The sequence below is a fragment of the Schistocerca nitens genome, chromosome 2 (genome assembly GCF_023898315.1).
Source record: "Schistocerca nitens isolate TAMUIC-IGC-003100 chromosome 2, iqSchNite1.1, whole genome shotgun sequence".
NCBI lineage: Eukaryota > Metazoa > Arthropoda > Insecta > Orthoptera > Acrididae > Schistocerca > Schistocerca nitens.
Window position 1 is genome coordinate 688442221 of NC_064615.1, and position 60948 is coordinate 688503168.

Genomic DNA, 60948 nt, shown 5'->3' on the forward strand with positions numbered 1-60948 from the left:
GCTTTTAATAATTTCCACAACGAAACTTTGTCATGGAATCTGGCAGAAAACCCAAAGAGATTCTGGTCATACATAAAGCACACCAGTGGCAAGACACAATCGATACCTTTACTGCACAATAACAACAGTGAAGTCACTGATGACAGTGCCACTGAAGCAGAGTTATTAAATGCGGTTTTCCAAAACACCTTCACCAAAGAAGATGAAGTAAACATTCCTGAATTCCAATCAAGAACAACTGCCAAGATGAGAAATATAGAAGTAGATATCCTCGGTGTAGCAATGCAGCTTAATAAAGGCCAGGCCTCAGGTCCAGATTGTATACCGGTCAGGTTCCTTTCAGAGTATACTGATACAATAGCTCCTTATTTAGCAATTACATAAAACTGCTCGCTCACAGAAAGTTCCGTACATAAAGACTGAAAATTGCTCAAGTCACACCAACACCAAAAAAAGGGAAATAGGAGTAATCTGCTGAATTACAGGCCCATATCGCTAACGTCGATTTGCAGTAGGGTTTCGGAACATGTACTGTGTTTGAACATTATGAATTACCTAGAAGAAAATGATTTATTGACACAGTCACCATGGATTCAGAAAACAACGTTCTTGTGAAACACAACTAGCTCTTTATACTCATGAAATAATGAGTGCTATTGACAGGGGATGTCAAATTGATTCCATATTTTTAGATTTCCAGATGGCTTTCGACACCGTTCCTCACAAGCATCTTCAAAGCAAATTGCATGCCTATGGAACATTGTCTCCATTGTGCAACTGGATTCGTGATTTCCTGTCAGAAAGGTCAGAGTTCATAGTAACAGACAGGAAGTCATAGAGTAAAACAGGTAATATCCAGCGTTCCCCAAGGAAGCGTTATATGCCCTCTATTGTTCCTGATCTATATTAATGACATAGGAGACAGTCAGAGTAGCCCTATTAGACTGTCTGCAGATGATGATGTCATTTACCATCTTGTAAAGTCATCAGATGACCAAAATGAATTGCAAAATAATTTAGATATCTGTATGGCACAAAAGTGGCAATTGACCCTAAATAAAGAAAGGTGTAAAGTTATTCACATGAGTACTAAAAGAAATCCGATAAATTTCAATTAAGTGGCAAGACACACAAATCTTAAGGCTGTAAATTCAACTAAATACTTAGGGATTACGATTACAAATAACCTAAATTAGAACAATCACATAGATAACGTCGTGGGTAGAGCAAACCAAAGACTGTGATTCATTGGCAGAACACTTAGGGGGTGCAATGGGTCTAATAAAGAGACTGCTTACACCACACTTGTCCACCCTCTTCTGGAGTATTAGTGCGCAGTGTGGGATCCTCATCAGGTGGGACTGACGGATGACACTGGAAAAGTTCAAAGGTGGGCGGCTCGTTTTCTACTATCGCGAAATAGGGAAGATAGTGCCACAGACATGATATGTGAATTGGAGTGACAATATTAAAACAAAGGTGTTTTTCATTGTGACGGGATCTTCTCATAAAATTTCAGTCACCAGTTTTCTCATCAGATTGCGAAAATATTCTGTTGGTACCCACCTAGGCTCACACAGAAAAAATTTAAGTGCTAGTTTTTCCCACACGCCGTTCGACAGTGGAATGGTAGATACAGCTTGAAGGTGGTTCATTGAACCCTCTGCCAGTCACTTTATTGTGAATAGCAGAGTAATCGCATAGATGTAGACAAGGATATCTATGATAGATTCTATGGATACTTCATTGGCATCCTGTCAGCATTTTCCGAGCACCTGCAACGTGCACATGTATTTGATGGATATGTATGCCATGTTTATTCGACATCAGTATCTGTGGCACACCAAATCTAATTTATTTGTGCATTCCAACATGCCTTGTCAACAGCAGTGTAAGAATACACTCTACATTTTAACCAGACATGACTTTAAACAGTGCACAGCATATCAAGGAAAGCTTATTGTATGGTGACACAAGCAACTTTGCACCTTGTCCGTATGTCGCTTGTAAGGTGCACCATTTTGTGCATTGAGGAAAATGGACACCCGTTTAAACACTTTACTTACATGAACATTCCAAAACATCCATCTTGACACAGCAAATTATATGCCTCATGCTGCATGTGCCTCTAAAACTATGAACGTTGATAGCTTCTTAACCAAAAATCATAGAAATGTGACTTAAAATCATATGTACATAATTGGTTTAAATACAAGGTATATTCAATAATGAAAGAGACTGATGTAAGGAAAAAATGTATTTTTACAAAATGAGACTTTTGCTACTACTCAACATAATCGCCACAAACTTTAATACAGTTGTACTAACAAACTAGTTTTTTCTTACACCTGGTGAAAATAAGTTTGTCTTGTTGTTTGAACCACTTTTCCAGGAATTCTTTGCCCTCCTTATTGCTGAACTTTTTTTCCATGTAACACCTCCTTGAGTGGACCAAACAAATGAAAATCTGACTGGGCTTAATCTGGTCTACACAAAGAATGAGGCAGTATCCCCTAACCCATTTTTTCAATGGTTTCTCGAGTCAACTGGGCTATGTGAAGGCAAGCACTGCTGAGTAGCAGTATCGTGCTTTTTCTGTAAGATCCTTAAGGTTTTTCTCTACGAGTTTTACTTTGTTCATCAGAGTGTCTGAGTAGAAGGCACTGTTTTTCATATGCTGATTTCCAAATAATCACAAAAGAAAATATCTTGGGCATCCGAAATGACTGTCCAAATGCCTTGCATTCTTAATTTATTTCATACATGTGAGCTGGTGTCCTTCCATTCCATGCTTTTTCTTTTGGACTCTGGCTCAAAGTGGTGAACCCAAGTTCCACCACGTGATAAAATCTGTTTCATGAAAGGATCACCTTCCGAGTCATAGTGTTCTTTCAAGTACACATTTTGAGTCTTGTTTCCATGTGTAGTTGCTTTAAATCTTTTCAGAGCCACCTTCTACTTTTTTTGCTATACTTTAGCTCATTAATGATAATGTTATGAACTGCAACAACACTTACAGAAACAATTTTCCTACATGTTTGTTAACTGTAAAAGGTTGGTCTTCAAAAATAATGTCGTCAGTGTGGATTTCAAGCAAAGCAGTTAATGCTCCAATCGAATGGACAGGAAGCTGCTCATCATTCACTGAGTTTCAACCATTTTTCAACTGTTTTACCCACTAATAAAAATTTCTGCAGTTCCTACAATTTTTACCATAACTACCCACGAAAAGATTTTAGCTCGCTTTTCACCCTTTCACTTTCAAGCAGACACAACATCATTAAATGCAATATTGAGGTTATAAACGAAACAACTTTTAACTATCAACTCCTCAACCCAGTAATGTCAACTGAAAGTCACAGTACAAAACTTATCCTCCAAACTATTTTACTTCTACATCAATTTCTCTCTTTAATTATCAACTGTCCTTTTGCATCAACTACATGAAACAAAAATAAAGTTCCATTTAAAAAGTTTTATCTTATTGCTGTAACACTCTGGAAAATAAACACTGGAGTTCATAATTCTGCAGAAAGAATAACATTTCTTACATTTACCTATTTAAATAAATATCTGTTTCACTTTTTATTTTGTAAGTTACAGAGAAAACATTCTTACCTGAAACACACTGTACGTTTTACTGCCATTTTATTACTAGGTATACAAAAATCATGTCTGCTTCTAATACATCATTCCTCAATTGGCTCTGTCACTGATTTCCACTACACAAATATACACACATATCAGATTTGTTGTTGTTGTTGTTGTTGTTGTCGTCTTCAGTCCAGATACTGGTTTGATGCAGCTCTCCATGCTACTCTATCCTGTGCAAGGTCCTTCATCTCTCAGTATCTACTGCAACCTACATCCTTCTGAATCTGTTTAGTGTATTCCTCTCTTGGTCTCCCTCTATGATTTTTACCATCCACGCTGCCCTCCAATACTAAATTGGTGATCCCTTGATGCCTCATAATATGCCCTACCAACCGATCCCTTCTTCTAGTCAAGTTGTGCCACAACTTTCTCTTCTCTCCAATTCTATTCAATACCTCCTCATTAGTTATGTGATCTACCCATCTAATCTTTAGCATTTTTCTGTAGCACCACATTTCGAAAGCTTATATTCTCTTCTGTCTAAACTATTTATCGTCCATGTTTCACTTCCATACATGGCTACACTCCATACAAATGCTTTCAGAAACGACTTCCTGACACTTAAATCTATACTCGATGTTAACAAATTTCTCTTATTCAGAAACGCTTTCCTTGCCATTGCCAGTCTACATTTTATATCCTCTCTACTTCGGCCATCATTAGTTATTTTGCTCCCCAAATAGCGAAACTCGTTTACTACTTTAAGGGACTCATTTCCTAATCTAATTCCCGCAGCAAAACCCAATTTAATTCAACTACATTCCATTACCCTTGTTTTGCTTTTGTTGATGTTCATCTTATATCTTCCTTTCAAGACAACTGCCCATTCCGTTCAGCTGCTCTTCCAAGTCCTTTGCTGTCTCTCACAGAATTACAATGTCATCGGCGAACCTAAAAGTTTTTAATTCTTCTCCGTGGATTTTTAATTCCTACTCTGAATTTTTCTTTTTTTCCCTTAACTGCTTGCTCAATATACAGATTGAATAACATCAGGGAGAGGCTACAAACCTGTATCACTCCCTTCCCAACCACTGCTTCCCGTTCATGCCCCTCGACTCTTAATTGCCACCTGGTTTCTGTACAATTTGTAAATAGCCTTTTGCTCCCTGTATTTTTCTCCTGCCACCTTTGAAATTTGAAATTGAGTATTCCAGTCAACATTGTCAAAAGCTTTCTCAAAGTCTACAAATGCTAGAAACATAGGTTTGCCTTTTCTTAATCTATCTTCTAGCATAAGTCGTAGGGTCAGTATTGCCTCACGTGTTCCAACATTTCTATGGAATCTATACTGATCTTCCCCGAGGTCAGCTACTAACAGTTTTTCCATTCGTCTGTAAAGAATTCATGTTAGTATTTTGCAGCCGTGGCTTACTAAACTGATAGTTTGATAATTTTCACATCTGTCAACACCTGCTTTCTTTGGGATTGGAATTATTATATTCTTCTTGAAGTCTGAGGGTATTTCGCTTGTCTCTTACATTTTTCTCACCAAATGGTAAAGTTTTGTCATGACTGGCTCTCCCAAGTCTGTCAGTAGTTCTAATGGAATGTTGTCTACTGCCCAGGCCTTGTTTCGACTCAGATCTTTCAGTGCTCTGTCAAACTCTTCATGCAGTATCATATCTCCCATTTCATCTTCATCTACTCCTCTTCCATTTCCATAATATTGTCCTCAAGAACATCGTCCTTGTATAGACCCTCTATATACTCCTTCCACATTTCTGCTTTCCCTTCTTTGCTTAGAACTGGGTTTCCATCTGAGCTCTTGATATTCACGCAAGTTGTTCTCTTTTCTCCGAAGGTCTCTTTACTTATCCTGTAGGCAGTATCTATCTTACCCCTAGTGTGATAAGTATGTAACTCCTTACATTTGTCCTCTAGCCATCCCTGCTTAGCCATTTTGCACTTCCTGTCAATCTCATTTTTGAGACGTTTGTAATCCTTTTTGCCTGCTTCATTTACTGCGTTTTTATATTTTCTCCTTTCATCAAAAAAATTCAATATCCTTTCTGTTACCCAAGGATTTCTATTAGCCCTCGTCATTTTACCTACTTGATTCTCTGCCACCTTCACTATTTCATCTCTCAAAGCTACCCATTCTTCTTCTACTGTATTTTTTCCCCCCATTCTTGTCAATCATTCCCTAATGCTCTCCCTGAAGCTCTCTATAACCTCTGGTTCTTTCAGTTTATCCAGGTCCCATCTCCTCAAATTCCCACCTTTTTGCGGTTTCTTCAGTTTTAATCTACAGTTCATAACCAATAGATTGTGGTTATGCTGTTTGTAGTAGCTTACCCACATTCTTATTTTCTATTCATTATGAAACCTACTCCTGCATTGCCCCCTTTTGATTTTGTGTTTATAACCCTGTATTCACCTGACCAGAAGTCTTGTTCCTCCTGCCACCGAACTCCCACTATATCTAACTTTAACCTATCCATTTCCCTTTTTATATTTTCTAACCTACCTGCCCGATTAAGGGATCTGACATTCCACGCTCAATATCCGTAGAACGTCAGTTTCTTTTCTCCTGATAACAACGTCGTCCTGAGTAGTCCCCGACCGGAGATCCGAATGAGGGACTATTTTACCTCTGGAATATTTTACCCATGAGGATGCTATCATCATTTAACCATACAGTAAAGCTGCATGCCCTCGGGAAAAATTACGGCTGTAGCTTCCCCTTGCTTTCAGCCGTTCGCAGTATCAGCACAGCAAGGCCAGATAAGTCAATCATTCAGACTGTTGCCCCTGCAACTACTGGAAAGGCTGCTGCCCCTCTTCAGAAACCACACGATTTTCAGTTATGAAACCCTATACTCTAAAACTGTAGTAAAATAAATTTTTAGTTGACGGGATAGAAAACTCAATTAACAGTAAGTTACACAGACCCCTAAACAAGCATGCTCCCGGGTAGATCTAAAACACTATCACGGAGTTGAGTTTTTCGTGTCCTTGATAGCATTTTATAGATTGAGAGCCTTATACGATTTCAATACATAGCTACAAAACAACACTGATAATTACTTTTGAGTTTCTACTCTTCTTCAGTTGCTTCAAGGAGATGCATCATTTTTCCTTGTGATTAAGCACTCACTAAACATGCTTATATCTCAGACAAAGCTTTGCATACCATAAAACATTCCAAGCTGCAACGGAGGAATTATCAAAATAAAACATGTCAGACTATTCACAGATCACAGGAAGAAAATGGCGTTTCACTAATGAAAATATTGTAAACAGTAGCACACTGTGCCATTAAAACACTGAGATTTATGGACATTTTCTAGCCTTTTAGTAATATTACAAACTGCCCACTTTCATATTGTCGAAAATTATTTTGTAGTACTAATACTTTGTGTGTGTGTGTGTGTGTGTGTGTGTGTGTGTGTGTGTGTAAAAAACTAGAACTCTGTTTTAGTTCTTTACATAATCAGCAATCAATTTAATCATTTATCATACCTTCTTAAGAGCTGGCTAATTTCCTCTGCATAAAATTTTACCCCGAGATTGCAGCCAGCCCATGACAGCATCTTTATGCTCTTTTTCAGAGTCAAGGTGCTGGGAGCTGACCAAGTTTTTGAGGTGTATGAAGAAACAGAAATTGACTGGAGTCACGACTGGGCTACATGCTGAATGTTCATAGACATCCCACTTCAAGAGACGATTCTCATATTTAAAGCGGCATGTGGTTGAGTACAGTCATGCAAAAACATGGGACTGGTAATCAACAGGCTGTCATTTGTTTTGAATAGCTCTTCTACTCTCTTAACTTCTCACAGTAGGCTTTCGAATCTGACTGTCCGGTTATTTTTCATAAAATTCACTTAATGAGATTCCTTTAGCATCTTAAAAAACGGTGGCCACTTGTGGCTTACAGGAATTTGACTTTTTTGTACGAGGCACTCTTTCACCACCCCAATGACTGCTTTTTGTCTCCATGATAGCATAGGAAACACATCTTATCACTAGTCATGTTTCTATTCAGTAGGATGAGGAGGAGATTAGTGTTTAATGCCTGTTGACATCAAGGTCATTAGGGATAGAGCACAAGCTCAGATTAGTGAAGGATGGAGAAGGAAAACTTGGATTAGGAAAGGATGGAGAAGGCAAGCAGCCACGCCCTTATGAAGGAACCGACCCAGCATTTGCCTTAAGCGATTCAGGGGAGTCACAGAAAACCTAAATTGGGTTGGCCAGACACAGGTTTGAACAGTCGTCCTCTTGAATGTGAGTCATATGTGCTAACCACTGTGCTTCCCCTCTCAGTGATTATGTTCAATAATCTTCCCCTTCTGTATCACAATGAAAATAGAAGTCCAGACAAGTTATCATCCACTGAGTTTTGTGGTTCCCAGAAAGGAGCTTTGGAAGTGGCACAGAAGTTGCAATACCATAATTTTTTTGTCACAGTCTCACGTAAACCACTTTAAAACATCAGTGGAAAGCTGTCCAACACTTGAGATAATGTGAAATGTTCGATTCCTGGAATTTTTCATGTTTCCTATACTGGTTGTTGTCCCTAGATGTGTAGCAGGAAAATTGCCAAACACTGATAATCTTTCCATATGTTAGGTCTTCTGGCTCTAACAGGACTCACCTTAACAAGTGCATACAACAGTCCCATCAGTCGTACCTATCAGCTGACGGTCAGTATGTGACCTGTTATATCCAGCAGACGTATCTTATGGGCAGCCTATCAGTTGCTTCTACAAGTGTTTGGAAATTTTCGTGCTACACATCTAGGAAAATAAAATCTGTTTATGGACTTAAAAAAAATTCTGCTGTAGGTTTTGCAGATTAGCTAAACTAGCAAATCCTTGCATGAGTTTGCAAACCTGCAACATTTTCTGCAGTGTGACTGTTTTGTGGAACACCAGAAGCAACCTGAACTTTAAGTTTTCTTCCCCTCTCTCTCCCCACCAAAGTATTCCAACTGTAGCTCATGTGTTGAACTAATGATAATTAAAAGAAGCCTATCAGTCTATCATTGCACTCTCAGTTTACACAAATGGGTGAAATAAATTATTTGTTTAGTAAACTGTAGTCATACAAGCTCCTAACGTAGAGGACAATTATTTTCTGCTTCTCATATCCTCCCCACAATTTAATTAATTTTCTTGAAATATGAGAACAGTAATCGGTTAATGCGATGGGTGTGTGACAACTGCAACCACCCTTCCCCACAAGACAAAAAATGCCAGTGAGCGTTGAAGATGCACAGGCCACGTCTGCCACTATCACAAACATTCATCTTTTCACTCTCTTACAAATGACACTTAAAACACACCCACACAGCATCACATTACATACAGTTCATACACAGCATAAATTTTGCAATGAATGACGACAGATTTGAGACTTTGTGCCATAATTAACTGTATCGCATAAAGAACTTCACATTTAGTGGTTTTAATAATTGCAATGCTCACTTTGAAGTTACACTATTGGAGAATGAAAAATAATAGTTTTCTCGCTATCCCATCTCTGAGCACAGTGACTTACCACATGAGTCAGGGTAGTAACTGTTCTGTCCCCCTGCTATTTCCCATTCCACATGAAAGTGGAGGTTAATTTCAAGATGTTCCTCATATCTAAATAGATTAGACTCTATAAGTAAAAGAATTAATTTATATACAAACTTAAAAAATATTTAATTTACTCAGTATAAAGATATTACAAGTACTGTTCAGCCAGCACAGAAGAGAAAGTTAGGGTTAGAGAGGTATGGTGGGTTTTGTAGATGATGGTTGCAAAATTATAAATTAAGTATGACATTCTTTATCTTGGGAAAACAACACAGATTGCTATATTTATTAAAAATTTTATTTACAGGCACAATCATATGTAGTTTTATATTACTACTTCCAAATTTAGCAATCGGTCATATTCAGATATCACAGTTTTAACGAACTCTCAAATCTTGACTGGCCTAGGTAGGTGATAGGAATATAGAAGAGGTGAATGAAACACAGTATGGGGAACATATTTTCAAGGACTTCACACACTAACACTATCCTCCCTTCATTATCCAGAAAAATATTTTCTCTGCCTCATCCCCATAGCTATCAAACACTTCTCCCACGCATACTAACTAGCCACAGAGTAGCGGCCTATTCATCACAACCCCACACCTCCTCCTTGTTCCTACTTACCACTGCAACCAAGACTGCTGTTCAACCCAGTTGGACTAGTGTGTGTGTGTGTGTGTGTGTGTGTGTGTGTGTGTGTGTGTGTGTGTGTGTGTGTGGTGGGAGGGGGGGGGTAGGTGAGGGGGTGACACGCACACATGCACCCAAGTGTGCACATGCGCGTGCATGCCTGCTGCACGTGGTTGGTCAATCAGATATGGTTAATGCTGTGTGCAGATGACGCTGGAGGTTGTCGTCCAATGATGTCCCATTTTGTGCTTAGCTGGAGATAGATCTGGTGATCGAGCATGCCAAGCAACATGTCGACACATAGTAGAGCATGTTGGGTTGCAACAACAGTGGTACAGGGGAGAACATTATCTTGTTGGGAAACACCCCCTGGAATTCTGTTCATGAATGGCAAATCACTTGGCTGATGCACAAATTTACAGTCCAGATGTGTGCGATAACCACAAGACGACCCATTTTCAAGAAGGGTCATAAATCAGATGCGAATAATTATAGGCCTATTTCGCTTACGTCAATCTGTTGTAGAATAATGGAACATGTTTTGTGTTCTCGTATTATGACGTTCTTAGATAATACAAATCTCCTTCATCATAACCAACATGGATTCCGCAAACAGAGATCATGTGAAACTCAGCTCGCCCTATTTGCCCAAGAAATTCACAGTGCCGTAGACACTGGCGAGCAGATTGATGCCGTATTCCTGGACTTCAGGAAGGCATTTGATACGGTTCCGCACTTACGTTTAGTGAAAAAAATACGAGCTTACGGAATATTGGACCAGGTTTGTGATTGGATTCAGGATTTCCTAGAAGAAAGAACACAACATGTCATTCTTAACGGTTCAAAATCTGCAGATGTAGAGGTAATTTCGGGAGTACCGCAAGGAAGCGCGATAGGACCTTTATTGTTTACAATATACATAAATGACTTAGTTGACAACATCGGTAGCTCTGTGAGGCTATTTGCAGATGACACGGTTGTCTACAAGAAAGTAGCAACATCAGAAGAATCGTACGTACTCCAGGAAGACCTGCAGAGGATTAATGAATGGTGCGACAGCTGGCAGCTTTCCCTAAACGTAGATAAATGTAATATAATGCGCATACATAGGGGCAGAAATCCATTCCAGTACGATTATGCCATAGGTGGTAAATCATTGGAAGCGGTAACGACCGTAAAATACTTAGGAGTTACTATCCGGAGCGATCTGAAGTGGAATGATCACATAAAACAAATAGTGGGAAAAGCAGGCGCCAGGTTGAGATTCATAGGAAGAATTCTAAGAAAATGTGACTCATCGACGAAAGAAGTAGCTTACAAAACGCTTGTTCGTCCGATTCTTGAGTATTGCTCATCAGTATGGGACCCTTACCAGGTTGGATTAATAGAAGAGATAGACATGATCCAGCGAAAAGCAGCGCGATTCGTCATGGGGACATTTAGTCAGCGCAAGAGCGTTACGGAGATGCTGAACAAGCTCCAGTGGCGGACACTTCAAGAAGGGCGTTACGCAATACGGAGAGGTTTATTATCGAAATTACGAGAGAGCACATTCCGGGAAGAGATGGGCAACACATTACTACCGCCCACATATATCTCGCGTAATGATCACAACGAAAAGATCCGAGAAATTAGAGCAAATACGGAGACTTACAAGCAGTCGTTCTTCCCACGCACAATTCGTGAATGGAACAGGGAAGGGGGGATCAGATAGTGGTACAATAAGTACCCTCCGCCACACACCGTAAGGTGGCTCGCGGAGTATAGATGTAGATGTAGATGTAGAGTGCAAAAGAAATCCTACTCCAGACCATAACTCCAGGTATAGGTCCAGTGTGTCTAGCACAAGCACAGGTTGCTTGCAGGTCCTCAACTGCCCTCTTAATCAACACATGGACATCACTGGCTCCAAGGCAGAACCAGCTTTCATCAGGGAACACAACATACCTCCACCCACTCCTACAATAAGGACATCACTTAAGTTGCAAATGTTGGTGGTTTGGAGTCAGTGAAGTGTACACTACAGGCCACCTGGCTCCGAGCTGTCCCTGTGGCTCCGAGTTGCCCTTGAAGTAACCAATTTGTAACACTTCGACGCGACACTGTGGTGCCAACTGCTGCTCAAATTTGGAGTTACAAATGCAGTACAATGCGACACAGCCATACTCTGAACACTATCATGCTATGTGACCACCCAGAGACCGGTCTTCTTGCAACCGCACATTCTTGTGAGCACTACTGCCAGCCAACATGCACAGTGGCTACATTCCTGCCACATTTTTCTGCAATAACACAGAAGGAACATCAGGCTTCTCAAGGCCCCATTACATGACTTTGTTCAAACTCAGTGAGGTATTGATGATGGTGTCTTTGTCACCTTAAGAGCATTCTTGACCAACATCTACACCCCACATCCAATCTCAAAGGTAACTTACTGCCTGTAATATGAATCTCAGTTAAATTCAAACTAGCTGAGTTTTCTTGTCCATAAAGTATCTTGTGCTTGTCTTAACTACAGACCACTATTTCCAACTTACCTTACAGTTTATTTATTGTACTCTTTGGTGCTTACTAAAAGACTGTCATTATTCTGTTCATGGGAACAGATATTGTATTAACACAACTAAGCAGCCTGAGGACCACTTCAATAACATTCAGACCTTTTCTTATACTGTAACCACAAAAAATACTTATACTATCTCGAAGGTCATTGTTGACAACTGTCACTACTTAACTTGGCAGCTGTCAAAACAATTGCTTGGTGACACCTTAGCTGGCAGCACATCACCATAGAGTATGTTTACAAACAAGCTTATAAGCTGTTAATGTGTCTGTAACAAAAATGTGGAACCATGTATGATTTATTAAGTCTTTATGCACCATCCATATGGTACTAAATAATAAAATGATAATCTGAATAAAAACTTCAATTATATATTTATTTCTTCTGCTGCACATCATTCTTATTGTCTTTGACTTTACAGATATGGCAAAACAGATAAACCATTCTTTCAACAGTATGAGAAACTACATACTGTATGGACAGTCTACATTTTTCAAGAGCCATTTATATTTAAATTAAGCTGTCAGAACCAAAACTGAAATCCATGGTAACTCATATGGCATCATGGTCATGCATGAAAACCAATCTACATTTCCAGTATCATCCACAGTTCTCAGACAACACTCTATCTACTACTGCGGCATTTTGCTATTTTATATTCCTCTGGTTCTGCTTTCTACACTAATGGATCATCACAATTGCTTGACTGGATAATCAATATGGAAAAAAATACATGACCTCTTACTTGAATCGATGACTCGCTAGTCACAGCTTGCTAGCAGTGCACTTTATGTGTAACAGTAAATGAATTAGAATAGTCTGCTACTCCAATTTGTACAAACTAACTGCAGTTACACACAAGATTATTTCAGTCACAATCACAGCCTAAAAACAAAAGACACAAGTAAAACGTCTTGTAATACTAACACCTTGAATTGGATTTACAATGAAAACGAAAAGTGTAATCTTACAAGAAATGTGGCAATATTTTTTGTGCAGTCATTGCCATGGACTAAACAGCTAACTGTGTACTCTATTGCTATGAAAAACCATTTCAGATCTCATATTAAATACTTTTTTTTTTTTTCAGAAAGCAGCAATGGCTTCTTTCCATCAGCAATAAAGCAGCTTGCTGTCTTTATGTCGTATTACTTTATGATATCGAAATGGAGTATAAATAAACCTGCATCATGTGGAAGTTATTTTCCGACAGTTTGTCTTTCTTACTTGATGAAACACACAGGAACTATTTCCTTGCAGTTACAACCCTTAGGTTACAGGTTTGATCATTTCAGACAATGATCATGAGGCAGACAGGCATCTCTCAAAAGTCAATGTAATACATTTTCCTGGGAGCTATAGCATTGAGCAACACTAAAAAAATTAATAACCTTTCACAGAGTACTCATTTGAAGTCATTATTTCACATCTTAGAAGCCAGGTAAGTTACACCTGTAAATTGAGACTTCTTATTGGAACAATTTGATACCTGGGCCTATCAATAAACATCCTGGTACGTAGATTACCTAAACTCCTTTCACTGACAGAACGGCAATCGTTGACAAGGAGTGATTCCAAGTTACGGCAGTATTCACCAACCACTCTGAAAAGTACCAAAGAGGTGATTAAACAACATAACAAATTAACAGAAGAAATCTAATTTATGAAGTATTATAACCATGTGTCCATTAATATTGCTATGTAATACTACTCTTCCTTACTACTATCAAATAATTGTTACTCGTATTATATACTAACTGTCCAAACACAGATACAGTACCTGTTAATTTGCTTAATTACAAATCACAAAAATACTTTTTTAGTACAAGTGAACTTTCATTTTCAAGATGCTTCAGGATAACTGCTAAAGATTAATGATAATTTTTTTAAATTCATGTTAAATTTATTTATGGCAGCTTGTGATATTATCATACATGAAAAGAGGGCCTGTTGCCACTCATCTGATATATGAAACTTAAGAACACAGAGACTTTTCTGTCTGATTATTCTCAAGTAGTATTTCAGAGGATTCACTATACCAGAATGTTCATTCTCTGCATTAGTATGCTATTCCTAGTATATCATTTAATTTCATATATCAAGAGTGTTAGGACCTGTTTTCTGTTAAAATGAAAGGTGAATTCAGAGTTTATGAAATGTTTATGTATTTCTCCCCTTATGGAACAAAAATGCCAAACTTTCTGGACCTGGCACACACAACTGCATGGGTGTGGTTCATTTGCATTGTAGCATCATATTGTTGCAATATGTCGTAGAGCCCTTAGGTAAACAATTGTGCAGGAATTGCTGCTTTGCATATAACCCAAAACATACTGATATCTTGCTACAGACCCAAGAAACTGTGTCTTAAACTTCAAAAATTTTCAAGATGGCTGACTGGGAGCATCTGCATCAAGAAAAGTTAATTTGTGTATTACTTACCACATTTGAAAAAATGAGTTTCAGAATCGAAAGGTCTACACAAGCAATTAAAACTGAATCTGTGAAATCATTTTAAATATTTTCATAGCTATAATTACTGTAACTTCCATATGTACAATTATGCACATTGGGACTGTTTCTCGTATGTGCTCATTCCAGTCAATGTCTATGGTTAAGATTTGGAGCAGATTACAGAATAGGTATATCATATTACCATTATCTTTACACATTATTGTCATAATAGGGTAGTTTTTTATTTTTTATTTTTAGGACTTACTAATGAGGAAATTCATGGAGAAGAAGTAAAAACTTTGAGGTTCGCCGATGACATTGTAATTCTGTCAGAGACAGCAAAGGACTTGGAAGAGCAGTTGAACGGAATGGACAGTATCTTGAAAGGAGGATATAAGATGAACATCAACAAAAGCAAAACGAGGATAATGGAATGTAGTCAAATTAAATCGGGTGATGCTGAGGGGATTAGATTAGGAAATGAGACACTTAAAGTAGTAAAGGAGTTTTGCTATTTAGGGAGTAAAATAACTGATGATGGTCGAAGTAGAGAGGATATAAAATGTAGACTGGCAATGGCAAGGAAATCGTTTCTGAAGAAGAGAAATTTGTTTACATCGAGTATAGATTTAAGTGTCAGGAAGTCGTTTCTGAAAGTATTTGTATGGAGTGTAGCCATGTATGGAAGTGAAACATGGACGATAACCAGTTTGGACAAGAAGAGAATAGAAGCTTTCGAAATGTGGTGCTACAGAAGAATGCTGAAGATAAGGTGGGTAGATCACGTAACTAATGAGGAGGTATTGAATAGGATTGGGGAGAAGAGAAGTTTGTGGCACAACTTGACTAGAAGAAGGGATCGGTTGGTAGGACATGTTTTGAGGCATCAAGGGATCACAAATTTAGCATTGGAGGGCAGCGTGGAGGGTAAAAATCGTAGAGGGAGACCAAGAGATCAATACACTAAGCAGATTCAGGAGGATGTAGGTTGCAGTAGGTACTGGGAGATGAAGAAGCTTGCACAGGATAGAGTAGCATGGAGAGCGGCATCAAACCAGTCTCAGGACTGAAGACCACAACAACAACAACAATGAGGAAATTGTAGCTTTGTTAGATGAACCCAAAGTAGAAGAGTTGGTGGGTTTCCGACAGGTGACTGGATAAGCGCTAACTATTTCAGCTTCTAGTGAAAACTATGTAAGTGGATCTGATGAACAGACACAAAACAAAACATGTAAATCAAGATATACACCACGTGATGATAAGAAGTTCCAGGGTATCAGCACTGGCCTATTATTGTTGATGTGCATTCCTCTCAATGCTACAAGGAAAATAATTGCTAGAAGAAAACTAGAACATGTGAAGCATAATATTACCCTGTTTGTCAAAAACCATAATGTATTAAATTTACAATCCTCAGATTTTTAAGATGAACATACGAGAAAGTCTCCAAGGCAATATATTTTTTTTTTTAAGTGACAATTACATAGAAACAAAGTAAAGTTTTGAAAGTTTTCTGCTAGGAATACATATATTAGGAGGTCAAAGTTCACAAAGCTGCTTATGATATATCAGCATACTAATCACTTGCTCATTGTTGCTTCCTGTTAATTAAATAGTTGGTTATATGTTTTGCAGATTGCACGTACATCACACAGTGTCATGAGCGGCATGGCATTGAGGTAAAGTAATCATCATATTCACCGAGTATTAGATGCCCTTGAATAAAAGACAAACCCCTTTTTTTAAAGACGCTCTTTGAGAAAATTTAATTTTTACGTTATTTACTGAAATAAAGTATCTGCCTAAAAAAGTTACCATTACACCTATTCTAAACTTATGCCATTTATTAATAGTCTACAATTTTACAATACAAAAAGAAATAAAATAAACAAAAAGAAATTATTTGCATTCACTTTTATTTTCATTTTCTTCTTTGCTGCTATCTAAGCCAGTTGTCTGTGGTACTACTATTTTTAATCATCATCATATTATCACTGGTATCATTATCTGAGATCACAGTTTCACCTAACCAATGAAACACGCGAAAAGAGCCTTCATATTCCTACATACACACAGCAATGAAATTTATGATCTTGGTTGTCAGAAATATTTGGCCGTTTCTTCCGAAGCAATGTCCAAGGTTGTGGTTACGTGGGACCTGAGAACACAGTTGTTTTTCTGAATACATAGCAGATTTCACATCTATACTGATGAGAATGTAACAACATTTTCCTCCGTCTTTTGCTTCCAAACACATTGTTTGCTTGCTGCTCTCGCACTGACGGCGTAGAACCAGTACGCCCTTCCACTCCCCTCCTACCTTACAGTGAACATCAACTAGTCATCAACATGTCAGTACACCACTGGCCCCTATTTACTCTTTAACCGTCTTCTGCAGAAATGTATACTATTACTGAGTATTTGTCCAATTTTAAAGTCAATTCAAGTCTGACTACAAATGAAAAGGCAGTTAACTCGGACAAAAAATTAAGTTGTGATCTATCTTTCTTCACTACTATCAAACTATTTAAGATTTTTTCCTTTTACTAATGTGTACTATATTTTGTTAAAATCGATGTAACATTTTGCTGAGTGGATGTAATTAATAAGTATTATTATTTTTCCAACAACCTTCTCGAATCAATGCAGAAAAGCAATGAACAATTACAATCCAAAAAAGCAATTAACAAATAGAAAAAGAACAACATCCATGCAGCTCAAGGAGGTTACAGTAGATCCTAACCTTCTTGATGCACCATTATGGTGCTCATTCTCTCGATATCTTTGGCCTCCATGCCCATGTTAAGGCCTGCACTGCTCACCTTATCCATTTACCCCCATTCTTCACCCTAAAAGCAGCTGTGGAAAGCAATGTCAAAATGACTTATGACTCAATATGACAGATGCCGTACTGGTGCAGTCTTCTTTCACTGTTTTTGTTTTAATATTACTGTCACTATGCCATTTCACAACAACAGTGCATTGAAGTGATCTCACTAGGATATATGGTACAATTTCTTTTAGTTAAATGTCGATAAATGATGCAATGGAGGTAAAAGCTTTCAAGAGATACGAAAATAAACAGCACTGATGTTATAAGATTCATGTCTTTGGTGCAACGTAGTGGTAAAGAATGAAGGTTATGAAAGTGAAAGAAGTAGGTTCGCGATCTGGCTATATGTTCTTTTTTTTCAGTTTTAACGTTTTTAACACATTCTGGGACTTTCTGATGAATGTAATACAAGTATGTTCTGCAATATTTAACATTATTTACATATAACACCACCCCCTCTGAGGAATGAGTTTCTTTGATTTTGTTGCTTATGGTTGATTAGAAAAGTAAGGATGAAACTGCTGTGAGTGAAATGACCAGCAATGACATTTGTATTCTTGCTTGTCCCAAATACTTGGCCATTTTTTCAAAAATGTTATGATTTCCAAGGCGGCAGTTAGGGAAGGACCTAAGAGTATAGCTTCAATTGCTTCGAATGAAACAAACAGCAATTATATTTATATATTCCTTGTTTGTCACAAATATTTTGCTGTTTCTTTCCGAACATTTCGCAATTTTCAAGGGTGTGGTTGGGCAGGAACATAAGGCTACGGCCTGCGCGTATCATCGCAGGAGTGGACAGACTGCTCAATGATGTCAGAACGCGAGCCAACACTGCAGTGCCCTGAGTAGCAGTTCTTTGTTCAGGGATGAGAAGCAGTGTTCTGCAGAGATCAAACTATGGAGTCGGATGCATTGCTAACTGATTTGATACTGGAAGAAAATACATTTCTGAACACTGATTAATTCAGTCTAAGGAATACAAGTATTCTAGCAAAACAGAGAGAGGTGTTTGGAGAGTTTAACACATTGTATGTGAGTTTACAATCAGATGCTGATAAATTCCATGGTACACAAGAATGTCTGAAATGCTACAGGAAGACAGGTCAGTACACAAGGAGAGTTTGACAAGGTCGCCAATGCATTACAGTCCCAAATGAAGACCGGTATCTTGTCATCTCTCCATTGTGTTATTGTACGGATACTGCAAGATGATCTCAGAAGGGCCACTGGAGCTGCTGTGTCCAGTTTATACCACCACTATAAATAATGCCTCACACCACAAGTCCTCTGTCACATGTTTTTATAGCAGATGAGGCTTACCCTCTGACGCCAAATTTAAAGCATCTGTTCACAGAAAGAGCTCTGAATGACAAAAAGAAGGTTATTTCAATCAATGCCATTCTCATGCTTGAAAGTGTGTTGAATGTGCATTTGGAATTTTGTGAGCAAAATGGTGTATATTAATAAAACCTTTAGAGACAAATGTACAACATGTGTGTCTTATAATCGAAACAGAAAGTCCTTTACACAACATCATTGCAGAATGTGATGGGAATAGTATCCCACATTACAATATGATCGAAAACAGCATGGAAATTGTAAAAGACTGATCTGAGTAGATGAAATAATAGTTCATCACTAGTGCTAAGAAATGTGCAACATGTTTGTTAGTTACTTTTCTCAAAACAGAATTACACAAGAAAAACATTTACTTACCATCAATATGAAGCTTCACTACTGTTTCATTAGATGTCTTTCTTCCAATCGACTTGCTTTTATACTGAGACTGACCAGTCTGCCAAATTTCTAGCCTTTCTCATAAGATTGTGATAATTTCTGCAAAGGATATGGGTCACCACTTGCCACATGCTCAAGGGACACGAATTGGTTTGTGGTGCATGTGCATGCTCCATTGGACACTGCTATAGTCGCATGCATCTCCCGAAACATGTCTCTCCAGACACTTCCATATCATCAAAGAGGCTTGTCTTGCTTGCTGCAGGGGAAATCCTATTCAAGGCTGCCCGCCCCATTGCACTCAGGCCACGGCCTACGAGGACACCTTAAAATTGCAGTGAGTGAAATATTTAGCTATTGTTTCTGCGATTTCCATGGGTCCACTCAGCCATGGGAGAAGCTGGTGTCAGTGTCACGCTTGGCTTACTCGAAATGTGCTGCTGGACAAGTACATCACTTCTGAGAAAGCCTTGCATGTGAATACTTTCTCCCATCCAGCTTATCCCAAATCTTAGTCAAATTAGACATTGCCTGCGACTGCACCAGTGGCAAGCATATGAATATCAACGTCAGTAATCTTTTGACACTACACACACTTTCCAAATTTTTCCAAACAAATTTACACAGCCTCAATTACCAAAATGTAAATGTAAGACAACGCCTATAAAAGCTATCACACAACGTAAAAACATCGACCTCGGCAGTAGTAGTTCAATCTACAACTGTAAGATGACTATGTATTTTTTTGAATGAAAAATTTGGGAAAAAAGTCTAGTCTTATTATTGGGTAAATACAGAACAAGGCCTGTTCAAAAAATTCTGGAACATTCGTAATTCCGCGCCAATGGTGAGATGGAGTGAAATATGGTTGGCACCCCTGAACACGCCTGTGTTTAATGTGTGACTGCGAGAAGTTTCATTATCGTATGCCTGTTAATTACATTAGTTATTGTTTGCTGTATTGAGTAGAATGTTGTGTCACACAGTTTGCGAATTTTGAGAGGGCAGAGTTAGTGGAGCAACACTTCTGCATTAAATTTTGTGTGAAATTCAAGAAAACCTTTACAGACAGACACCAAATGATACAGGAAGCCTACGGTGACGAGTGCTTAAGCTATTCAGTGATACAAATGGCTCACATAGTTTAAAAATAGCCACACAGTTAAAGATGATTCTCGTTCAGGACACCATTCGACACTTATCGTTGCTGCTCAAGACAGGAACATCAATGAAATTGTGCTTGCCAATCAAAGACTGTTTGTCCAAGTGATTGCAGAAGAATGTAACATTTCAGATGGATCATGTCATAAAATCCTGACACAGCTTTTTGGAATGCATTGTGTTGCCACTAAGTTCATCCCACGGCTCATGAGTCAAGACCAGAAACACCTTTGCCTCACAATCTGTGAAGAGCTTTTGGATCGCACAAATGAGAATGAGATGTTCCGTGAGAGAATCTTAACTGGTGATGACACGTGGGTCTACGGTTATGATGTTGAGACCAAGGCTCAATCTTAACTGGTGATGATGCATTCTACGGTTATGATGTTGAGACCAGGTTCAATCTTCACAACGGGTAGGGAAAGGTTCTCAGAGATCAAAAAAAGCTCTTCATGTCAGGTCAAATGTCAAAGTCACACTGATAGTTTTCTTTGACTTTGAAGGATTAGTTCATCATGATTTGTGCCACAGGAACAAATTGTTAACCCAAGGTACTGTCATGTCACATTGTAATGCCTGCAAGAAAATGTGAGAAGGAAATGGTCTGAAATGTAGTGAGACAATTCATGGCTTTTGCATAATAATAACGCATCCACAAATTCATCTATGCTGGTGCATGACTACTGCACAAAAAATGAAATCATTGAGCTGCCTCATACTCCGTACTCTCCAAACCTTGCCCCTGCGTAGTTTTTTTCCTTCTTCCAAAGTTGAAAACCCCGCAAAAAGGACAGCACTTTGCACAATCCAGCAAGAGGTGGACAGAGACTGCTTCCTGAAGTGGAAACGGCATTGGGAACAGTGAAACAATTGTGGATGAGAGTATTTAGAAGGAGACCATGCACAATAAGTGAAAGGTAAACATAAAAATTTTTGTGGGAAAAGCTGCAGAATTTTTGAACAGACCTCATACACATTTACAGCTATACAGCGATGATACACATCTATTTAACTGAGTATTTATACCCCAGAGCTAACATGTATTACAGTAACTGGCAAGAAGAAACACTTTAACCCAGATTAAAATATTTTTAAGATTTATTGTAAATTTTACTTCCATGGTTAGATTATCAAAGATTTCTTTTGTCAGACTCAAGTTAGATCCATACAAGAATGTCTTCCCCTTGAAAACTTGTGTCACTGTTATGCTTAAATAAATGCCCGAAAGATGCATATGGATAAACATGCACATAAATTTAATCACTTTTGTACAGTGAATAATTTTTGTATGTGTTAATTGCCATGCCTAAGGACCACAATAAATGAAGCTTTGACAATCTACGGATGTATACACATGTTAAAATGAGAATGATGCTTACGGTGTAAATAGCTAATTTATTATTGTTTTAGCACATTCACAATGATTGTTTTTTTATTTTTTATTAATTTTATACCAACAAGTAATCCAAAACACCTTTAATTTTCCAAAATGTTTACAACTGGTTTGCTACATTTATCAAGCATCTCTTCTTATGATGAAACTGAATGTCCTACACCTTTTCAAATTTTCAGTTTGGTCCTTATGTGAAAAACTAACTAGTATATTACATAAAAATGTCCTTTGTTATTTCCCCTCTGTTGGCACTAATCTTTATTTCACAAAAATGGATGTATGTTTTACAAAGAAGAACTAACTATGCCTTTTGTTTCAAATTAAAAATGCATTTTCTCCAATTTTTACCCAGTGAAATCCCATCCCCAAAAGTGCAAATCTGGTGCTTCTAAAAAATGCTCTTCTTTTGTTATCACATGCTCCACACACAACTCAACATATTTTCTTGCCACAAATTTATTTAGATGTTGTATTATGTAGAAATAAGAGAAAGCCATATCAGGAAACACAAAGGAAAATTCCAAAATTTTAGCAGGTGAAAATAATATTCGGCACCACATCTTGTCAAGAAGAGCATCAAGATGAAATTTATATTCTGCCTCATTAAACTGCTGGTATTCTGAAAGGGTAACAGTAGGTACATTCCGCTACTATTGTTAGTGACTGAGCAACACCAACTGCAGCATAAACGACTGTCTGAGTGTGATGCAAGATGTTTTTTAATTTCTTCATCAGGGTATACTAACGAAACAATGGTAAACCTAAACTGAACAAAAGTGCAAAAAAGTTATCAAACACAACACACCAGAAAAGGAAGTTTCAACAAGAAATCTTGACATGTCATTAACCCATAATTTACTGGCAAATGTCTCCCTGTTAATTCAGGATGTAAATTACACTCATTAGGAAAAACAGTGATATCTAAATAGGTGACAAAACATGCCTAAGAGAAATAAAAGTATGTTGTATTTCAAAGAAACAGCTTTATGCACAAAAAAACCAGCTTCATCACTCAGAAAGAATAAACTTTCTTGCACTATTAAAAAATCAGATACTTTTTGCAGACAGGAGATCTGCACAACTGTACATAAAAAGCTACATGCATGATATGTCTTGCAATCTGAGGAAAACCTGGCTTGCTCCGACTGTTTTCAGAGTTTCAGTCAGTGCATGAACATGTTCCAGTCACTTCCAAACTGTCCGAGATATCCAGAATCACTGTGTGAATGCCGCTTTCTCTTTGTGTTTGCTTGTGACAGTTGGAAATGGCAATGTTTAATGTTACTGTCACCGAAATATGTTCGTATTTCATAATGGAAACTACTCAGAAGACCCAAAGAAAGTGATACACCTGCCTAATACTGTGTAGGACCCCCGTGAGCATAAAGAAGTCCCACAACATGACATGGCATGGACTCGACTAATGTCCAAAGTAGTGATGGAGGGAATTGACACCATGAATCCTGCAGGTCTGTCTATAAATCAATAAGAGTACGAGGGGGTGGAGATTTCTTCTGAACAGCTCTTCACAAAGCATCCCAGATATGCATGCAATAAAGTTCATATTTGGTGAGTTTGGGATCCAGTGCAAGTGTTTAATCTCAGAAGAATGTTTCTTGAACCACTTGTAGCAATTCTGGACATGTGGGGGTGTCGCACTGTCCTGTTGGAATTGCCCACTCCTTGGGAATGCACAATTGACATGAATGGATTCAGGTGATCAGACAGGATGCTTACATATGTGTCACTTGTCAGAGTTGTATCTAGACGTATCAGGTGTCCCGTATCACTTTAACTGCACACGCCCCACACCATTACAGAGCCTCCACCAGCTTGAACAGTGAGAACTTTTAAAATTGCAGTGCGTCAGCAATCGTAAATAATTTAGTGATTATAAACTAGTGATTAAAACTAGTTTTAGTGTGTTCCGAAGAAGGCATGGTTATCCGCGCCGAAACCTACGTCAACATCCGGTTTCTATTTGCAATCGAGGCAGATTCTTTATAATCATTATCTTGAACAGTCTCCTGCTTACATGCAGGGTGCATGGATTCATGAGGCTGTCTCCATACCCAAACATGTCCATCTGCTCGATACAATTTGAAACGAGACCCATCCGACCAAGCAACATGTTTCCAGTAATCAACAGTGCAATGTCTGTTTTGACGGACCCATGCGAGGCATAAAGCTTTGCGTTGCGCAGTCATCGAGGGTACACAAGCGGGCCATCGGCTCCAAAAGCCTTTATCGATGGTTTCGTTGAATGGTTCACACGCTGACACTTGTTACGACCCAGCATTGACATCTGCAACAATTTGTGGAAGGACGGCAATTCTGTCACGTTGAACAATTCTTGCAGGATCTTTTTCCAGCAGCAGTGATGTTGGAGGTTTGACATTTTACTGGATTCCTGACATCCACAGTACACTCATGAAATGGTTGTATGGAGAAATCTCCACTTCATCACTACCTTGGAGATGCTGTGGCCAATCGCTCGTGCACCCACTATAACACCACATTGAAACTCGCATAAATCTTGATAACTTGTCATTGTTGCAGCAGTAACCAGTCTAACAAATGCGCCAAACACTTATTGTCTTATACAGGCATTGCTGACTGCAGCACCATATTCTGCCTGTTTACATATCTTGGTATTTGAATATGCATGCCTATACCACTTTCCTTGGTGCTTCAGTGTATAAACAAATATACTGCACATAATGTGAATTAAGTTTTATCAATTATGTCAGTTCATCATTAAACACTTCTTTCATTCTGCATTACTTTCCACGAAATCTCCCACTCTTACTTATTATAAATAGCATCCCATGGCGTAAATCAACTGATTGTAACATACTTCAATTAAAAGAAAGCTTCGAATGCAACATTATGATTATTTTACCTGATACCATCATCAGTTATTCTCCAGCAACCTTGGACATTCAAGTGTTGTAGCCAGCGACAATTTGCAGCAATAGCAAACATTGTTCTATTCGTGACAGAGTAAATATTGGAGATGCACAAAATTCTCAATCTGTAAAAAGGAATTGGCAATGCTTTAGAATTTCAGAGAAGTCAGCTACTCAGTCATTATATTCAGCTAATGAGTTCTACATACCATTTTGAAATATCAAGAACTTTGATGTTAATACCGACAGCAAAGGCAGTCACACAATCTACCTAATAGTAGTCTTTCTTTAGACAGTATTACAAGATACAATCCGACATAAATGAGCAAGCAAATCAAAGATGGGCTTGGGAAGGAGGTGGGGGGGGGGGGGGGGGGGGGGGGCAGTGGAACAGGACAGGAAAGGCAATGGTAAAAGACACCTTTCACTTCACAATTTATATAATAATATAATGAATGCAAATCTCATACGCAACTTTTATTTGCAGGCACAGAACTCCACAAGAGCTAGCATGGAGAGGGTCTTTCTCTCACCAACAATCAGAAAATTGAAGTATCCTGGCAGATTGAGATTGTGTGCTGGACCAGGACACAAAGCAAGAGCCTTGCAAGATTCCAGGTTCAAGGGACAACTCAATACCCAGTTCTAATCTGCCACAAGATTTCAAAACAATGTGCACTCAGCCACTGAGGGGAAACATTCATAGTGGAAACAATACCCTTGGCTGTGACTAAGTCATTCCTCTGCAAAAACAGAAGGGCTAGTCCAGCAAGGTGTGGAGGAAGTCTGTGAAAGGGGAGAGAGGTTTTGGTGAATGTGAGAGCAGATAGTATGTCACGGCTAGAGGGTTCAGTCAATGACTGTAATGCCCCCAACAGGCAAGGTTCCAGAGTTCAGTCTCAGTCCAACACATAGTTTTATTCCTTCCGGAAGCTTCAAACAGCACATATTCTGCAACAGCTTCAACCAATCTTTCTGGATCTGGAATTTGTTCTTTCTGCTAGATTCCAATAAAAATAATTCTACTGGCAGAGTGTTGTGACATTTTCCTTCGTTTCTCCAAAACCACATGCAATGTCATAGCTGACATTCAATGCGAGAACTTATACTTCTTTCTTTAAAATTTTAATTTTTGCCTCACAGATCAGAAGACAGCCGAACAAGTTTGATTTGGTAGATTAATTCACACTTATTATACTTCAATCAGTGATAGAGAAGTAGGCCCCAATCTTCTTTGAAATAATATATCTGGTGAGAATAAGAAGAATAAGTAAACAGCAGCATGTGATGAGTTGATGACATTAGAAAAGACTGTTATAGATTCTAATATTCTCAAAACCAGTGGTTGGTAAAGAAACAGTTGAAATAAACATTATGCAATGTCAAATTTTTGGAGAAGAGTGAGTAGATTTCCTCTCCATAGAATTACGAGGGATTTAGCACAGAAAAGAATCTGAAGGTGAACAGCTTGAATACTGGTGTGTTACAGGCTGTGAATAATTATTCTGACTGATGCTGAGGGGGAAAAATGAGCAAATGGCTGTGTCACAGACACACACCTGCCTCACAAATGACACTGTCTATTCTTTCTGCAAGTATATTAGCATATCTCGTTTACAGCAACTTCTACTCTAAAGCAAACACACGAAGATATAGCTTAGAAAAGATATCTTAAAACCATCAAGTGTTTTATAAACCTTGATTAAGCCACACTGAAACATCCGTAAGTGTGGCATTAAAGAATGTTGTACTAGCAGTGTGCGTAATTAGATAAGGTGTTTTAGACTGACAGCTGACATGGATATACAGAGCTGCAACAGACCTATAATGCAGCAGCAGCACAAAAGTTCAGAAGCTTGTTCACTGGCAATGAATCTGAGAGATAGCTATAGGATGCTGATTATTACACAATTTAAAAAAGTGATATTAGAATAAAAACAGCTATCATTAAACATGAAACAATATGTGTACTTTCTACCTTACTTGCCGATATAGTATTTTTATTGTTGAGGCATAGATGTTCACTGCTACATTGTTTCAGGCTTATTGTTTATTGCTGTGACAGAAATTGAGTCTTAAGAACACAGTTCCTTTAATTCCCTTATAGCCACTATTGTGTGTATTTCAACTGTGTTATTCACTGCGGTGATGGCAATCTTGTCAGCTGATCAGCAGAGGTGACAAATGTGATTTGTTCCTGCCAAATGTTTAGACAAAATATATCTTAAAGCTTGATGAGAGCTGCATGACCCCACTCTCTCACTCTGTCTCCACAAAAGTTGCAAATATTTACCAAAGAAACATGTAAAACAGCAAGAACTTAAAAAAACATGGGGAAAACTGTCATATTTTTATTTTTTGTTTATATTATTTGTAACGTTGTTGACTATTCCTACATTTTCTAGGGAGCTCCTTAAAATAAATTAAAGACTACCTATTCGCAAAACCAAGATTGCTAACACATACTTATGTGGTGGTGCTCCACATGGAGGTAATCAGTTCATAGTTGTGAAAGAAATTTTCGTCTTATCACCAATAATCACAGCAATGTCCCACATCGAGTTCAGAACCAAACGACAGTGCCTCAAAGTGAGGGGGTACCATGTCATTAAAAATGATCTGTCCATCAGGATATACAGTTGGCATTTCAAAACAAGTGGGAAGAAGGCAATGCCAAACATAAGTCACAGTGAAAGACTTAGGAATTGGATGATTTAATTGACATATTTCATTTTCTATTTACAATTTCAATTTCCTATATAGATCAGTCAGAGCAAGAATTTTGCTATTTCATATCATTTGCTGCAGCAATTTTGTTTCGAAATTAATGTACTCTTTGGAAAATTATAACACACTTTTGTCAAACACGATATAACACCTTCCTTCCCCTTTCCACCTCACTCATGGTGACTGGGCCGCATCACAATCTCACCGAAACTGTTCGGTAGTCATCCTGATCCATGAGCATCCAAAATGGAGCTAACAACTTCTGAATATGCTAAGAAGTTCCTAACAGCAGTCAGAAACAAGTTGAAGATCACACGTTTTGTTTGGTACATGTGTCATACATGCTGATTAGGATATACATCAATTGACTTTGGGATCACGCACCCATGCACGCGTACTGTTCCTTAAAACTAACCCAGTTGAGGAGCCACAATGTGCAGCTTAACTCTGGAGGTACATGATGCAACAATAGGCTACTGTACTGGTTGCTGGTGTGAGACAAACCAGCTACTTCAATTAATCTTACGTTAACACCCTGTATACAAGAATACCTCTACCCCCAGTCTGAATGATGCCCTACTGTTCAGCAGACTTCATCACCTCACAACTCATCAGAGCAGGTAACCTTTCTGCATGTTTCCAGTAGAAGTGCTCATGCTAATTTCTGTACCTAGTGACATGTGAAGAGCAGAGTTACATGTTCCATATATTGGAAGGGTACTCAAACTTGGGGGAAAAAAAAAAAGAAAAATCCCTGAGAATTTCACATGCGAGGAGAAAGGTGGCATCAAGAAGCTCCTGATAAATTAATTGTGAGCTGGTAATCAGGGAGAGGGCAGAAATGGGGGGGGGGGGGGGGGTGGCGGACAGCATACCACAGTAACAACTCTTCTTTACTCTCGGCTCAGCTACATACCAGCCAAACGCGTAGTTTAACTGCAGTTTCTAAACATCGATAATTTATTTGGAATTATATTCATATGATTATCACACTTTGAGACATTAAGCATTTTAAAATTTGTGATTTCTAAAACTCAACAAAATTAAATTCAGTGCCAGGTGAAAAATACAGAATTCTCTGAAATTCCCTGATTTTTCAAGTACAGTGTAATTCCCTGAGAATTCCAGGTTTTCCAGAAGAATCACCTCGCTTCATATAAATATTGTTCTAGACAGTATAGTTGCTGACCGTACAATGTCTCATTTAAAACATGCTGGGACACCAACCATGGTACGCTGCAATATTTCCCACCACTGAAATAAGCTCCACACACTAATTTGCCACCCAAAACTTAATATTGTTATGTCAAACACAGCTCAAACCACAAATATTTCAAAACAAGTAGACTGATGATACTGAAGATTATGTGCAATATCCAAAAAATGATATGTGACACTCAGTAACAAACACCTTCAATTGGAACAATTACATAGACAATTACATGGGGATGAGAAACCAAAGAATGAGGTTTTTGGCAGTTCACTTATATGGAACAGGTCTACTACAGAGACCGCTTATACTACACTTGTCCATCCTCTTCTAGATTATTGTTGTGCAGTATGGGATCGTTACCAGATGTGATGATTGAGGACACTGTAAAAGATCAGAGAAGAGCAGCTCCTGTAATTGGAGAGTGTTGAACTTGTTAACAATCTGTGAAATAGACAGTATTTTCTTCATATTCTTCTTCTTCTTCCATTCCTTTTCCCTACAGAGTCAGCATTGTTTTATGGTCCGAGTCCATGTTAGTGACAGTGGGTAGTTGGGTGCCCTTCCTGAGATTACTCTCTCTCAGACAGAATCTGCATATCCCATCTGCCGCTATCTAGGTAAACTTGAGATTTTATTATTGATGATCTTCAAAATTTGGTAACTCATTGTTCTAGCTTTAAAAGTTATCTTATGTAATGCCATTTGTTATTATATGTTACTCATTAATTTAAAAAATAATATTTTTGGAACATAATTTGAAAAAAGTATCAATATGTTAAGGGGTTAATCATGCATGTACAGTGTGACTAAGAAGCATATAATGCACTTCAGAACTCTGATTCTTTATGAATTAGTACTGCAATAGTCCTCTTTAATATTGTAACCCTAAAAGCTTCCCGAATAGACTGCTCACTCCTAAAATTATGATCCATCCTGACTTTAATGGCTCTATAGTTTCTAATTCTCATGTACAGCTAATAAGGCAAGCAACACAACTAGAAATGAAAAATATACAGAACTTTTGGCTGCACATGAATTCAAAATTTCAGCAACACATAGCAAGTCCTAACTATGCAGTACTGGTCCCTAATCTTCACAATCTTACCACAGGTAAAGCCACAAAATTAATCAGTATCCCCACTTTATTTAAAAATCTTAACACAGCTTTGTGGTATCCCAATTTTCACTAACCTTACAGACTATGTTCTGACGGAAATACGGAAGCGTCCGATCCCGCCCGTCTGCTTTGACCCATGATGTCACAAATATGGCGGAAATCTAAAACAAACACACACACTTTGCACAAGAAGCCTAATGACACTAACGGGACAAGCGCGGGAAATGGGGTGTTTTGGGTGGGGGGCAAACTAAATGTAAACAAATTGGTCTTTAAATATGTCTGCTTGTGTCTGTATGTGTGGATGGATAGGTGTGTGTGTGCGAGTGTATACCTGTCCTTTTTTCCCCCTAAGGTAAGTCTTTCCGCTCCCGGGATTGGAATGACTCCTTACCCTCTCCCTTAAAACCCACATCCTTTCGTCTTTCCCTCTCCTTCCCTCTTTCCTGATGAGGCAACAGTTTGTTGCGAAAGCTTGAATTTTGTGTGTATATTTGTGTTTGTTTGTGTGTCTATCGACCTGCCAGCGCTTTTGTTTGGTAAGTCTCATCATCTTTCTTTTTAGATATGTAAACAAATTTAGACGCCTTGCGTAGCTACAACGTGTAAGTGAAGACAGCCATGCATGAATACCCACCTACCTCCCCAGGGGTCATAACCCCTGCAACCCATAGAAGATAAAGATGCTTCAGTAGCTGATTAGTGTTTTTGGTCTTTTAAAAAAAAAAAAAAAAAAACTCACGAGATAGAACGAACAGATCAGAAAAGTAAATAAAATAAGATAAAACAGAACTGGAGACAGCCACACTCAAACCAAACTCCGCACCGTCATGACGTCACACACGACAACACCCTTACGTCACGGGTCAAAGCCGACGCGTGGGATCGGATGCTTCTGTCGACCCGTTCTGACTGCCACTGGATGAAACTATCTCAATATTGTCTAAATACCTCTCCACAAATTACATAAACCATTTATATATTAAATGCACATTTCATTAAACAGTCTCTGTTACTGCAGCTATCAGCTTCTTCATTAATTAATTGACCAAACCTTCATAGCCACTGAGAGGAAAGTTCAATCTCATTTACTTGGCCACAATTAGTGTTGACAAACATTTTGCATTGGCAGCCATTTATGTAACAAAGCTACACATCTATAAGAAGTTAGTCCCTAATGCTCACCTAGTGGTACATGGAACTGAAGTGCTGGAAAGAGTCTCAAGACCAAAAACGAATACAATAGGCTATGGAAACACAGGTGTTGAGGGTGAAATTAGCAGTAATTTCCCAAATATTTTGAGCACTTTTGCATCTTTTATAAATGCTAAACATTGCTATGAGGGTTTCAAAATTTCAACTTCAGGCCTGGTACTAACAGATATTCACAAGGAAATTTCTAAATTATTTATACGAGATCTTCACATTTTGGACCATTACTGTGAGATAATAAAGCTCGAGACAGGGTTGGTAAAACCTGCGAAACTGCAGCCTACAAAAGGATTTCTCAGAACATCAGACACACAATTACTTTTCTAGGAAGGGCATAGGCAGTTGAAATCTTGCATAAGGTGTATATCGAAAACAATGAAAATGCTAAGTTCTCTAAATTCTGCACATTGTTTAAATTAATTTTTGAGGAGGTATTTCCAAAATTAGCCATTTCTACTGCACCAGCATAGGAAATTTGCTGGATACCTGCAGCCATCAGAAACTTTTAAACTATCACAAAGCATACTTTCCTTGTGTCTAAATTTTTGGCCATTGTTCTTAGGAATACAATAATCCAGGATTGTGTTTTTTGAAATCAAGCATTTGCCTATTCTGTCAGAAATATCTCCAAAGAAAGGAATCCTGTGGTTCTTTTTTCTACTGGAAGCTGTATTCTCGGTTGTGACATCAGAGCTGATGGGGTGATTGGAATGAAAGTTGTGCCGCATTGTGATTGCTATTTAGCCTTCATACTACACCCATGTTAATGTTACATACAAAAACGTTGTTACCATTCGAGGTTGCTACAAATTTTAGTGTCCACAACTCAATTCAAAAGCCTCAGTAGATCACAGGGCACTATGCAGCCTGTGCAGAAGTGCTACAAATCCCAACCTCTTATATTGTTTCGGGTGATTACATTTGCTATGTATAACTAGAACAGAACTTCTTGTCTTTCTATAAATATATTCAATTAAGTTACCTTTAATCTTTATACACAAATTTAAAAATGGAAGGACTCCATTTTCAACCCATTCCATAGTAAACTGAATACTGTGTTGTATTTTGTTTAACTAATCCAAAGAATTATCACATTCCTGAAAGGTGCCTCTATACAATAAAATGTCAGCAACATGCCTTGCCCACATCACTGTTTTTTGGAAGATATTTTAAATCATATGATGTTTGAATGTAGTCATGAATACATTGGCAAGGCAGTACAATAATGAGAACCCATTGCAAGACCCTGTTTCTGTATGTATGTGGTACCTTCGAACTTGAAATAATCGAAATTAAAAACTAGTTTGAGGAACTGGAATACTTCATTGAAATCTGGGGTCTTATACTATGCTCAATAGGAAGTATGATAACAACAGAGCTCAATTTCAGGAAGACAACTTATAAATTTAAAAATAAGAAGTCAGGGGGCATAGATGAGTTCCTGTCTCTGTTCTGAAGGTGAGCAAAGATACCATAAAGAAACACTATTAACAAACATAATAAGTTCTTTAGTTGAGGTGTTTTGCCAGAGTACCTGAAGCATATACAAGTGATGCCCTTATTAAAGAAAGGTAATGCAGAAAGCACTGAAAATAACAGGCCTGTGTCACTACTGTCTTCATTCCCCTAAATAACAGAATCATCACAAAAAGAGACTAATGAGTTACACAAGAAAAATACTACCATTTAACAAAACACAGTTTGGTTTCTAAAGTTGGACAAGTAAAATTGTTGGCCATTACATTGTTAAAAAAAGTGGTACTTGAAGTTTTTGATAGGGATGACTGTGTAAGCAACACTTTCTCAGACTCATCCAAGTCTTCTGACACTGTTGATCATAAAATACTACTAAGCAAACTAGAAGCACTAGGTGTAAGAGGAAAAGCAAATGAGTAGTTCCAATCTTATTTGGAAAGCAGGGTGTAAAAGGTGGATATAGTTCACATCCTGCTGATGATAATTTTTATTACAACAATTGTAAGACAAGAAACAGACAATCACTGGTATTCCTCAGGATAGTTTGTTGTGTCCAATTCTGTTCATAATATATATATCAATGACTTTTCAGACAGTTTAAGACATGGAGAAAAAGTTCTCAGAGCTGATGACATCATCATCACAGCTACTGACAAAAACAGCAGAACTCCTATTAGAGAAAGCAAATGAAATCCTTGAGGATGATTACAACTGGGTAGTATGCAGTAAATTGCATTGATCATGAAGAAAACACTTCAGCATAAGGATGGGCAAAAGCAATGTCACCAGCTTTTTAAGGATTAGTTTGTAATGGCACCGTCTTGTGGTGATATACTATGCCTATGTACACTCTGTTCTTAGCTATGGTATTCTTAGGGATCCGCAATGTTGATGAGAACATGTAGTTTCAAGGCATCTGGTTTCATAAAGCCACTGGCTCCACTGAGTGAAATAACGGACCTAACAACATCAGCTGACATAGCTAGTTTGAATAAACATGATTTTGGTGTGTTAATAGGAGGAGCAAACGACGTCTATAGAGACAAGACATACATGGTTATTACAGAAACGAGCATGATTTACCACCCTGGTTGTGTGTGAACAGCGAAATTAATGTTGCAAATGAGTGTATCACTGAAATATTCACTAACTTTAAGAATGTCGATATTGTAGATATAAACAGATTGGAGTGAAGGTTCCATACAGTACATGGACTTCATTTAAACACACCAGGTAAGAAATTACTAGCCGAAAAAATATTTACTCGCATTTCGAAGAAGTGTGAAGAAAAAAGTATAAGTGACACACAAATGGAGATTGGTAAGTGCTTTAGACGAGTTACAAGCTGTGCCATAAGCCAAACGCAAATTACTAAGTGGTTTAAACCGATTAGGCAAGAAAAACAATCAAGTCGTCAGCCAAACGAAAATTATGAAATGGTTTAAACCGAAGAGGACAGATGTGGATGAAGCAAAACTTATACAAGCTCCAGAAGTTAACTCACCTGCTGATTGCCGCCAGCAAACAGAAGCCACACACAAAAAAGATAGAAAATTTTTTAGGGTAAGTGCTGTATTAGAAATGCCATTAGATAAAGAATCAGAAACCATTTCAACTAAAGTTACTAAACACCCAGATTTTGCTATACTACACCATAACGTTCAGTCACTCACAAATACACTCCTGGAAATTGAAATAAGAACACCGTGAATTCATTGTCCCAGGAAGGGGAAACTTTATTGACACATTCCTGGGGTCAGATACATCACATGATCACACTGACAGAACCACAGGCACATAGACACAGGCAACAGAGCATGCACAATGTCGGCACTAGTACAGTGTATATCCACCTTTCGCAGCAATGCAGGCTGCTATTCTCCCATGGAGACCATCGTAGAGATGCTGGATGTAGTCCTGTGGAACGGCTTGCCATGCCATTTCCACCTGGCGCCTCAGTTGGACCAGCGTTCGTGCTGGACGTGCAGACCGCGTGAGACGACGCTTCATCCAGTCCCAAACATACTCAATGGGGGACAGATCCAGAGATCTTGCTGGCCAGGGTAGTTGACTTACACCTTCTAGAGCACGTTGGGTGGCACGGGATACATGCGGACGTGCATTGTCCTGTTGGAACAGCAAGTTCCCTTGCCGGTCTAGGAATGGTAGAACGATGGGTTCGATGACTGTTTGGATGTACCGTGCACTATTCAGTGTCCCCTCGACGATCACCAGTGGTGTACGGCCAGTGTAGGAGATCGCTCCCCACACCATGATGCCGGGTGTTGGCCCTGTGTGCCTCGGTCGTATGCAGTCCTGATTGTGGCGCTCACCTGCACGGCGCCAAACACGCATACGACCATCATTGGCACCAAGGAAGAAGCGACTCTCATCGCTGAAGACGACACGTCTCCATTCATCCCTCCATTCACGCCTGTCGCGACACCACTGGAGGCGGGCTGCACGATGTTGGGGCGTGAGCGGAAGACGGCCTAACGGTGTGCGGGACCGTAGCCCAGCTTCATGGAGACAGTTGCGAATGGTCCTCGCCGATACCCCAGGAGCAACAGTGTCCCTAATTTGCTGGGAACTGGCGGTGCGGTCCCCTACGGCACTGCGTAGGATCCTACGGTCTTGGCGTGCATCCGTCGCTGCGGTCCGGTCCCAGGTCGACGGGCACGTGCACCTTCCGCCGACCACTGGCGACAACATCGATGTACTGTGGAGACCTCACGCCCCACGTGTTGAGCAATTCGGCGGTACGTCCACCCGGCCTCCCGCATGCCCACTATACGCCCTCGCTCAAAGTCCGTCAACTGCACATACGGTTCACGTCCACGCTGTCGCGGCATGCTACCAGTGTTAAAGACTGCGATGGAGCTCCGTATGCCACGGCAAACTGGCTGACACTGACGGCGGCGGTGCACAAATGCTGCGCAGCTAGCGCCATTCGACGGCCAACACCGCGGTTCCTGGTGTGTCCGCTGTGCCGTGCGTGTGATCATTGCTTGTACAGCCCTCTCGCAGTGTCCGGAGCAAGTATGGTGGGTCTGACACACCGGTGTCAATGTGTTCTTTTTTCCATTTCCAGGAGTGTAAAATTTCCATGTTAGAAGCACTACTCCAGTATGCACTAACTGTAACATAATTTGCATTACTGAACATTGGCTACCAAATAACAAAGTAAAATTAACCTCAATCTCAGGATATAGATTAGCGAGTCACTTTATACCAAGTTTTCCAAACATGGTGGCTCTGCAACCTTTGTGAAAGAACAAATAAAGTTCTGTTATGTCAGTAAAAGTTATAGTGACTCAATTGAAAAAGACTTTGAACTTTCCATTAGTAAACTGCCAGAGCTTAATTTCATAGTTATTAAAATATATAGAGCACCAAGTGGAAACCTGCCAGTCTTCATGAATAAACTAGAGGTTCTGCTGAACAGGATCAGTACACTAAATATGAAGATAGTGGCCAGAATGAGATTTTCACTCTGCAGCGGAGTGTGCGCTGATATGAAACTTCCTGGCAGATTAAAACTGTGCGCCGGACCGAGACTCGAACTCGGGACCGAGTTCGAGTCTCGGTCCGGCACACAGTTTTAATCCGCCAGGAAGTTTCATGAAGATAGTGCTTTGTGGGGAATTCAATATTGATTTTTCAAAAGACAGCAGTACCAAAGATACTTTGATAAATATGACCAACACATTCAATATGATCCCCACAATACACTGACCAACAAGATTAACAGAATGCACAAATTCCATTACTGACCAAATATCCATCTCAGAAACAAATTACAGATTCACAAGCAGAATACTGAGCTTGGGTTATAGTGATCACGAGGCACAGCTACTGTGTATAGAAATGCCAACAAGTAGTAGCAGTTCCGAAAAAGTAGTTGAAAAAAAAGTACATTTTCTGAAGACAACATTAGAATTTTTAATCTCTTACTGGCGAAGGAGAACTGGGAAAGCATCACACCTCAGAACAATGTTGATAGCATGTACATGGGTTTTCAGAGCATCTTTCTTCACTATTTTAATGTAGCATTTCCAAAAGTAGTAAAAATAGTAAAACTTAACAATAATAAGCAATGGGTAACTAAAGGCATAAAAATTTCCAGTGAGAGAAACAGATTTCTGCAGTAGTGTTGCAAGAAATATAGAGCAACCCAAGAATTCACAGATTATTCAAAAGCCTACAAAAGAATCTATGGTCGAATAGTCAAAGAGGTAAAAATTATTTGGAATGACAATTTGATAAGAAACTCATCTAACAAAACGAGATCCACGTGGAGAGTTATAAAGAAAGAAACTTGTAGTTCAGCACCAAAGAAAAAGAATGTATCATTAACACTAGAAGGCTCAAAAGTCACAGACCCGAATTTAGTTGTGGAAAAATTCAATGAGTACTTCACTTTACTAGCTGAAGACCTCATTCAAGTACGCTGTCAAGGATCAGTCCCAAGTTTCTCCAGCAAGTTATTGATCTCTACTGTTTCTATGTATGTTTATGAAACAAAACCCAATGAAATTACAAGTAAAATTAAATCATTAAGCAATAAAATTTCAAGTGGTCTTGATGAAATACCCGATTTCATATTAAAAGCATGTGCTCACCACATAGCAAACCCCTTGGCAAAATTTTTCAAACTTTCTTTAAAATCTGGTGTATTTCCAGATATTTAAAAAAAAAAAAAAAAAAAAGAGGGAGGAAGAAGAAGAAGAAGGGAAAAAAAGAAGAAAGAAAGTTCTTCTGAAAAAAATATATATCAAACTACCGACCCGTGTCACAGTTAAGTTCCTTCTCAAAATTCTGGAAAAACTCTTCTATGACAGGCTTTTAAGTTTCATAAATAAATATGCACCTATTACAGTACAACAACATGGGTTTAGAAAGTCTAAATGTACACAGACAGCAATTTTCGAATTCTTAGACTGTTATTTAAAATCCCTTGATCAACATAAATTAGCTGCAGATATTTTTCTAGATCTATCAAAAGCCTTTGAGGCCCTATACTATAGCATTCTGCTCGAAAAATTACAAAGACGAGGAGTAAGAGGTGTAGCGCATAATTGGTCGTGTTCGTACCTAAAGAACCTCAGGCAGAGAGTATCACTTCAGTATGAATTCAACAAAATGAATAAAACATGAAACAACTCCTTTCTTTCTAGCAAATTACCAATAAAATATGGTGTACCACAGGGCTCAATCTTAGGTCCCCTAGTCTGCTTGATTTATGTGGACGACTTAATTGAACATATGAGTCCGACAAAAACTATCCTGTTTGCCAATGACGCCAGCATGTTGCTCACTGGATCCAGTCAAGAAACTTTGCAGTCCACAGCAGAAAGATTTTCTGAGTGGTTCACAAAAAACAAAATCATTATAAATACTAAAAAAACCATGTTTGTCGATTTTCATTTAATTCCTCCAACTAATCAAATGTCTACTCGAGCACATTTAAAACACGATCCCCTAGAAAATGTAAGTGTCACAAAATTTTTGGGTCTATGGGTTCAACAAGACAATGTGGGACAAACATACAAATAACTTGTCTAGAAAACTATCGTCTGTGTGCTATGGCCTAAGAATTTTAAAGGCTACAACAAGCAAAACAACAGTACTGCAGGCATACTATGCGCAATTCCACTCACTAGTCCGATATGGGATCATTTTCTGCGGATACTCAACTCACAGTGTAAAGGTTTTTAGAATGCAAAAAAGAACTCTAAGAATAATTTGTGGCCTTAAAAAGATGGAGGCATTTAAATCCCATTTTAATGAGCTTGGTGTTCTAAATGTTCCAAGTTTATTCATCTATGAAACTATCTTGTCCACTACGGACTACCTCCTGAAAACAGGCAAACTGCTACAGAACAAAAATGTACACAACTATAGTACCAGAGGGAAAACAAATATACATATACAACCACCTATCAGAGGAGCATAATTAACACTGGTGTAATACTACACAATAAGATACCAAAAAATGGTTCAAATGGCTCTGAGCACTATGGGACTCAACTGCTGAGGTCATTAGTCAATAAGATACCAGAGGAAATATAAAAATGCTACTCATTCAATATTTCAAGCTAAACTAAAGGCATTTCTAATAAAGCACTCTTTCTATTCTGTCAGAGAATTTCTGAATACGTAACAAAATTAATTGTAATAGGTACCTATTTTTAATTTGCCTACTATTTTGGTAATACTATGTATTATTATAACTTACCTTTGACCTATCCAATATCAGTTGCACAATTTGTGCTGTATGATAAACCTGGACCAATAAAAAATCAAATCAAATCACATCGAAAGCATAAAACATGGGCACAGTTTTGAAACTGCGGAAAAAAGCCATAAGAATAATAACTGGAAGTAGTCGATGAGCTCATAGTAGAAAGCTATTTAAAAAACTGGGCATCCTTACTGCACCAAGTGAGTACATGTACCAATCTGTGGTGCATATCACGCAAAACAGTACTACATACTGTTTTATACATAATCAAGAAATAAGAATCAGTCTGGAATAACATTTATCCAGGAAAAAGAAACAAAAAGCTCAAAACAGCATTTTATATCAAAGGATAAAATTGTATAATAACTTGCCAAAGGAAATGAGAAACAAATCAAGAAATAAGAATCAGTCTGGAATAACATTTATCCAGGAAAAAGAAACAAAAAGCTCAAAACAGCATTTTATATCAAAGGATAAAATTGTATAATAACTTGCCAAAGGAAATGAGAAACATTACTAAAAAGGTAGCTAAACATTCTTCATAACTAATGCATACTACACAATTAAAGATTTGGCAGAGAACTCAGAGCAGAGAGTAGTTAGAGAGGATAACCACCTTCTTGCATTTCGCTACTGTCTTCACGTGGAAATCATGCGCCAAGATGTAAAATAAACAGCAGTAATGTCTGCTAACTCAAGTTTTTCACATGGACTGAGAAGCAAAGTTGAATTTGGCGGGAACGGAGTATGGAGTTGATGCAAGGGGCACAACTGCATCTTCACAGTCCAGTAATCATTAGCAGGTGTACTTGGTGTAAGCAGTAATGAAGAGTGGAACCATGTTTTCTATTGCAAGTTAAAATGAAGGTATATTCCACGTGGCTCACTGGCCTGGGGCAAGTCTCTCAACTGGACGCCACTTGTGCGGCTTACATGTCCCTAACCTACTCCAGTTATCCAACTGGGTACAGGGGATCTACAGTTTAATGTGAAATCCGAACAATGTGTCATTTTTGGTGACTCCTTACATCATTGAGAGCTAGTTTAAAATACAGGCTGAAAAATCCAAGGTCTAACTGGGATTCAGAAGTTACCTGGAACAAACTGTGGGTAAATCAAGCAACGTTATACAGCACAGACCTTCCAAATGAGGCAGTGAAGCTGTTAATGCACTGACCTCATATTCGGGAGGATGGAGTTCGTATCAACCTAAATAATTTAGGAATAAAGAGAACAACTCACCAAATAGCAAAGGCATGTGTACATGTACTCCAGCTTAAAAATTATCTGTCTGAAAGTTGGCAAAATGCTGAGTCTTATTTATGTGCTTACTCACGACTCAACACTTTATTCTTTCGTAAGTTATTACCTTTGCTCTCGAATTATTTACATTCTACGAGGCTTTCTATTATCATACTTAAGATGATATAAGCCAGATAGTGATAGCATTCTCTCCCTCATACTTAAAACCAAATAAAAAGCTAATATCAATACCTCACTCTCTAACTTCTAACTGCAAATATAAAAGTCATAACCTGCATTGCTACTGTTTACATATGATAAACACATCTGCAGACAAGATTGTAAATATAGATGGGAAAAATGGGCAGTCTCTATGCAAAAAAGGGAAAACCATATTCCACATCCAATTGATGATGTTATCCAGCACTCAATTAGATAATGTTTTGCTTCTCTGAAGCCTGCATATCTGCCATTATAATACGGAATACTCAGCTGTGCCAATGCCAACTGACTATGGTGGAAGCAGTTTTCTCCTAATTAAAGTACACCTTTAACTTGCCAGCACTCTCAATGCCCAGTGGCTGTGCAATCTTAAGAGATGATGTATCCCATGTGTTAGGTAACCATAATCAATAAAGCTAATAACATACATCTTCCACACCCAACGCTATACTGTGATGCTGGCAATCCAGTCATGTGGCATGTGTAAGTAGTCCATTCCCTGATGCAATGGGCTGTATCAGGCCATATTAACTGTGTTGTACACCTGTTCATGGGACTATTTACACAGCCTACACCAGCTACCATACCAGTAACTGTTCTAAGCACAAATGATTTAAACAACTGATTACTTAATGTCTGTCTTCTGCTGTTAGATCACTGCCAGCTACCCCTCAGTGAAGGTGCACACAGAGACCTCGTTGCCAGAACAGCAGATCACTTACTTCCCTGCCGGATGCAAAAGAAAAAAAAAAAAATGACATGCTCCAATAATGTGTTATACATGTATACCACCGCTCAAACACTACATGTAACTACACACCTTGGTTACACAATGGCAAGGTCAAGCTGCAAGATGTGATTGGGGGAATTCGGTTTCCAGATTTGAAGAGTCAACCAAACTTTAATTTTGATGAGACTATAATGACATTTAGTACTAGGTGCCTAGTGCAATATTATTTGATGTAGGCACAGAACTATGGATGTTTGTTTAAGACTTGGTCAGCTTTTGTACATTTCTCAAATTTCAAGTTACCGTTGTTTTATCTTCTTTTATTTTAAGTTGCTGTTGCTTCATCTTAAGCAATTCATATCAGGTTTGTAAAAACATTATTACTGAGAAAGGTGGTTGAAATACACCAAAAACAGTTAAAAATATCAAGTAGGGTCTAAATTCAATATGTACTTAATCAATAATTGTTTTCTGGTAAACAACTGCTGTTCTTCCACAAGACATTATATTTCAAGGGTTACTTAGTTCCTTTTTCCGTTCTTTAATTTACCTGTCAAATTTTCTGACAAATGTTTCGAGGCTACTATCTCCCAAATCCCAACATGAAGTCAGGTCCGCTTCTTCCAAACTGCTTTGGTGAAATGAAATTGCTTCAAGACATCCAACAGTCATCCAATGGCAGTTTCGAACTTTGAGACTTTTCAGTGCCTGGAAGTATAATAACCATTCAAACCCAATACTACTCTTTAAAACTGTAAGTTTAGATGTGTAACTTTACTGCAATTAAGAATATTTTGTTGTTTTTTGTGCCTGTGGACAAAGAGGAATATTCGGTACTAGCTGTTAGCTTTGTGCCGTGACATCAGGGACATGTGACAAACATTGTAAACAACAGGGCGACTATAATGTGATATCAGTGGTAATTTTTCAAACAGGCTCAACTACAAATTAGTCTGTCACCAGAGCCATGATTTCTGCTTTCACATTTGCTGGCTTCACCAGCTCACAACCAAACTATCACTTTCCAACCAAATCTACACATTGGGCTAAGCTACACATCAATCTGACACCACAACCAGGTGTCTCACTCTCATAATTTGTTGGTTTCACCAACCAACAACCAAATTGAAAATATGCACCAAAAGGTGGCATCACAGCAACCCTTAACATCATATCACTGGTCAAAGCCGACAACTAATACTGAATATTCCTCCTGATCCAGAGTATAAATGCAATAGAATCATACAACAGTGCTATTTGTCACAAATATTGTGGGAACACACAATTTGACCTATACTTATTCCAAAGCTTTCCATAACTATTGTCCTTGTTACCTCTTTCTGCATAGTCTTTATCCTAATTAACACAAGGGTAAAAAGCAACCATGAAAGGAGCATTATGCAGTCTGACTGATCTTTTACAGATTCTTAATCTTCAAATTTTATCTAGCAATCAGAATGGCAGTAGTGACCTCAAAGTCACAAGCTACCACATTGGCATTGCAGAAGTTGTTAGCAGACATTCTGACAATAAAAATTACCCTCAAAGGCATTTATAACTTGTTCTCAGGCTGCCATTTTTAATTTAGGGAATAAAACATTATTGCTAATGTGGTAAATCATTCCACATACTGAGTACACTCAAAATGCACTAAGTTAAACTGTTTTATTCATCACAGCAAAAAAAAAAAAAAAAAAAAATAATAATAATAATAATAATAATAATAATAATAATAATAATAATAAAGTTACTGACTCAGTATATCCACATCGGATCAGTGGAAACTTCAATTCTGAATTCTTTCTAGGTAGTTTCCTGAAAGCTGACACACACTGCCAAAACACAGTGTCAGAGGATCCAATTATCTTTGGAAGATTTCAACTTCCGGTGTTAGCTCGATAATTTTGTGGATTTCTTTGCTAGTTTGAACATAATCTTACCAGCATTCTAATAAATTTTGGTACTTTCTCCTGCTGGCAGATACACTTATGTAGCTTAATGCACAGTATGATAGGTTACAATGTGATCCAGTCCAGAATCAAATCTGTCCACTTGTATAAGCAAATTCCACACCGGTAACTTAAAAGAAAAACACGATATACAAACAATTAAAGTTTGATAACACTCAGAATAAAGTTTACATGATTCACTTTTCTCCCTCATGTTAATTAACACACGACATAGGAAAGAGAAATGTGAAAGGGGACGTGTTCTGAAACACGTGCCTTGTCCATCTGTAAGGAGAGAAATGAAATCCTGAAGAATTGGCTACATCACATCAAAATTCATTGTGTGGGAGTTTTAAATCTTGATCAACACAGTTATGACGGCTAAATAAGGAACAGCAAATGATGACAGCAGGACGTGAGACAAAAGATAAAATTCTACCATTTCAGAAACTGGCTGTAACAGTATTCGTGTGGTCCTCCAGCAGAGGATAATATTTGGTTAATTACATTATGGTATTTTCCAATTCTTTCAGGAATTTATTTACTCTTAAGTTCGTAACACTTTTTTTTAATCTATTTTACTTTATTTTATTTTTACATTTTATGCTCCTTATCACGACCATGTACTCTGAAAATGGTGACTATGATGGTGATGTCAACCATAGTTCTTACCATTTTTAAGAATAACTTAAAGTTGCCATTATGCCCAAGCTGATAATAACATATTCTATGATATATCTGTTGTTATACTCACAGTGCCACAAACAATAAGAGGCTGCAAGCACGCACTGGTTAGTCCCAGACAACCACTGAGATTTATGTACTCAATACGCACATTGTTCAACAGTAATGATTGTAGCATTTCGTCTGACAGCCACTTACAGTTACTTAGATTTAGGAACCTGATGTTGTTACACTTTGAACTTAAGACCTGTAGGGGCGAAATCCATGAAAATGTAATGAAACTGAACTACAATAATAATAATGCCGACAAAGAACTATGCCTCATACATACACTAAATGCTGCTGGCGTGAAATTCCTGTATGGAACGAGATCAACACGTTTGATCTTCCCAAAATAATAATCTACTAGTTCTTTTGAACATCTACAAACACACCTCAAATTAAAGCAGTCTTTCAAGGATAAATCTGTCAGCACTCTAGGGATTAAGATGTCATCCCATGATAAACACAGTAGCGTCACCATTCTTGTACAATATTTTTACCTCGATCTATACAAATTTAACAATAATTCAGTTCCTCCATAAGCTTTGTCACTGTTTTGAAAAGGACTTCCCCAACACTTGACAGTTTTCTATCCCATGGAGCTCTCCTCTTGAAAGTTAACCAACGGATAAAAATTTATGGTCACATAAACACAGATGTAACTTCACACTCTGTCAACATAACGTAAGTATTGTATCATTTATCACACTTAAATATTATTTTTACTTTTCGCACCGGTAACCTGCATCCCTCACCCTCATTTGACAGCACTTACTTTGTTATTCCACAAACGTTATCTTTGTAAGATTACGCAGTCCCAGTGATCTTACCAAGGATGTTGCAGATTCGAATCTCCTTCGATCTCGCATAGAAGGTGCCAATTTCAAAACTGACGAATTTTGAAGGTCCATCTACCTTTGAAAACGCTGACTGCAACACACATAGTGCGGATGTTTCATGTTTTCACGTTCAGGCCAGACATGACTACGGCGTCAGCTGTAAAGCTCTGCTGCGCCCTCCGGCGGTCTCGTGGCAGTCTTTGTGTATTAAAGCTGTAAGTTCATACACAATACGTTCTCAACGTAGCGCTAAATTTGCCGACTTTGATAACACATAGACAATTAATCATGCCTTTTTAATGACAAGTAGGGGGAAAACGGAAAATGCAAGAGGTAGATCTTATAAACACCGATTCAAGTAAAAAACGGAAATACAGAAGCGTCCGATCTTACCCGTCGGCTTTGACCCATGACGTCACAAATACCGCGGAAACGACTATAAACAATTCCAATATGGCGGATATAAAAACATCGCATACGTATTGTAAACACTGAAATACACAAGTTTCACAAAAAGCCTAATGACTGTAACGGGACAAGCGTGGGAAATTAGGGGTTTTTGGGTGGGGAGAAACTAAATATACAGAAATGTAGCCACCGACCGCCATTCAAAACCACGCAAAACAACGAAATAAATCAACATCACAAAACTGACCAAATACCAAAAAACACATTCCTATCCATAATCGGACACTTCCCTTAACCTATATAGCTCAACAGAACCTACCGATCACATCCCCCAATAGAAAACTAAGAAACGAAAGCTTCCCTTACACCTACATACATCGGCACTTATGCAGTTTAGCAGGTACGGAAAAAATTTTTCATTTTTTTTCAAAATTTGATCATCATGTGTCGTTATGCGGTGGGGGGAGTCTGCAGTGCCCCCCCCATCCCCCCACAGGCTTCATTAGTGTCAAATCAATATTTTCGAATCATAGGCGGCCGCATTCCAAAAAAAAACTCCCAACCTAACCTCAAGTGGGCTACGCTACAGATCAATATGTTCATCAAATTGCTTCATATTACGTATACATGTTCATTAGTGTCAAATCAATATTTTCGAATCATAGGCGGCCGCTGCCGCGGCCGCATTCCAAAAAAAAAAACTCCCAACCTAACCTCAAGTGGGCTACGCTACAGATCAATATGTTCATCAAATTGCTTCATATTACGTATACATGTTCATTAGTGTCAAATCAATATTTTCGAATCATAGGCGGCCGCTGCCGCGGCCGCATTCCAAAAAAAAAACTCCCAACCTAACCTCGTATTCAGGGCTACGCTACAGATCAATGTGTAGGTCCCTTACGTCACGGGTCAAAGCCGACGCGTGAGATCGGATGTTTCCAACCTATACCCAATACACAAAACATACATAAATAACAAAAAAAAAAACGGAACTTACCTCAAAAAAGTTCCAGCTCCACAAACTAGATTGGCCACCACAATCACACACACACACACACACACACACACACACACACACACACATACAAAAACACACACACACACACCAACGAAAAAATACTGAACTAAAATAAAAACCCAACCCACCCAAACGTCAACCCCCTCCCCCACAACTCCAAAATACAACACACAAACACTATACAACAAAATAAACCACCCACCCACCTACCCAGCCCACCCTAGAGCACCACAAATAAAAACAAGACATCTACAAACACGCCACAATCGCAAACCAAACTCCGCGCCGTAATGACGTCACACACCACAACACGCTTACGTCACGGGTCAAAGCCGACGAGTAAGATCGGACGTTTCTGTTGACCCTAAAAAACATACATACTGTAATAGGGGTATCATTTAAATTAGTTATATCATAAACTTCCGAAAGAATTCGAAAACATAAAGGGACTGTTTAAATTTAACATATATTTTAAAGAAACCCTACTAAAAAATTATGCTGTGTTCTAGTAGTAACGTTTCTGTCTAGTACATAAAACATCCTCGGTCCTGGGTTTAAACCCAGATACTGAATAAATTTGGAATAAAAATGATCATCGAATCTTGTCCTCAAGATCCCTATATGATATTTAAGGGGTTGTAGCATTTTCCTAGAGTCATGATTTCAGACTGGTTCTTGAAACACTGTAAGTGGGCTCTGTCAGGATAGGTTAATTGTATCTTCAATAGTCTGGCACTTCAGTTTCCTCAGCATCTCTGTGAGACTCTCTCACAGGCCAAACAAACCTGAAATCATATGTGCAGCCGTTCTCTGCATATGTTCAGCATCCCCTGTTAGTCCTATTTAGTATGGGTCCCTCACACTAGATCAATATTCTAGAAAATGAGTCACACAAGTGATTTGTAAGCAATTTCCTTGGTAGACTGATGGCATTTCTCAAGTATTCTTCCACTAAACAGATGTCTACCACCTGCTTTACCCGTGGCTGAGTGTATGTGACCATTCCATTTTGTATCCCTAAGAGATGTTTCAGACAAGTATTTGCCTGAGTTAGCCAATTCCAACTGTGACACATTGATATTATAGTCATAAAGTACTACAGTGTTTCGTTTTTAGACGTGGAAAATTTTACATGCAGACATTTACATCTAGTCATCAGTGTTTGCACAACTTTGAAATCTTATCACAATCTGACTAAATATTTATATAGCTTGTTTCAAACAGAACTTGGTTATAGGTAATTTCGTCACCTGTGAAAAGTCTGAGATTAGCATTAATATTTTCTGCAAGATCATTAATATACAGCATGATGTAGTGGTACATATTGTTGTTTAATACAGCAATCAGTTCCACTTCTAATGATTAAAGATGTTCAATGAGAATCATGATAGTAATTAGCAGTGCAGGAAGAATGGCACACTGCGCGCTCATTTTTTTGGGTTCATGTAGAGATATGAAGGGTGAGATAGGAGCACAGAGCATCAACAAGATGTGACGACAAGTGAGAGTCTTCACTTGTGATGGAGAAGTCATTTACATTCTGAAGTCGCCCTTTGGGGATACTGTGGACTATAGAGAAGAAGGAGGTTGTCGATAAGTGTCTATCCCTGGAAAAAACGAAGCTGTGTTATGTAATCACTTACTTACTGTCATTCAATGAGTTATCATGTCCAGACTGGCTATGGGAATGTTGTAAATGAGTGATATGTCGACTCAATGCAGTAGAGGTCTTTAAAAAAACAGTTACATGTTTTGTAACTAGTGAATATACATATAAGCTCTGTCAAAGCCCTCACCCTCTGCAGAAAGGAAAGAAATCTCCTCGTACAAGTGGTGTGCTGCATATTTGTGGTATACTAGGACACTGGTACTGATAAAGCGATGTAAGAACAGCAGGACCACTTCATCAAGAATAATATAAGAAGTCGGCCATCCAGTTGGAATGAGGCAATAGTAATATTGTGAAGAGAATCACATTGATCGATCAGTTCTTGGAGTACGTACCCTCAGTTATGCAAACACAAGCCTGAGTGAAGTCTATCACTTCATTTTGGCTCCCCATGGCAATCACACATGTAAAGAGATGTTGAAATAAGAGAACTTGTATGATATAAAGAAGAAATATTACAAAGATGTACGAAGTTGCCAGTAGCACTAGACATTTGATCAATTACAATTTTTCAAGAAAAATGGATTCATTGTTGTCAAATTTAGATAGATCATTTATGACGAATTTCATTAGAATCTACATGTACTGTGCAAATCCATTTAAAATGCCTAGCCCCTTGAAGAGATACCTACATGACATCCATGGGTGAGCACCACATATTATTCTTACTGCTCGCTTTTATGCAATCAATACTTTCTTTCTAAGTGATAAGTTACCCCAGAAAATTATTCGATATGGCATTATTGAGTGGAAATATGCAAAATATCTCAGGAGTGTAATATATCTGCTCCGAGATTAGCCATTGTACAAAGAGCAAAAGCAGCAAGAGCTGGAGAAGCTCAGTAATATGTTTCCTAGAGTTCAAGCTCTCATCAGTAAGAAAACACAAAAGTTGGGATCGTTCTACCCTATTTACAGACTCCTGCTCATGAGCTACATTAATTGTTGGCATTCATTCTTTTTGTTGTACAGAACTAAATGTGTAGTGTGTTTTTACAAAATTTAAAGCGTCCATTTTCAGAGAACCACTTAATAATTCTTTGGAAAATACCATTTACCAACTCTTCTGTTCCTTTCTCTCTAATGAGACTTATCACAGCACTAGTATCATATGCAAAAAAATACAAATTTTGTGTGAGTGTTAAGTGGAAGGTCATTCATATATATAAGGAATAGGAGTGGACCAAAACTGAATCCTGGGGGCCCATTTTGTGATTTTCTCCACCCCGTCCCTGCCACTAAAATTCTCTACCTTTGTGACGCTGTCTGACTTATTCAGCACAAATTTTTGCGTTCTGTTTGTAAGGTATGATACATACTAGCTCTGTGTAAAGCCATCAGTTCCACAAAACTTAAGTTTTTCTTAGAGAGCATCATAATCTAAAGAATCAAACACTTTGGAATGCTAACAAAAAATATCAACAGGTGACATACTATAATTTAAGGCTTGAACTGTTTGATGAGTAAATGTATAAATAGCATTTTCATTTGAGCAACCCTCCTAGAATCCAAAATGTGATACGTTGAGTAAACTGATTCCACTTAAGTGTGTGATTACATTACTTTCTCGAATATTTTGGAAAAATAAATCAGTATGGAAAGTGGATAATAATCTTTTAAGTCTATATTGTCACCTTTCATATGAAGTGGTTTAATAATTGCATATTTTGACCTGTCAGGAAAAAAATCCCTTTGCCAGTGATCCAGTACACATATCACCAAGGACATTACTTATTAAGTTGGGACAGTGTTTCAGAATCCTATGTGAAATTCCATTGAATTTGACATTTCCAGCTGGCCGCTGGTGGCCGAGTGGTTCTAGGCGCTTCAGTCTGGAACCGCGCGACCGCTACGGTCGCAGGTTCGAATCCTGCCTCAGGCATTGATGTGTGTAATGTCCATAGGTTAGTTAGGTTTAAGTAGTTCTGAGTTCTGGGGAACTGATGACCACAGATGTTAAGTCCCATTGTGCTCAGAGCCATTTGAACCATTTGTCATTTCCATTGCTTCCTACCCACACCTCATCCCATACCACCCCTTTTAGCTTACTCTTAAAACATAGTATCCTGTTCTCATTAACAAGCTTTGCATGAACCTGCCTCAGGGTAGGTGCAACCACCTGCTCCACAAAGCCATGGCGCTCATGAGAGAAGGTCCATCCAGAAGTATTTGATGGGAATCAGCTCAGATTTAAGCATCCTACGGAGAACTTCAGTGTTCTTGTGTAGATCATTAATGGCATTCCATTTATCCATCTCTAATGACTTATCCACCTAAAGTATGGAACGTAGTGGGTCAAGTTGAACTTAGGACTATGTTGCCCATTCACTTGTGACTTCACTGTCACCTATGTTATGGAGTTGGTTACTGGAGCCAACTCTTGACGCATTTCTGTCTCTTACCATATGCAACCAACACTTGGATGGTAGACAGTTTATTAGACTGGCAGCAGCAGGCTTTCACTACAAAACATCCTTGCACAGTGCTAAGCTGATAAAGGCATGTTATGAGGGGCATGCCCCTCTGCAAGGACAATTTCCTACTTTGAGCAGACCATCAAGCGCACTTATGCATATGTCACACAATACAGTGCGTTATACTGAAAGTAAAGATGGTTCTCCCATAGACTGCACACCCAGGCGTTTATCACCTGTTCATATGGCCACCGCTAAACCAGAATTTAACACAATGCTTAAAGTTAGACTGACATACAGTTCAGACTTTGGCAGTTAACAAATTAAAGGAAATTCTATTACTACAAGGTTCAATAGACGTTGATATTATTACTATATGCTATCTTTGAGTCACTGATATTCTTTGGAGCCACCAATCTAGATGCTGAACTTCAGCTGTATGATCGCGCCAGCCATAGATGCTCATTCTCGTTTCTTGGCAAACTACAACATGCCTGGCGCCAGCCATAGATGCTCATTCTCGTTTCTTGGCAAACTACATCATGCCTCTTAGGAAAGTCACTAGAACAAGAAAAGAAAACACTTTTCGATTCTGCTGCCACATCAGTCTATTAAATGACAAGTTTACATAAAGATCAAAACAAAAAATCAGTCTGCAATTCTTTGTCATGTGGAGACAGACAGAGATTTGTTTGCCAAACTACATCAGGATGGATGATGGTAAGCACATGAAGCTGCAGTCGCTTTGCAGTTCTAGACTCAGAGACCGGAGTTATACATCCAGGTTGTATAGGGATCACTGGGAGCCACATGTGGTGCAGCAGTGTCTTTGCTGCATTTGCAGTGACGTCAAACACAGTTAGGATTCCAACATCACTCTTAAAAACGTCGATTGTGTGACACTGATAAGGTATGGATGTAAAAAAAGAACATCGTTCTTAGAAATGATACATAAACGTAGTTTCGATTTTTCTATGTATTTTATAAGTATCCGAAAAAGCATGCCAAATTGGTTTTATATTTAAGTAATATAAAAAGTGTAAGCTGTGTGGTCAGAGATATTTTCAAACATAATGGAACGGGAAATAGCCACCTATTATCGTTCTGTGTGTGTGTAAATCTTCCAGTGGTAGTGTGGGCACTTTTTGCAATAAGTTAACAGAAGTTCTAGATAAAGTTTCAAGTACAAAGGACAACATAATTCTGTGTGGGAACATTAACATCAACACTAACATCATAAATAAATCCATCAGCATCTTCATAAACATCCTTCAAAGTTTTGGCATGTCCCTATTGGTCAATAGTGCAACAATGGTTACCGCAATGACTTCACCAGTAATTGACCTTGTGGCCACAAATATCAACAGGGAAAAATGTGATGTAGCTGTAAAAGATCTCGGACTACTAGACCACCTCTGTGAAATAACAACAGTAAAGTCAGGCATCGAATCATTCCCTAAACTACAAGCCTACAAACGACATCTATCAGAAATCAAAATAAAAGATTTTTTGAAAGAACTAGAAAAACAAAGCTGGAATGATGTGTATAAGGAAACCAATGTGAATGTGAAATTCTCTAAATTCTCTACATTGTTTAAACTGAACTTTGAAAAGCCATTTCCAAAAGTATGCTAGTCTGTATCAACATCTCACAAAAACAGATGGATAACAGCACATATTCTGAAGTCCTCCCAAAGACTTAAACATCTCAGTTCCATGAAAAAGATTCGCAATGATCCAGAATTCTTAAATTTCTATCATGGATACAAAAAGATCTATAGGAAGGTGCTGATTGCTGCAAAAAAGACATTTAATAACAAAATAATATATAATGCAGAGAATAAAAGCAAAGCAGTCTGGAATGTTATAAAAAAAAGGAAATGGGGAGAGGCAAACAAACGCAAAATAACATACTGCTAAGGGAAGGGGAATTTTTCAAGTATTGCAGAGAAGATACAGCAAAAATTCCCCCAAACAAATATAACACCTGTAAATAATGTTGCATTAAATACAATCATGTTACTTCCAACCACAGATAACGAAGTCAGTAAAACCATTCAAAAACTAAAAAATACAAAGTCAGTAGGCTTAGATGAAGTACCAATGTGTGTACTGAAACAATGCATAGGGATTATACAAGGCCCCTTGACAATAAATGAATCCTTCACTTCAGGGACATTTCCAGAGCAGCTAAAACAGGTTAAGAGTTGTACCTTTGCTTAAGAAAGGTAATGCAGAAGACAAAGAAAATTAGCAGCCCATTTCCCTGCTGTCAGCATTCTCAAAAATAATAGAAGCAATTATGAAAGACAGATTAATGACTTACCTGAATAAATACAATCTTCTAAGCAAATCACAGTTTGCTTTCCGAAGTGGAAAAAACCATGGAGTCAGCCATAGTAGAATTCACAAAAGGTGTACTTGATGCTCTTGATAAAGATGAGTGTGTCACAGGCATATATTTGGATCTTTCTAAGGCGTTTGATACAGTCGACCACAAGATTCTATTAAATAAATTAGAAGCATTAAGAATAAGAGGGGTAGCTAATGACTGGTTTCGATCATACCTAGCAGATAGAGTACAAAGAGCAGAGATAACACATACTTCAAATAGATCTAAACGTTTAGTAAAACACTTATTAGACCCAAAATACACTAATATAGGGGTTCCGAAAGGTAGCATGTTACGACCAATAGTGTTCCTGATATATATCAATGACTTTCCCAGTAGTGTTACTCATGGTGAAAAAATTCTCTTCGCTGATGACAGCAATATTATAGTCACTGAGAAAACAAGAGAACTCCTTGCCGAGAAAGCAAATGAAACTCTCAAGGAAGTTTATGATTGGTCAATAAGTAATAAAGTGACATTGAACCAAAAGAAAGCTAATGCCATGAATTTCAGTTTGAAGAGGAAAAATGACAATGTTAAATTAAATGTAGATTACACCTCTCTGTAGTAAATGCAAAATTTCTAGGAATGAATATTGATTCTCAGTTGAAGTGGTGTGAACAAACAAAGGTACTTGCAGACAGAATGTCATTAGGATGTTATGCCCTTAGAATCCTACCATCAGTGTATAACATGCAGTCTCTTTTAGTTACATATTATTCGTATGTACACTCAATTCTTAGCTATGGCATTCTTTTTTGGGGAACAAAGGCACAAAATATAACACAATTTTCAAAATTCCAGAAAAGAGCCATAAGAATAATAACCAAAAATATTAGTCGAGCTCACTGTAAAGATCTGTTGAGTACACTGGGAATTTTCACTGCTCCATGTGAATACATTTACCAGTCAGTTGTACACATCAAAAATAACATTAGTAATTACTGCACAAACAGCTCTGTCCATGACCATGCAACAAGAGATAGACTCAACTTACATGTACCAAGAAAAAATAAACATAAAACTCAAAACAGCATTTTCTGCCAAGGAATAAAACTGCACAATGAATTACCAAAAGAGATTAAAGAAATTGCAAAAATACACTTATTTAAAAAGGCAGCTAAAAAGTACCTGTTATGCAATACAGTTTATACATTGAAGGATTACTTAGCTAAAACAGAGTAGGGGTTATATAAAAAAAAGTTATACAAATAAGTAATAATAATAATAATAATGATTATAAAACATCCAACATTCCACATAACACCATCACTTTATGTTTTTTTCCCTCTTTTTTCCTTTCTAGAAATACTTACCCGCAAGCTATGCATAGCACAATACTAACACCTCTTGCTCTTTCTGAGCTCTTCATCTCACTCATTATGGAGGAATACTGACTCAGTGTTTCAGGATAGCAAATGGGAAGTTGTGGTACAGAAAATGGCCCAGAGGTCACCAGTGTGTGTGTGTGTGTGTGTGTGTGTGTGTGTGTGTGTGTGTGTGTGTGTGTGTGTGTTTCGTGTAGTTAGTAAACTGTTATGAAACAATGTGTGTATAGTGTGTGCAGTGACTGATAGTGAGATATTAGTGAACAATGTGGCATTACATTATTTAACAAGTTATTTGTAAAAAAAGTATTGTGTACCAGGAGTAAATCTAATGATTATCTCTAACTAGAAGTCTGTAAATATATGTGTAGACGAATTAGTTTATTTTAAATTGATCTAAATTTGTCAATACTTTGACATGTCCTATATCCTTGTAAAAAGAGATCTATCAATGAATAATGCTACTACTACTACTACTACTACTACTATTTCTTCACAAACTTACCTTCACCTACCCATCTTTCCTAATGGTAAGTTACATTAGGCACAACGATACTGGCTATGCAATGAATAACTCTCTTCATATAAATCAGATTATAAAAAATAAAATTGATCTTGTACAGAAAATCCTTTTTTTTCGTTAAAACATTTTATTTCTTAGAATTTAACCATTTTCTTACACAATTTAGGAAAAGAAGCTTTGATAATTGAATACCTAGAAGATTGTGTTTTTCCTGGGTGATGGTTGTCCCAGCCTTCAAGAACAAGCACTCATTCGGCTCAGATGTAGAAATGATGGGAAGATATATCTTTGCAATTTTTACAAGTTCTGGGAAAAGTAACTTCATGTTCTTCCTCATTGCGATAAGGGCCTCCTATTATTGGTGTAACAGGAGACTGCAGGTACATTTCAACCTCAGTTTCACTAATATTTCCAGTAGATGTTGGTGACTTATTTTTCATGTTTTTGTTTGCCAATTCTGTGTAGTATTTCCTGAGTCTGAGTATTCTTCATCAGATTCATCGGATATGTGGTTCTTGATTGTAGGTATGTTAACTTCTCATGCATATTTAAATAACTTCGATTTAGTGATGGCACCTTTGATGTGCATGGACTTCAACCTTGGGTCATGAGTTGCTTAGATTGCCAGAATGGCGGAATGTTCTAAGTTGTCACACCTTCTTGCTAGTTGTTTCTTTATTTCTTTTTTAAACCGAACCATCATTTCATTTCTAGGTTTCATATTTTTGAGTGTGTCGCAAACACGCTAATGGGAACAGTGCAATGATCAACTTTGTTGATAGCTGATCTTTTTAATTTAAATATTCCACTCGGAGAAAATATGTGTCAGTTTCTCTGAAGTGTACAGCAATATATGGTGTTCTGTCAGCTTAAAAGACACGTACAGTTGCGATGAGGAGTTTGCACCTGGCCACAAAGTGAATAGTAATACCCGGGAATAATTTATTTTGCACTTTTTGTGTCCAGATATCGTAGGTAATGCAATTGTTTTCAGTATTCTTTATCTATGTTTTAAAAATATCACTCACTGCCTCATACTTAACTCCAGTTCTGGTTTTTACTGTTTCTTGACCTGTCATATTGTACAGTCAACACACCTCTTTCATTAGTTGTAAAGAAAAAACTTTTCCTTCTACAATGGAAAACGGGTTTTTATCCATGATTCTGAAAGTCACAATAGCTTCAGTGACTTTCTTTGATTTCGCTTTGATTTCGTTTTTTATGTTGTTTGTGAAATCATCAATATTTGGCCACATAGTTTTATCAGAACTGCAAATGACAACACCTGACGATTTACTGTCTACTGATTTTTCTAGTGAAAGCGAAACTGGTATATCATCACCAGTGTTGCACGATTTGGTCGAAGAACTGAGTTTTACATCACTGTTTGATGTTGCTGGAAGATCGACTTTCCTTAAATAATTATTATCAGGCAATGTGGCATCTATTTCTGAAAAACCAGTAATGCCGTTATCTCTTGCCTTCTTGCTAGGTGGTTCAGTATCTTGCCACTGCAGCTGCGAGGGTACATTTACTAAATGATAATGAAGATTGGTCATATTGCATGAAGTTTTTAGTTCCTTATTTATGTTGCACACAGCTTCTTTGTCACCCGTTTTGTTGGAACTATTCTGGATTTTACTTTAAATTTATTGGGTGGTAGCGTGTAAAGAGACACAGTAGGATTACTACATGTTAATAACTAATCATTAATATATCTCCACAAAGCTGGCTACAATGATAAAAAATATCCTATACATCTTACGTGTAACGGTTAAAACATTGTACTGCACAAGATTTTGGAGAAAATTGATAGCATTAAAATATTTATTTCACATTAGAAATCTGGAACAAATATTTTTCTGGACATTGAATTCTTTAACCCAAAACTGGAACTGTCCCAAAAAATCGCGACTTCTGGCAAACTTAGGTGAGTGTCACTACATCTTTTACAGAATATACCAAAAATGAGACAAATAAACATATAGTTTTAGGATTTTGGGTTCAGAATAAAAGTTCTATACTTAATTATAAAAGAGTAAGACACATACATGTAGTACTTCTTAATAAAAATAACACTACTAGCATAATTATTAACATGAAGATAATATAATAAACAGTATCACATTCTGTGTAACACTGGCAAAGTCACTGTGATTCCCAAAATAAAATTATGAAAATCAAACCCTGTAGACACTGACAAGATATTTAAGTACATGACAATGTAACCTTCATTTAAATATTCTTTCGTTCATAAACCGTGGTCATTGTCAGTGCAGCATGAAGCCAGAGGGATATATGGTAGCGATTGGTGGCTTTTATACTCCTCTTAGAACAGTCTGTGCGAAGTTCTTGACCCAGGCTCCATAATTCAAATCGTTATGTGTCAGAAGAAGTCAGCCATTACCAGTGTTAGCGATCTAACAATGCTATAACACAATTTAATTTCATATTCGTTACTACCAATAAGAACATAATTGTCTGAAAAATATAATTATATTTGTCTTTCATTTCTACCATAGAAGGTAACCAGTACAAAGTGGAAACGGTGCAAATGCCGTCAGTGCAGAGCAAGATGGTATTTCTATTCCCTGTACATCTCCCTCTCACTTCGTGCACACCACTGATGACATGGGGTACAGTGGTGCACACATACTCATTTGTATCGTTTGAAATTATGTAATTTGTTGGAAAGATGTAGATTCCCAACATATATAAAAAGTTAACTGTCATCTCTAAACAACAGTTTCTGTTGTGCAAAAACAACTCTCCCTGGGGAGCCATCCACCAAAGAATTTTACTGACTGATTTTGGCTTGATGGTGAATGTTAATAATTTATCAGCAAAATGACCTACAACAATTTAAAATCCTATGTTGCGTCTGGTAGTCCAGAGATCAAATGCGTCCTTGGAAACCGAAGGGTCATGAGACTGAATCTTGGCCAGTTCCCAGAGTTTTCAATCTTTGTATTAATCTACCCTTCATCTCCCAACGATGTGAGGAGTTGCCAAAAATAACATGTGGATTTGATTCCACATTAAACTGTAGACCCCCTTTCTTCAATCTGATAACTGGGGTAGGTTAGGGACTTGAAAGGTCCGAAGTAGCATCCACTAGAAATACTTGCACATGGCCATTGAGCCACAAGAATTTATTACACTTAACTATTTAATGACAACATGCGATTTCCAAGACACAAATAACAAGATGGGGTAAAGATTTAACTTACGTTTTTCTAAATTATCTCAGTTAAAATAAATGTTCTGGAGTAATGTTGTTGTTGTTGTGGTCTTCAGTCCTGAGACTGGTTTGATGCAGCTCTCCATGCTACTCTATCCTGTGCAAGCTTCTTCATCTCCCAGTACCTACTGCCACCTACATCCTTCTGAAACTGTTTTGGTGTATTCATCTCTTGGTCTCCCTCTACGATATTTACCCTCCACGCTGCCCTCCAATACTAAATTGGTGATCCCTTGGTGCCTCAGAACATGTCCTACCAATCGATCCCTTCTTCTAGTCAAGTTGTGCCACAAACTTCTCTTCTCCCCAATCCTATTCAATACCTCCTCATTAGTAATGTGAACCATCAATCTAATCTTCAGCATTCTTCTGTAGCACCACATTTCGAAAGCTTCTATTCTCTTCTTGTCCAAACTATTTATCGTTCACATACATGGCTACACTCCATACAAATACTTTCAGAAATGACTTCCTGACACTTAAATCTATACTCGATGTTAACAAATTTCTCTTCTTCAGAAACGCTTTCCTTGCCATTGCCAGTCTAAATTTTATATCCTCTCTACTTCTACCATCATCAGTTATTTTGCTCCCCAAATAGCAAAACTCCTTTACTACTTTAAGTGTCTCGTTTCCTCATCTAATACCCTCAGCATCTCCCGACTTAATTCGACTACATTCCATTATCCTTGTTTTGCTTTTGTTGATGTTCATCTTATATCCCCTTTTCAACACACTGTCCATTCCGTTCAACTGATCTTCCTAGTCCTTTGCTGTCTCTGACAGAATTACAATGTCATCGGCGAACCTCAAAGTTTTTATTTCTTCTCCATGGATTTTAATACCTACTCCGAATTTTTGCTTTTGTTGATGTTCATCTTATATCCCCTTTTCAACACACTGTCCATTCCGTTCAACTGATCTTCCTAGTCCTTTGCTGTCTCTGACAGAATTACAATGTCATCGGCGAACCTCAAACTTTTTATTTCTTCTCCATGGATTTTAATACCTACTCCGAATTTTTCTTTTGGTTCCTTCACTGCTTGCTCAATATACAGATTGAATAACATCGGGGAGAGGCTACCACCCCATCTCACTCCATTCTCAACCACTGCTTCCCTTTCATGCCCCTCAGCCCTTATAACCGCCATTTGGTTTCTGTACAAGCTGTAAATAGTCTTTCGTTCACTGAATTTTACCCCTGCCCCCTTCAGAATCTGAAAAAGAGTATTCCAGTCAACATTGTCAAAAGCTTTCTCTAAGTCTACAAATGCCAGAAACATAGGTTTGCCTTTCCTTCATCTAGCTTCCAAGATAAGTCGTAGGGTCAGTATTGCCTCACGTGTTCCAATATTTCTACAGAATCCATACTGATCTTCCCCGAGGTCGGCTTCTACTAGTTTTTCCATTTGTCTGTAAAGAATTCGCGTTAGTATTTTGCAGCTGTGACTTATTAAACTGATAGTTCGGTAATTTTCACATCTGTCAACACCTGCTTTCTTTGGGATTGGAATTATTATATTCTTCTTGAAGTCTGAGGGTATTTCGCCTGTCTCATACATCTTGCTCACCAGATGGTAGAGTTTTGTCAGGACTGGCTCTCCCAAGGCGGTCAGTAGTTCTAATGGAATGTTGTCTACTCCCAGGGCCTTGTTTCGACCTAGGTCTTTCAATGCTCTGTCAAACTATTCACGCAGTATCATATCTCCCATTTCATCTTCATCTACATCCTCTTCCACTTCCATAATATTGTCCTCAAGAACATCACCCTTGTATAGACCCTCTATATACTCCTTCTACCTTTCTGCTTTCCCTTCTTTGCTTAGAGCTGGGTTTCCATCTGAGCTTTTGATATTAATACAAGTGGTTCTCTTTTCTCCAAAGGTCTCTTTAATTTTCCTGTAGGCAGTATCTATCTTACCCCTAGTGAGATAAACCTCTACATCCTTACATTTGTCCTCTAGCCATCCCTGCTTAGCCATTTTGCACTTCCTGTCGATCTCATTTTTGAGACGTTTGTATTCCTTTTTGCCTGCTTCATTTACTGCATTTTTATATTTTCATCTTTCATCAATTAAATTCAATATTTCTTTTGTTACCCAAAGATTTCTACTAGCCCTCGTCTTTTTACCTAAATGATCCTCAGCTGCCTTCACTACTTCATCCCTCAAAGCTACCCATTCTTCTTCTACTGTATTTCTTTCCCCCATTCCTGTCAATTGTTCCCTTATGCTCTCCCTGAAACTCTGTACAACCTCTGGTTCTTTCAGTTTATCCAGGTCCCATCTCCTTAAATTCCCACCTTTTTGCAGTTTCTTCAGTTTTAACCTACCGTTCATAACCAATAGATTGTGATCAGAGTCCACATCTGCTCCTGGAAATGTCTTACAATTTAAAAACTGGTTCCTAAATCTCTGTCTTGCTATTATATAATCTATCAGAAACCTGTCAGTATCTCCTGGCTTCTTCCATGTATTCAACCTTCTTTTATGATTCTTGAACCAAGTGTTAGCTATGATTAATTTGTGCTATGTGCAAAATTCTACCAGGCGGCTTCCTCTTTTATTTCTTACCCCCAATCTATATTCACCTACTACATTTCCTTCTCTCCCTTTTCCTACTACCGAATTTCAGTCACCTATGACTATTAAATTTTCTTCTTCCTTCACAATCTGAATAATTTCTTTTATTTCATCATACATTTCTTCAATTTCTTCGTTATCTGCAGAGCTAGTTGGCATTTAAACTTGTACTACTGTAGTAGGCATGGGCTTCGTGTCTATCTTGGCCACAATAATGCGTTCACTATGCTGTTTGTAGTAGATTACCCGCATTCCTATTTTTTTATTCATTATTAAGCCTACTCCTGCATCACCCCTATTTGACTTTGTATTTATAACCCTCTATTTATAACCCTGTATTTATAACCCTGACATTCCACGCTCCCATGAACCATGGACCTTGCCGTTGGTGGGGAGGCTTGCGTGCCTCAGTAATACAGCTAGCCGTACCGTAGGTGCAACCACAACGGAGGGGTATCTGTTGGGAGGCCAGACAATCGTGTGGTTCCTGAAGAAGGGCACCAGCCTTTTCAGTAGTTGCAGGAGCAACAGTCTGGATGATTGACTTATCTGGCCTTCTAACACTAATCAAAACGGCCTTGTGTGCTGGTACTGCGAACGGCTGAAAGCAAGGGGAAACTACGGCCGTAATTTTTCCCGAGGGCATGCAGGTTTACTGTATGATTAAAGCATGATGGCGTCCTCTTGGGTAAAATATTCCGGAGGTAAAATAGTCCCCCATTCGGATCTCCGGGCGGGGACTACTCAAGAGGACGTCGTTATCAGGAGAAAGAAAACAGGCGTTCTATGGATCGGAGCGTGG

General features: G+C 38.2%; 1 protein-coding gene across 1 annotated transcript; it reads right to left on the reverse strand.

Moving 5' to 3' along the window:
* Positions 1–12733: 12733 nt before the first annotated feature.
* LOC126234563 (F-box/LRR-repeat protein 15) lies at positions 12734–44498 on the reverse strand. Its single transcript, XM_049943266.1, has 5 exons — positions 44019–44498; positions 43758–43934; positions 41605–41762; positions 24865–24996; positions 12734–13981 (listed from the first exon to the last, which is right to left on the reverse strand). The coding sequence occupies exons 1-5, from the start codon at positions 44208–44210 to the stop codon at positions 13825–13827; spliced, it is 816 nt and encodes a 271-aa protein (XP_049799223.1). The 5' UTR covers positions 44211–44498; the 3' UTR covers positions 12734–13824.
* Between the last annotated feature and the right edge of the window lie 16450 nt (positions 44499–60948).

Coding starts and splice junctions, on each gene's coding strand:
- LOC126234563 (XM_049943266.1), bottom strand. CDS start 44,210: ATGGTGACGCTACTGTGTTTATCATGGGATGACATCTTAATCCCTAGA. Junction 43,935..44,018: donor TCACGCCAGCAGCATTTAGT/GTATGTATGAGG, acceptor TCGCCCCTACAG/GTCTTAAGTTCAAAGTGTAA. Junction 41,763..43,757: donor CTCTTATTGTTTGTGGCACT/GTGAGTATAACA, acceptor TTATACTTCCAG/GCACTGAAAAGTCTCAAAGT.